This window comes from Triturus cristatus, chromosome 8 (assembly GCF_964204655.1).
Source record: "Triturus cristatus chromosome 8, aTriCri1.1, whole genome shotgun sequence".
NCBI classification, from domain to species: domain Eukaryota; kingdom Metazoa; phylum Chordata; class Amphibia; order Caudata; family Salamandridae; genus Triturus; species Triturus cristatus.
In genome coordinates, this window is record NC_140591.1 from 1,608,835,851 (window position 1) to 1,608,907,939 (window position 72,089).

At 45.1% G+C, this 72,089-nt stretch overlaps 1 long non-coding RNA gene across 1 annotated transcript; it reads left to right on the forward strand.

The window, feature by feature from the left end:
* The first annotated feature begins 16,248 nt into the window (after positions 1–16,248).
* On the forward strand, positions 16,249–32,921 carry LOC146806325 (uncharacterized). Its single transcript, XR_014967988.1, has 4 exons — positions 16,249–16,400; positions 24,427–24,522; positions 30,406–30,504; positions 32,710–32,921. It is a non-coding gene; the product is annotated as an uncharacterized LOC146806325 (long non-coding RNA).
* The last annotated feature ends 39,168 nt before the right edge of the window (positions 32,922–72,089 follow it).

A 72,089-nucleotide genomic window follows, 5' to 3' on the forward strand; every position in this document is an offset into this window, starting at 1 on the left:
TATTCCGTTGGTTGGCTGTGTTTTTCTCTCCCCTGGAGCATCACCTCTTTACCTGCCCTTTGATTGTCTGTGTTTGTCTCTCCCCTGTAGCATCACCTCTTTACCTTCCCTTTGATTAGCTGTGATTGTATCTCCCCTGGAGCATTGCCTCTTTACCCTCCCTATGATTGGTTGTGTTTGTCTCTGCTTGGAGCATAGCCTCTTTACTATCCCTTGATTGACTGTGTTCTTTCTTCCTTTGATTGGCTTTGTTTATCTATCGCCTATATCATCCCCTCTTTACCATACTTTTGATTGTCTTTGTTTGTCTTTCTTTGATTGGCGATGTTTGTCTCCTCCTTGGAGCATTGCCTCATTACCACCCCCTTGATTGGCTGTGCTTGTCTTTCTTTGATTGGCGGTGTTTTTCTTTCTTTGATTGGCGGTGTTTGTCTCCTCCTTGGAGCATTGCCTCATTACCACCCCCTTGATTGTCCTTGTTTGTCTTTCTATGATTGGCTGTGTTTGTCTCGTCATGGAGCATTGCCTCATTACCACCCCCTTGATTCGCTGTGTTTGTCTTCTTATGATTGGGTGTGCTTGTCCTTCTCCTAGAGCCTTGCCTGTCAAACATCCCTTTGTTTAGCTGTGTTTGTCTTCCTTTGATTGGATGTGTTTGTCTTTCCCCTAGAGCGTTGCCTCTTTATCCTCCCTTTTTTTTACTGTGTTTATGTCCCTTTGATTGGCTCTGTTTGTCTCTCCTCCAGAGCATAGCATCTTTAACATCGTTTTGACTGGCTGTGGTTGTCTTCCTTTGATTTGTCCCTCGCCTGGAGCATTGCCTCTTTACTCTCCTTTTGATTGGCGGTGTTTGTCTCTCCTCTGAAGCATCGCTTCTTTACCCTTCCTTTGACTGGATGTGTTTTTCTCTCCCCTGGATCATCGCCTCTTTACCCTCCCTTTGATTGGCTGTGTTTGTCTCTACCCTGGAGCATTGTCTCTTTACCACCCCCGCGATTGGCTGTGTCTGTCTTCCTTTGATTGGCTGTGCTTGACCTTCTCCTGGATCATCACCTCTGTACCATCCCTTTGATTGACTGTGTTTGTCTCTCCCCTGGAGCATAGCCTCTTTAATGTCCCTTTGATTGGCTGTGTTTGTCTTCCTTTGAATGGCTGTGTTTGTCTCTCCCCTGGATCCTAGCCTCTTTACCATCTCTTTGATTGGCTGTGTTTGTTTCTCTTCTGGAGCATTGTCTCTTTACCCTCCCTTTTATTGGCTGTGTTTGTCTCTCCGGTGGCGCATCTCCTCTTTATCCTCCGTTGATGCGCTGTGTTTGTCTCTTTCCAGGAGCATAGCCTCTTTACTATCCCTTCATTGCCTTTGTTTTATCTACCTTTCATTGGGTGTGTTTGTCTGTCCCTTGGATCATCGCCTTTTTGCCATCCTTTCAATTGGCTGTGTTTGTCCCTCCCCTGGAGCATTTACTCTTTACCACCCCTTTGATTGACTGTGTTTGTCTTCCTTTGATTGGCTGTGGTTGTTTTTCCACTGGAGCATCACCTCTTTACCATCCCTTTGATTGGCTGTGTTTGTCTGTCCCCTGAAGGATCACTTCTTTACTCTCCCATTGATTGTCTGTGTGTGTCTCTCCTCCTGAGCATCTCCCCTTTACCCTCCCTTTGATTGCTTGTGTTTCTCTCTACCCTGAAGCATCGCCTCTTTACCATCCCTTTGATTGGCTGTGTTTGCCTCTTTCCCAGAGCATAGCCTCTTTACCCTCCCTTTAATTGGCTGTGTTTGTCTCCCTTTGATTGGCTGTGTTTGTCTCTCCCCTGCAGTATCACCTCTCAACCGTCCTTTTGATTGGCTGTGTTTGTCTCTACCCAAGAGCATCGCCTCTTTACCTTCCTTTTGATTGGCTGTGTTTGTCACCCTTTGGTTGACGTTTGTCTCTCCCCTGGATCATTGCCTTTCGACCATCCCTTTGATTGGCTGTGTTTGTCTCTCCCCTGGAGCATAGCCTCTTTATCATCCCTTTGATTGGCTGTGTTTGTCTTCCTTTAAGTGTCTGTGTTTTTCTCTCTCTCTGATCATCGCCTCTTTACCCTCCCTTTGATTGCCTATGTTTGTCTCTCCCCTGGAGCATCACCTCTTTACCCCTCCTTTGATTGTCTGTGTTTGTCTCTACCCCAGAGCATTGCCGTTTTACCTTCCTTTTGATTGGCTGTGTGTGTCTTCCTTTGATTGTCTGTTATTGTCTATGCCCTGGATCATTGCCTCTCTATCATCCCTTTGATTGGCTGTGTATGTCTCTCCTCTGGTACATCGCCTGTTTACCCTCCCTTTGATTGGCTGTATTTGTCTCCCTTTGATTGGCTGTGGTTGTCTCTCCTCTGGTACATCGCCTCTTTACCGTCCTTTTGATTGGCTGTGTTTGTCTTCCTTTGATTGGCTGGGTTTGTCTCTCTTCCTGATCATCGCCTCCCTTTGATTGGCTGTTATTGTGTATGCTCTGGAGCATTGCCTCTTCACCATCCTTTTGATAGCCTATATTTCTCCTTCTTTGATTGGCTGTGTTTGTCTCTCCCCTGGAGCATCGTGTCTTTACCATCTCTTTGATTGGCTGACTTATATGAGCGTTGCTACGTGTCTATGTTTCCCCACCTGGCAGCAGAGCCCGGATTGCTTGGAAGAGGCACATGTCCTGCTGAAGCGCTGTCACAGTAGTAAACAGATGAACTGCACTCTGGCAAATATTTCACAAATAACTGTAGGCTAAGAATATTGTATTTGTTACAATGCCTTGGAAATCCCATCCACTCCCCAGTTGACCAATGAGGACATTTTCATGTGAGAAACACAGTCTCCCTAAAAGATTATGGATAAAGCGTGCCTTTCTTTGCTGTAAATGTGACTGGAACGCTGGTCTGGCTGTCCCTCTCGTCCACATTTCTCTTGGGTTCATCTGATGGATGAAACTATTCTGGTGAATTCAGAAGGTGATATTTACTAGAAAAGGCAAACCAGAAAGACAGTTTAGTGGCGTGTGCTGAGAGGACTTCTGCGGTTGCATCGTAGACAGCAGATCAGCTCCTTGGATGTGCCTTCTGCCACAGGTTCCACCCCGTGGGCACTGCTGACAACATGCCATGCGCACAGCGGAGCCCTGGGGCAGAAGTGGTAGGTACCCCGGCGAGGGCAATAGAGTGTTACTGTGAGTGCACTGCGGCAACGTCCTACAGGAGCCCTCATCAAGTGCTTCTTTGGCCCTGCATTAAATCCAAGGGCCATATTGATGAAATAGTGGCCCTGGGCAGTGTAGCAAGTCACTTTGCTGCACTGCCCTCCATCGCTGGGAAAGGGCAGGAATGCATCATATTTAAGGCATGTGGGTTCATTCCCATCCTTTCTCCTTGACCTGGCGCTGTTTTGGCAGCCTAGCACAAAAGCAGACACCCATGCACTATGTTGCAGCCAGGATTGTTTGTGCACAGGAAGAGACCCGTTCCTCCATGAAAACAATCCTGAGAGGCTTTTCTCAGAGGATAAAATCAGGAGAAATAAAGATATTTCTCCATGTTACGCTACACCCAAGGAGGCGTAAGGTTCAGAAGTAGTCCCAGGATTGCAAGTCCTTGTAAATATGGAAATGCATGAAAAACCATGGGAGTTCCATGGGAAAACCCACCGCAACACCCATGTACCACCTCTCTTTCACAGAGTGAGGCAACGCAGCAATGCTTTATGAAGCCACTCACAGCTACATCTGACTTAGAGGCTTGCGTCACGCTGGAACCACTGTGCATGGTGCAAACATTGGCGCGAGCCTCTCATAAATATGGCCCTAGGTGCCAGCATCGTACTGTGACTGCTGCTTTCTGGAACTGGAGCAGCCACTTATTCGATGCCAAACGAGACGAGGGCTGTACATGACGATGATCATTCAGGTGCTGGTGAGGGTGCCTCACGTCTGGCACTGCTCAGTGGGTTGTGGCAACCGAGTGAAGAAAGACCCCAGCTTTCTCTGCCAGTCTATGAGCAGTTTCCCAATTCTTAAAGTTTCTCTTTCATGACATGCAGCTTTTGCTCGGTGAGATAGCTCGGTTGGTTGAGCACTGTCTTCAGAGATCTGTGTTTGGCCCATCAGCATTGCCTTTCTTTGAGTGTGGCATCAGGTGAAGACCCCTACCAAGGTGTGTGTTCACTTCGAGGCCGGGTCAGCGGAGAGTGTAGGCTCTAGCTACTTCAGTCTGGGGCAGCACAGCCCAAGGACATGATCTCAAAGGCATCTCAGAGTTGTGACGTAACATGCACATCACATGTTTCTTTTAAGTGGAGCAGCACTCGCTTTGCAGAGAGGTGCAATGGCCATAGTAAAATAATGGAAACATCTTACACCGTAGAGATGAAAATAAAGCTGTTTACTACAAGAAATGTGGCTATAATGTGACAGTTATATGTAGTGTGTGTCTATGTGGCTTTTCTATTCAGCAAAGAGGCAGCAGAGCGCTGTAAATGTTCAGAGGCAAGCTGTAAGTCAGTGAGTAGTAGGAGAGGAAGCCGAGCTGTAGACAGTTAGGGACATATTTATGAGCACGTTTGCATCGCGCTTGCACCACGCAATGTGGTGCAAGCACAATGCAACCCAAATATTAGATTTATGAAGTCACTCAAGGCTACTTTGAGTGGCCCTGATTGGCCTAATAATTCTGGAGTAATGCAATACAGCGCAACTTGCTGAATTCCATGCAGAATAAGGCATTGCCTTACTGCATATTTACTATGGCATGAAAAGGCATGCAGGGTGGCTTTGTGTATCTTTGTGTGGTCTTGTAAATATGGGCCGGCACACTGAGTCTCCGGCGGTGTACATGTGCAGCAGGGGTATTGTTAATATGCCCCTCAGTGTACTGTATTCTGTGGCACACCTAAAAAGAGGGAAGAGTCTCCTCGGGTTGGCATGGAACATCCAGGTTTGGATGGTCTCCTGGCAGTGTTTGAGGCTGGATGCCGGAAGGAGAGGAGACTTCGGGCAGCGTTGTCTATCACTGGCATGCTGTGAAAAGAGCAGCACACAGCTTCATGTGGAAGATGACAGGAAACCGAATGGAACCCTGGGGGACTTTGTGAGAGATGCGGATCTTTTGGGACCTCCAGCTGCCCTTTAGTGTCAACTAGTGCTGGTTGGGAAGGTGAGAGGAGTTAATGTGCTGTCTCCAGTGGGAAAGCAGACTTTTGATTTCTTTTAGAAAGCTGGTACCCCTATTTCACTCCAGACCACTTTTTGGGTAAACCATATTCCAGATTGACACTGTAAAGGAATACTGTGGGATGCATTTTCTGTGTGGGGTTTGCAATGCTGGATTCCCATCTAGTTGATTTTGCTAATGCCTGTTTTTCTACAGGATAATGTGGGAAAGACACGGTATCACAGGATACGTGTGAGTGTTGCTCAATTGGGTCTCAGAGTCGTGATGGAAAAGTCCAGCAGCTGGGATGTCCTAACGTCCTTCTTTCCCAACTTCGAGTGAATCAGGATGTTCCTGCTATTCTGATCCTGGGTGTGCACACCTTTGTTACCAGCCCTGGAGTGATCGACTGGTTGCATAACTATTGTGCAATGAGAGCCCCGTGGGAAAAACCCTGAGGTTTCTTCAGAGCTTTCCACATCATTAAGTGTGAACTCGCTCCACTCACAGAACAGGGAGTGCTGTGAGCACTAGGCGGAAACGGGGTGCGGTTCCCCCCTTACTGTCCAGGCTCAGTCCAGGTATAGATGACGTGGAGATTGTAACTTTGGAAGGTGGACAGACAAGGGTCAAACAGATGTCATTCTGTGGTTTCAGAAATATGTATTTGTGGAATAACATTACTAATGTTCCCGAAGCAAGAAGTTTCATAGATGCTCCTGCAGCAATTACAGACTGTCATAGGGTCTGCACGTGTTTCATAGGATCCTCCGCTCTCGATTCATCAAGTGTTTTTATGCTCGTTTCCTCAGCTTTTAGAATATTTTATCGCATTTTCATCACATTGTGATTACAATTTGTTGAACCCCTTCTGGAGTGGCTTTATGAATTTAAAAAAGCATTGATATTTGAAAGCCCCACGTATGATGATTCTCTGATTACAGGAAGGAGTAAATGGGGAGGAAAGAGGGTGTAAGATGAGTGACACGTCTGAGGCACTGAAGCCAAGGACAACACAGATATTTTGCGGGTGCTGTGTCCAGAATGAGCTGACATCCAGGAGTAAACAGCACTACAACCGAAACAAAGGTCGGCATAGATTCCACAGAAGAAAAGGTTGAAATAAAAAAATGAAACATCTGACCCATCAACGCAAGGTGCCAGAAAACACTGCAATACAAAAAGAAGATAGAGCGATGCATACATGGAAATAAAGGTAAGGACCTCAGACCCAACCCCGAGGGAGTCAACCACCCTCATGACAGAGCCCTTGTGGTGGGAGACACGCAATGAGTCTCAACAGCGTGGAGCCCACCCCAGCTTAGGGACGACAGCTCTAAGGATACAGCGATTGTGTTGGAAGCCATTAATGGGCTCAGCCGAATAAGCGGGTTCAGAGACATCAGAGGGGTATGGCACCAGAATATCAACAACATAAAATTCTGTTCCCCAAATATTGGCTACAAAAACATCAAACAGGTAAGTGTGCAGAGGGGAGCATGGGTTTAGTTTGACTGTGGGGGAGACCGCGTTTGGATTTTGGCATCTTTGCACCCGGCCCCTTGGCCCCCAAACCAGCACTGCACTTTAGTCCAAGTCCCTGGAGCGACGTGAAAACCGGCCTGTCCTAGGCCGACGTAGGCTGGGCTGGGCCACAGCTCTTGGTCGTATGGTGGAGGGCTACCTGGCTCATAAAGCTCCTGTAAAATACAAAGGGAGCGGGTAAGTCTGTGCCATCTGGCCTCTTTTACTTTGTTATTGCAGTTAACTGACTGACAGTGATCCCCTGGCAGCATACATCACGACATGGGGAAAAGGAAAACTATGTGTCAAAAAAATCCTCATAAGGAGGGCGGGGGGAGGTGCCACCAGACTCTTCTGAAATATCTGACTGGAGCCATGGGAGCCATAGAGCAGCAGATTTCATCTGTAGAGGAGGCTATAAACATTGAAAGATCTGGCCCAGCAGAAGAGGGTGATATGGGAAGGAGACTTGCACCCCTCCATTAGATATTCCCGAAATCATTGAACCCAGTGTTAGCACCAATGGGTGCATTGCAAACCTCTCTGATTATATCACTATTTGCGAGCCAGACCTAGATGGTGACCCCCAACCACCGACCAAACGAATGCGGAATACTATAAATCCGAAGACTAAATTATCTAATATCTCCCACAATCAGTCAGAGGTGAGAGTCGTTACTAATAACCCTGTATTTGGCACAGTGCGGGATAAAATTCCCAAAAAGATTAAACCAGTGATGGAACCACGAAGCCGCAGGAACAACACTAATAAGGGCCCATCGTACAACACTCCAAAGGAACTGGCGGCATTAAATAATAAGTTTGACATTTTGGACTCGTATCTGCGAGAAACTTTATCTGACCTCGCTAAAAGAGTGGGTATCCTGGAAGCCACACTTTCAAGTCACCTGGAAATTCGCCAGCCGGTTATTGCAAGCCATAAAGCACCTTACCATGGGGATCTTGTACTGGAAGGGCAAGCAAACAACTCAACTCTAAAGGCTGTTACCATTCCCAGTTCTTGTGCGAACTCATCAAGACATAATCAGACATTGGCTAAAATAGATTTAGGCACTAAACCAATGGGTACACCCGCAGACATCACACGGGGGTCTTCAAATCCTGCGTCAAATTTACCAAATATTGGAATTCCCCTTTGTCCTGATGTTGACCCCAGATTAGGCCAGCAACAGAAAAATTATGTAGGAATCCATAATCACCCTGCATTAAACAACTCAGCACCTGACTATCACCTAATTGTTGATCAATCTAAGATAGTCTTGGACCTTCCTCCCGCTGTCTCCCCATATACCGTTATTCTGGCCAATGTCCCGCGACTTCATGCTAGGGCCATAGAACATTGGGATACATTAAGGAATAAATCACTGTTTTGGCTAGGTTCCAAAACTGGCCCCACAGATAATCTTTTCTATAACTTTAAAATGGCCAGAAGAGTTATATGGTTAGGGAAGGGCCAGAAGTCTATGCCAGGGGACTGTGTGATATTGACTTTTAAGTCAATAGAGCTGGTTCACCACATCTTGTCCAGGGCGGGTTCATCTTCTATCTCCCTGCATGACATTAATGTGGTCCCGCTGGGCTTCTTTTATCAACCTTTTAACTCTATACAATCACATCCCCGTGACAGGGAATACCCTATGAGGCACACACTTTATAATGTCCCAGTGCAGAATCATTATGATCTTTTCTCCCAATTGGAGCAGGTGGATTGACGCCCTAAGAACAGAGAGGGGCCGAACCCGTCAATTAGAGTTGTTACCACAGATATGAGACCATCAGTACAGGGACTAAATGAATTGGGCCTTATAAATGTTATGGTAAATCCATCCATAACTTTAGAGATGATCACACAGGAAGATCCTAGGAAAGATACTCACTCGGCCCTAATCAGTAAAGTCCTCGAAACAGTAGGTAAAAATTCATGTCCAGTTGTCTCTCCTGCTCTTAGTCTAGACAACGGCCCAATAGCGTCCCCCAAAGTGGGTTCTGTTACAGCGGTGGAACCAAGCGTTAGTGCCCCAAAGGAGAAGGTCATAGAGTGTACCTGTGGGATCCTGTTTTGGAACATCGCAGGTTTAAAGTCCAAGATTGTGAACCCACAGTGGACAGAGTTTGTATTTAAGTTCGATATCTTATGCCTGCAGGAAACATGGGCCGAAGATGTGATTCATATTAATGGGTTTAAAACCTTTCACTTACCTGCAGTAGCATCAACGCATGGGAGAGCAATGGGTGGACTTTGCACCTATGTAGCATGTCATACAAACCTGTTGAAAATAGTAACATTGGTTACTGACCGCCACTTTCAAATAATAGGGGCCGATTTGGACAGATCTACTGGTCTACTGATATTGAATTTTTACAACAATGCCCAGCGTAAAGATCAGGTAGAAATGTTGGGGGCCATATCCCTACACGTTATTAAGATTCAGGAGGCCTCCACTAGAGATCTTTTTATAATCTGGGGCGGAGACTTTAATATCAATCTCTGTCAGCATTGGGACACCGGAGTCTGTGGCTTTGGATATAATAGTGAGATTAGCCTCCCTCATTTTAACCACTCTGGTCCAGGGGAGATTCTAAATGATATTATGCTCACCGGTGATATGGGCTTTGCAAACATCTTATGTAGCTCATCGGCTCCTTTTAGTCCAACTTTTAATGGGCGCGGACTTTATACCATCATTGATTTTATTTTAATTTCAGCAAGACACGCCTCCAGACTTATACATTTTCAAACTCATGACATCTCCTTAAGCGATCATTTCCCGCAGAGCATTGAAGTTAAGTCGAATTGCAGACCAGTTAAAGGGAAGGACTCCTCTACTTATTGTGTAAACGATGTCACTTTGACAAGACAAAATGGTTACACGCTGAGCTGGAAAAAAATAGACCCATACTCATTCATGAATATGGTTACATCAAATTGCAGTGAATCTATCAATAAATGTACAGGGGAAGGCCACTCAGCGACAGAAATAGTGGAGGCATTTTCCGTATTATCTAAATTTATAGGCAATTCTCTACATGTAAACTCAAATAGGAAATCTACTCAAAAGAAAGGGTGGTTTGATCATAGCTGTACTATAGCTCACTCCAATCTTAAATCTGCTCTTCATAGTAAGCCTTCAAACAACAATGAAATAAAAGAAGCGAGAAGGGCATATCGATATGCCTTGAAAGAAAGGAAAAATAGGCTAAGGGAGGAGGCATGGAATAATCTCCGAACTGCATCTGAACTGAAAGACTCCTCAGCGTTTTGGAAAGCAGTAAATGCCCCGTTTTTAGTCGACACAGGGAGGGCAAGTATAGAGATAGCGGTAACTGGGGAGGAATGGGTGGGCCACTATTCCAAACTATATTCTACTCCTTCCCCTAAACCAAGTTTTAGCGACTTGGAGGGGGATAGAATAGAACCTCAGATTGTTAATTATCATTCGCAACTTCAACTGGATCTTACAGAGATTGAGGAGGCGATCAGATCGAGTAAGAGTAGCAAAGCTCCAGGGCCAGATGGCAACACGGTGGATCTTTTTAAATACAATATAGCTTTCTGGGGACCTATTTTAACTCACGTTATTAATGCATGCATATCAACAAGTCTGTTGGACTTGGCCCTTTCCCCGAACTTTTTCGCTTTTCTGGGAAATCGCATGATGTATAAATGCAAAGATGGAATGCTGTGTGATAGTGCACGCAGACTGAGTTTCCCCATTTTAAACATATAACTTAAAATGGATGCCATAGCTGTGTGGTTGCGCCGTTTGACTGAGCTGGGTTAACAGTCTATTTATTATTTCCCAGCAACCCCAGCTTTTGGAGGGAAGCCTGGCACCCAGGGTGCTCTACCCCTCCCCCTAGGCCAGTTAAAGCCAGTCTCCCCAGACGCTTCTAGAAGCTTCTGGCACTGTCTGGAAGGTGGGGTGAGGGGCGTATAAAGGGCGGATCTGGGCTGCCATGTGCTCAGTCAGAGGGTGGACCTGAGAGAGAGGTAACCTGCTGCCAGGGGTTACTGCCACATGGGCCTGTGTGCTGGGCCCTGAGCCTACCTACCCCCCTCTACTGCCCCAGGGCGAGGGAAAGCTATAGTTGGGGCAACGTCGACCTGGAGAAGCCTGCGCAGGAGTTTTAGGCGGTAGGGTTTAGTCAGGGACCTATGCCTCTGAAAGTGACAGGGCTTAGGTGCTGCCTTTTAAGTGAGTGAGGGATCCTGAACTAACCCACTGATCTGGCCCGGCGAGAGGAGAACCCAGGGGCGACAGGCAGAGACTAATTAGTCCGCCTTCAGCCACCAACACGACTTCCCCCTCAAGGAACCCTCAACCAAGGGGCAGGAACCAGCAAGCACCTCGTGGGACCCGGACTGCAGACCCTGTAGAGAGAGAGCGCTATTTACAAGCTGCCTGTGCGAGGAGAGCGCTATTTACAAGCTGCCCGGGTGAAGACGTCAGGAGCCACCCCGTCTGTGCTCGGTGAGTGAGGGGCTCCGTGTGGGACTTGTGGTGGAGGAAGGGGCAACGGGGCACATTGCCGGTGCCCGCCCCTGGTGCCAGGAGCCTAGTGGGAGTGCTGCATTGGTTCCCTGCACAGCTGCCCCACCTGACAGCGGGCAGCTACAACGGGTTGGAGTAATGGCTTAAAGCCCCCGGAGGGCCGACTTACCTACAGACGGGCTAAGTGAACACCTTGGAGGAGGCATGAATTGGGCCTCATACCGACTGCACTGCGGAGAGTTGCCTCCACTGCCCAGATGGTGACTGTAAGGAGGGGACATGTCTAAGGCCCCCACCCCTTGGATGCCCTGACCGAATGAAATGCTTGGTTCTATAATTAAATGCCAGGGTTAGAGCTTTGATTTCGGGCCAAATGCATTGCCACGTGCAGCGCTAGGTTTATAGGCTATGTTTTGAAGCGCTCTTGCCTTGCTATGTGCCGCGCTATGTCAAATGCCATGTTTTAAAGCGCCACTGCCTTGCTATGTGTAGCGCTATGTTTATATGCCTGTTTTAAAGCGCTATTGCCTTGCTATGTGCAGCGCTATGTTAGAATGCCATATGTGAAGCGCTAATAATAGGCTATATGCAGCGCTATGTTAAAAGGCTCTACTTGAAGTGCTAGTAACTTGCTATGTGCAGCGCTGTGTTGAGATACCAGGGTTTGATGTGTCAATGAACTGCCTACCCTAATTTCTGCCTCAGGCTCAGGGGTCACTCATATTGGTGATCCATAGGGGAATGCCATGATGTTTTTATTACAGGTGTTCCAGACGAGTGCTTAATGTTATGCCATGATGATTTCCTTGCAAGTCTGAGGCTGATGGACTTATTTTTATTGTCTTCTATGTCGCAATGATTCCGGCAGGGGCCCGATTGGCCCTGCCCTGTATATAATTCCCCCCCTGTAAATTTTAACCGAGCGCCAGTTGGCGCAGTGTAGAGATTACCAAACATACAGGCCCGATTCACAGAACTAACTTAAGACAAAATCCTAAACTTACTACCATTTTGGTATTCACAGAAGGCACTTACTCATTTTGGTATTCACAGAAGGCACTTACTCATTTCGGTATTCACAGAAGTTAGGAGTCCTAACTTTAGGACTCCTAAATGCCTTCTGTGAACACCGAAAGTCTTAAAATTTGGATTTTTCTCAGTTTAGTAGTAGTATAGTTAGGACTCCTAACTTTAGGACTCCTAAATACCTTCTGTGAATACCGAAAGCCTTAAAATTAGGATTTTTCTCAGTTTAGTAGTAGTAAAGTTAGGACTCCTAACTTCTGTGAATACCGAAGTGAGTAAGTGTCTTCTGTGAATACCAAAATGAGTAAGTGCCTTCTGTGAAAAATGGTAGTAAGTTTAGGATTTTGTCTTAAGTTAGTTCTGTGAATCGGGCCCACTGTGTTTTGACAATACAAAAGTTATTTTTACCTAAACTGGTGTAGTGTCTCTTTTTGTAGTGTGCCTTGTGTGTCGCCTGTGTGTACTGCGTGGATGCTTTGCACATTTCCTCCAGAGTTTGGCCCACCCGCTCTGCACCACGCTACCCGTTTCCAACAAAGTCTTATTACTACTTGGAGCGAATCGATTTTGGACCCTAATTTTAAAAAGGGGGATAGGCATAATCCTGCATGCAATCGCCCTATATCGCTCTTAGACTCTACGGTTAAAATAATTGGAAGAGTAATTTTATCTAGAATACAGGCTTGGGCAGATGAACACTCTATCATTAGCAGTATCCAATACGGCTTCCGTAAGGGCCTGGGAACGAAAAACCAGTGCCTAAACTTAGAATTAATTATCACCAAATACACTAAGGCTAAAAGGGTTCCTCTTTATTTAGCCTTTGTGGAGTTATCCGCCGCGTTTGATTGCGTCATTCACAACAAACTATGGCCAATTTTAGAGAAGCTGGGAGTAGAACTATCTCTAATTTCTTTAATGCTTGAATTTTATATCAAGGTGAGAGCTATGGTGTGTTTTGGGATGGGGGGGAGAGTGTACTGATTGTTTTACTGTAGGCAGAGGAGTAAGGCAGGGCTGCGTCTTGGCACCCCTCCTTTTTACCCTGTATATTAACAACTTAGATCAGACCTTGCGAAAGGAATGCCAGGACCTGCCAGGGGCAGGGAACTGTCCTCTCCCTGTGCTAATGTATGCTGACGATGCGGTGCTTATGGCCCGCACCCCAAATAGTCTCCAGACGGTTTTAAATAGCTTTGTAAATTTCATGTCCAACTGGGGACTTACAGTTAATTCATCTAAAACTTTTATGCTAAAATGTGGTCAGGGGAGTAATAGGAGCCGCCCTTTCTGTCTTGAAGAGAATAGCTTAACCTGTGCCAATACTTTTTCATATCTGGGGGTCCTTTTGACCGTACTGGTTCATGGTCAAAGGCTGTAAATTTACGAAAAATGTTGTTTTATAAGGCCCTGACAGCTCTGAACGATTTTGGTAGAAAATTAGGTAGACATCCCCCCACTAAACTGCTCCACAATTATAAAGCTAAATGTGTATCAATAGCGACCTACGGAGCGGGTATCTGGGGATATGTAGACGTGACCTCCATACAAAAGATCGAAAATAGATTTCTTAGACATCTGCTTGCTCTTCCGGCAAGCGTTTCTACTTTTAATTGTCACATGGAGTTGGGCTTATCGCACATAGAAGATGCCATTGGCATTCAGCCATTTCTCCTCTGGCATCACATCTGGACCTCAGAACAGACTAGCCTAAACTGCCAAGGGATCACAGACTGCTGTGCGCTAGATGGGGCCTTTCATATAGGATGGCTTACGCATATTAAAGATTTTCGCGTAAATTAGGCCATCCAGAATATTTTGATAATCCTAGTAGCCTGACTAAATTAAACAGGAAGTCTCTGAAACCTAGTTGTTTGCACCATCTCGAAAATATAAGACTAAATACAGAGATCCATAAAATCTCAGTCCTGGCACATCAAAACATTCTTATTACTTTTAAGATACAGCCGTATTTAACATATGTAACCCCCGATTTTGATAGATTTTTATTAACACGTTTTAGGATGTCTATTGTTCATAGGCTTTTCAGCTTTCTAACAATTAATGATTGGTCTAGGCAACTGTCCAATTGCCCATGTGATGGCGTGTCTGCACAATCTACCGTGCTCGTCTTATTCTTTTGTAAATTTTATATACACCAGAGGAAACGGAGGATACGCCCGGTGCTCAGAACATTAGGCCTGAACAATGTCGCTCAGCTTTTCTGGTTATGCAATCCCTGGGGGAAGAGCTCATAACGTTAGCAGTTACATCGTTTTTAAAGTCTGTTTTTAAATGTAGGAAGACTATTTTTATGTAAGGATTTGCTTTGTAAAATTCATTCTTTTTGAGGTTCGTCCTCTTTTATTTATTAGTTACATGTGTCTTTTGTCTTTGACCATATTGAATTCTGAATTTGCTTTTATGATTATCTTTTTAATCAAATAAAGCTTGCTTTGATTTGATTTGATTTGACTGTGTATTGTGAACAAACATAGATGTAGAGTTAAGGTAAGGTTATGCATTTATGCATCTTATTTTTTCAGGCCCTGGACGAGACGTGTTGTGGTGTGCACAATGCCCCTAAGGGGTGCCGAGTGTGGAGTCTGGGAGACCTCGGCATTGCCACCATCCAGATGCGAGAGCACAAGGGCTTCAACAGCAATTCTGAAGTCTCTTTCTGGAAGTGTTGCTGTGACTTTCTTTAGAGCCCTCGCTTTGTTTTTAACAACGTGTTCCTTCAGAATAGGGGGCCTGATTTAGCCCTGTATCGTGTTTCCCTTGAGTTACACATGGTATTGCAAGGGCAACGCAATACTCAAGTCCGATTTACCAAGCAAAGCACGCTGGATGGTAAATCTGGAGTCATGCAGGCTGGTCAAGACGCTGCCTTGTCTGTCCTGGAAAGGCGTTCCATGGGTGAGCTTCTGCGTTCCATGGGTGAGCTTCGGCGTTCCATGGTGAGCTTTGGCGTTCCATGGGTGAGCTTCGGCGTGCCGTGGTGTGCTTCGGCGTTCCATGGGTGAGCTTCGGCGTGCCGTGGTGAGCTTTGGCGTTCCAGGGGTGAGCTTCGGCGTGCCGTGGTGAGCTTCGGCGTTCCATGGGTGAGCTTCGGCGTTCCATGGGTGAGCTTCGGCGTGCCGTGGTGAGCTTCGGCGTTCCATGGGTGAGCTTCGGCGTGCCGTGGTGAGCTTCGACGTTCCATGGGTGAGCTTCGGCGTGCCGTGGTGAGCTTTGGCGTTCCATGGGTGAGCTTCGGCGTACCGTGGTGAGCTTCGGCGTTCCATGGGTGAGCTTCGGCGTTCCATGGGTGAGCTTCGGCGTGCCGTGGTGAGCTTCGGCGTTCCATGGGTGAGCTTCGGCGTGCCGTGGTGAGCTTCGACGTTCCATGGGTGAGCTTCGGCGTTCCTGCGCATCTCATGACCTGCTTTGTTGATGTCTTGGTCTTCGATATGTCACCTACAGTATTTTGAGTATGGCCTTGCAGCCTCTAGTCTGGCATGGAACCATGGAAAGGTGTGAGGTGATCTGTGACAGAGGGCAGAGAAGCTTCAAGAGATTGAGGAGAGGCTGAGAGGGAAGAGGAGGAGAGCTGGAGTCAAAAGAGAAGGATTTGGCAATGATCCAAGTGCCCAGGCAGCTGAGGCAAGTTTGGAAGAAAGGAAATGGGACAAATGTTGCAAGAGAGGCGTCAGTGCTGGGCTTCTCCCCAAATGGTGAAGAAATCTAGTTTGTTCCTACAGATGTCGGAATGTGCCAGATTGCAAAGGACATGTAGATCAGACAGCGGTCGGAATCACACGTGGCGGTACACGATAGGATACTGTTCCTTTAATGCAACAGGAACACCTGTCTAAATTATGAAACCATGAATTAACATAAAGAAACACTGCTCAAGGGGAACATGTAATGCTGCTTTGAGTTATTACAGTTGCAACACCTGGCACTGGCGTGGCCTCCCTCAGACAACGCTCGTAAACTGCCACAAGGGTGTCATCAACAACGCAAGCTGTGAGAGACCCACCCAGGGGTCTATAAAACCCATGCAAGCTGAGCTCCAGAGATCATTCACCACCATCTCCAGCACTACCATGAAGACTGCAGGCTGCCTCCTCCTCCTCACTGTGCTCGCCCTCTGGGCACGGGAAGTGTTCTCAGCACCACAAGGTAAGAGCCAGAAACATTATTACTTCTTAGCAATCCAGAGTGGAGGGGGACTTGAGGGTGGCTTATGTGCCCTAATAGGTCCACTTCAGCAGCACATCATCTGGGTTACTTGAAAGGGGAGGTGGTTAGGTGGCAGGGGCGAGAGAGTGAGAGAGGAAGAACTACAGAGACAGAGTTCATCAGGTAAAGAGAGAGAGGGGAGAGAGGTGGAAATACAGAGACAGAGAGTACATCAGGTAAAGAGAGAGGGGGGAGAGAGTTGGAAAAACAGAGACAGAGTCCATCAGGTAAGAGAGAGAGGGGAGAGAGTTGGAAATACAGAGACAGAGTCCATCAGGCAAAGAGAGAGGGGGGAGAGAGGTGGAAATACAGAGATAGAGTACATCAGGTAAAGAGAGAGAGAGGAGAGAGGTGGAAATACAGAGACAGAGTCCATCAGGAAAAGGGAGAGAGGGAAGAGAGGTGGAAATACAGAGACAGAGTCCATCAGGTAAAGGGAGAGAGAGGTGGAAATACAGAGACAGAGTCCATCGGGTAGAGAGAGACAGGGGAGAGAGGTGGAAATACAGAGACAGAGTCCATCGGGTAGAGAGAGAGAGGGGAGAGAGGTGGAAATACAGAGACAGAGTCCATCAGGTAAAGAGAGAGAGGCGAGAGAGGAAGGAATACAGAGACAGAGTCCATCAGGTAAAGAGAGAGAGGGGAGAGAGGTGGAAATACAGAGACAGAGTCCATCAGGTAAAGAGAGAGAGGGGAGAGAGGAAGGACTACAGAAGACAGAGTCCATCAGGTAAAGAGAGAGGGGAGAGAGTTGGAAATACAGAGACAGAGTCCATCAGGTAAAGAGAGAGGGGAGAGAGGTGGAAATACAGAGAGTCCATCAGGTAAAGAGAGAGAGGGGAGAGAGGAAGGACTACAGAAGACAGAGTCCATCAGGTAAAGAGAGAGGGGAGAGAGTTGGAAATACAGAGACAGAGTCCATCAGGTAAAGAGAGAGGGGAGAGAGGTGGAAATACAGAGATAGAGTACATCAGGTAAAGAGAGAGGGGAGAGAGGTGGAAATACAGAGAGAGAGTCCATCAGGTAGAGAGAGAGAGGGGAGAGAGGTTGAGATACGGAAACAGAGTCCATCAGGTAGAGAGAGAGAGGGGAGAGAGGTTGAGATACGGAAACAGAGTCCATCAGGTAGAGAGAGAGAGAGCTGAGACTCAGAGGCATGGGTAGATGCTCTGGTGAGGTGTGTCTAAAGGTCATACATAACCTGCAGTTTCTTCGAGTCCAGGCATGACATTTAGAGAGAAGAAGTCGGAATCAGAGGGAGCCAATCCTTGCTGTTTCAGACTTGAGCTTTGTCCACTTAATGCTTTAACGAGAAGAAATTCCTAGTTATCTCATCTGTATGAATTTGAGACACCCCAGATGCAGAATAAGAGGCGATCAGCTCTACACTGCGCATGCGCAGCTGTATATGATTGGATCCAGGACCCTCTATGCTTCACGGGATCCAAAAGAGGAAAAAGCCTCCATGTTTTATGTAACCGGAGAGGTAGAGTGAATGAGCGCTTCATGTTGTCAACGTGTAGTGTTCCGTACATAGGGGCAGATTTACGAGCCCCTTGCGCCACTTTTACACCGCCGTTGTGTCACTTCTGTGACGCACAGGCGGCATAAACCATGGGCCACGTTTCGCCCTATATACAACGTGACGCATCTAGGGATATGCGTCACGTTGTAAAGCCCTACGCCACATGAAACCTGCATCAGGTTTCATGTGGGCGTTCCGACGCAGGGGGGGGGGGCGTTCCGGCACAGTAAAGCCTTGGTAAAGTGCCTGAGTGAAATCTACAAGATTCCACTCAGTCACTTTTCCGACGCCGCTGCGTCAAAACCTTGAACCTGCTTGAAACAGGTGTAAGGTGTGACGCACCACGTTATGTATGGGCAGGCCACGAGCATTGCTGGAGTTGCGTCGTGCATTGCGACGGGAGATGCGTCATATATCTATTTATCCCTGCACCACGATGCGCCGCATACTAAATGCGGCGCATCTGTGGTGGCGCAAGGGTAAACTCGCATGACGCATCTTACCTGGCGCATCCCTGCTGATTTGCAGGAATGCGCCAGTCGTCGTAAATCTGCCCCATGGAATGTACCATGTCATGACCAGGTCAGAATGCAATGGGAGGTTTTGAGAAGATGGTGTCGGTGGAAGGAAGGACGGGAGGGAGAGCTGAGGAAGGGAGGAGGCGATGGCCGTGTTAGGCCAGGATCGAGAAGCAAAGCTCATGAAAGAGACTTGTTATAAGAGCGATTCTTTACACTTCATTTTACGGACAGCTCAGCTCAGAATCAAAAACAAACAGACCTTGCCACTATTTTAAAGCTGCACCGTCTGTAAGTAAATCACTTGCACCAATATTTACAAAGGTTTTGCGTTGGGTTTTTAACACAAATCCGACTCAAAACCTTTTTGGGGATTTACAAACCGAGGCAAACTGGTATTTGAGTTGGCTTGTATGGCAAAGTAATGCAAACCAGTGCAGACGGCTGCTTTGATTTACTTAGCGTCAAGGCGGCATTACATGGGTGGTACATGCACGTACCCATGCAACCACCCATGACTTTTGATGCAAAAAAATATCAAGTAACATTAGTGGGCAGGGATTTGCACCAAAAAGCAGCGCTGCTGGAAAGCAGACTTTAAAAGAAAAAATGTTTTCTTTTCTCCCTATTTTTCCCCGACGTTGCATCTGTGCTGCACTATACAGCGCACTCACAAAGTAGGAAAAGTGTTGATGTCATGTGGTGCACAAGGCGCAAAGGTGTGTTCGTTGTGCTTGGCACTAGGGAGAGAGGAGGTGAGTGGCATATCTCTCTGGCTATGGTGCTCTCCTGCTCTATCCATGTCACACAAGGCAGCGCAGTGCTGTGCTCCGTCACGTGACACCTTTGTATATCAGGGCCTAACTAAGAAACACATCTGGGTAAATGAATTTGCGTTACGCACTGCAGGCTCATAAAAATATACACACCTTCACATTCACAGACAAGATTTCACATTCACATATATATGCCTTGAAATTCAACCACACTAATTCACATTGACACACATATCAGTCCATGTTCTCACATCACACACACACACTTCTCTTCACATTCACACATAACCGTTCATACTCACAATCACCTCTTCTCATTCACATAGTTCTCTTCATATTCACACATAACCCTTCACATTCATGTAAGGCCTTCGAATTCTCATGTATGCCTTCACACTCACTCACATCCCTTCATATCAATACACACACACCCTTCACATTTACACCTGCATCTTCACATCCACACACACCCTTCACATTTACACCTGCATCTTCACATCCACACACACCCTTCACATTTACACCTGCATCTTCACATCCACACATACCCCTTCACATTTACACCTGCACCTTTACATCTACACATACGCATTCCCATTACCACTCAGGGGCCCTATTTATCAAAGGGTTGCGTCACTGTTGCACCACGCAAACAGGTGCAAAAGTGACACAACCCTTAAGATGCGATTTATCAAGCCACTCAAGGCCCCCTTGTGTGGCCCTGAGTGTCTTGATAAATCCAGAGTAACTCACCACAGCAGAAATCACTAGATTGCATTACTCTGCCCCAGAAAGGTATTCCATGGGTGGTGCGTGGGTGTTCCCACGCAAAAACCATGGATTTTGACACATTCCTAAATTCCACATAATTGCTAGAGCCGGGAATGCGCCAAACTGCTACTCCTGCCAAGGTGAGGCATAACAAGCTGAAATACCTTTATTACTCCTCACTTTATCCTCTTTCTATGTGTGCAGCATTCACATAGAAAGAGGAACATGCATCAGGAGATTGTTTTTGTGCAGGGAGGTGTCCTTTCCTGCACAAACAAAACTCCTGCTTACAATGCAGGCACCCTTGCCCCATGGTGAAAGGGTGGCTGCGCTGGCGCAAGGCAGTACATTGTGTGCCAGCACTGGGAAAAGGTACGAGTGCACCGTACAATGTAAAGTAAGGAGCATTCCTTCCCTTTCGCTATCACGCAGTGCAGAGAAGCAAGGTGACTTGCTGCGCTGCATGACACAATGATAAATATGGGTACGAAGTTCCTCTGTGATTCAAGATAAAGCAGAGGAGATATCGTAGAGTAGAGTGAGTCACTTATGATTACTTATGTAAATGCAAAGAAGGGGGGGGGAATCCCCTTGTCGGAACTAAGGCTCTCACACACCCAACAGCTCCACTCTCATTGGGCGTCATTTAAAGATTGGCTGGCATTGGGCGTCATTTAAAGATTGGCTGGCATGTCTGTGCCTCCAGAGGATTTCGTGGCTCACTGTCCCCCCTGCCCTCAGGGTGGCGCTGTGGGATTGGGGAACAGCTCCACTCTCATTGGGCGTCATTTAAAGATTGGCTAGCATTGGGCGTCATTTAAAGATTGGCTGGCATTGGGCGTCATTTAAAGATTGGCTGGCATGTCTGTGCCTCCAGAGGATTTCGTGTCATGTCTGCACCACTGAAGACAGTGAAAGTTTGGTGAGAGGCAGCCATGTTTCACAGCAGTTTGGCCGCTCAGCAAACGCTTTTATTTTCTGAAAAATAAACTTACAAAGTTGGAGTTTAGTTTCCAAAGATGAAAAACTAAAAACCCTGACTCCCTGGGGGGGTTTCCCACCAGCGTTGGTGTCATCTATATTTTTTTTCTGTTCCGGAACTCCACAGTTTCCTCTCCTGTTGCAAAATTAAAGTATGGATTTTAAAGCTAGGCTCCCTGTTTATTAATGACGAGACAGCCTCCCACAGCCACATTACGAAATGGCATCAGATGAGCTGCTTGTTCTCTTCCCCTGAAGGATACACCAAAACACCAGCTTTAGGATCCGATAGAAGTAGGACTGAGAGAGGGGCTTTGGCTCCACCCACACGTTGCTCTTCCTTCCCAAACTATTTGATTGGACAGAAGTGCTTGCTGCAATCCTATTGGTTCCTGGGAGGTTTTCCCTCACCTAACATGGCCACATCATTCAAATGCAATAATGCAGTAGGGTGCAAGCAAAACACGGCATGCCGCTCTAGATTTCTTTCCTTTGACAAAAGAATGAGTCTCTCAGTCGATTGCATGCGAGACTGCTCTTTAGTCACTATATAGATATTTCTCCTCGTTCTGCCTCCTTTGAGAAGGCGTATCTTTTTGATGCATTCCCAAGTCTACCAGTTCTGGTACATCTGGCAATGCGTCAAGACTATGAGAGTTGCATGGGAACACTCACGCACCACCCATGGAACGCCTTTCCAGGGCAGAGAGTGGCAACTCAGTGATTTGCGCGGCGTTGCTTTGGTACAGATTTGTGGAGCCGCTCAGGACTAGACAAAGTGCCCTTGCTTGGCTTCCTAAATCATATGTAGGGTTTGCGTTTCACTTGCACCATGTTGTGTGGTGCAAGAGTGACGCAAACCATCTCGTACATAGCCCACCTTGAAACTAAGGGACATTTTTACAAGGGGGCGTTAAGCCACATCAAGTGTCTCAATGCCGCTTTGCAAATAAGGAGAAGGGGATATGGTCAGCAGGATGTCGCTAAATGTGACGTTCTGGTGGCGATATCCTCTTGTAGATATGCCCCTAAGGTCAGTGGGAGCGGGGGCTCAGTAGGCTGGCTGGAATAACCAGGATTCAAACAGGCGGTTTCAGCATCAACGTGGTATTCATGTTACTCTGGAATGTAAAACACTTGTGGGCATATCAGCAACGAGGTCATATAAAATTATCGCCGCTTTTGCGGCCGTTTTTGGGCGAAAAGCGGCGATAATTTGATTGCCTAATTAGCAAGGCCACACTAACGCGTGAAACCTTGCATTAGCACCCGGATTCTTAACGCCCAGCTTTGCATCTCTAATGAGATGCAAAGTGGGCGTTCCTGACATGACAGGAGAAATGTCGCTAGGCGACTTTTCTCCTATCAGCAAGCCCCACGCTATGAAGCATAGCGTTAGGAGAAGTAGCGATAACCCCTGTTATCGCTACTTTCCTTACGCCTGCTTCAGGACTGACTTAGCCATGATATCCTATGGAAGGTGGATATCATGGCTAACTTTGTGAGTCCCTATCAACTAGCTAACGTGAGATTATCGCTGGGTTTCCAGTGATAATCTTACGTTTGGCAGTTAGCGCTAGGCTTTTTATTGCTTTTGAGATAAGCGTTGCTAATAGCACGCTATCTCAGCGATAAAAATCCACGTTAACCGGCGATAATTATCCTAGCACTAAGTGCGCTTAGCGATAATTATCGGCGGTTGTTGCTGATATGCCCCTTGGTGGCCAGAAGGAATTTGATAACATACAGCATGAAAACAAAATGTAGCTACATTTTAGTACCACAATGGCAGGAAGTTCTGTTTCTATGGTGGTGAAGGTCTCCTGCATCCACACATACATTGGATTTCTTTGAAATTGCATTTGTGTGAATCCCTTGTGAACTTTTCTGTGATGACTTAAGTGATTCTTATGAAAATTGAAGATTACCTTTCTGAAGAAATATATATGTATGTGTGTGTGTGTGTTTGCTGTGTTTACTTCTTCCTACCTGAGAGTGTTGTTTGAAATGATATGAAGGTTGGGTCTCTAGTGCTTGTTTGGAGACACACCCAAGCACTGGGCCCCATAGCCCAGCATGACAATGTTCTGTGTTTTTGTAAAAAAAAGAGCCAGTGACTGATGAAAACTGAGACCCTCTTTAGGTGTTGAAGTCGAAGGTCCCGCTGGACTGTGGTATTGAAAACTGAGGTCCTGCTGGACTAAGGGTGTAAAACGCTGAGGTCCTGCTGGACTGTGGTATTGAAAACTGAGGTCCTGCTGAACTAAGGGTGTAGAACGCTGAGGTCCTGCTGGTCTCAGGGTATTGAAAGTAGAAGTCCTGCTGGACTCAGGGCATAGAACACTGAGGTCCTGCTGGTCTGGGGGTATTGAAAGCAGAGGTCCTGCTGGACTGAGGGTATAGATCTCTGAGGTCCTGCTGATCTAAGGGCCTTGAAAGCAGAGGTCATGCTGGACTCCGGTTATAGAACACTGAGGTCCTGCTGGTCTGGGGGTTTTGAAAGCAGAGGTCCTGCTAAGCTGAGGGTATAGATCTCTGAGGACCTGCTGATCTAAGGGCCTTGAAAGCAGAGTTCCTGCTGGACTCAGGGTATAGAACACTGAGGTCCTGCTGGTCTGGGGGTATTGAAAGCAGAGGTCCTGTTGGACTGAGGGTATAGATCTCTGAGGTCCTGCTGATCTAAGGGCCTTGAAAGCAGAGGTCATGCTGGACTCCGGTTATAGAACACTGAGGTCCTGCTGGTCTGAGGGTATTGAAAGCAGAATTCCTGCTGGTCTCAGGGTATTGAAAGTAGAAGTACTGCTGGACTCAGGGTATAGAACACTGAGGTCCTGCTGGTCTGGGGGTATTGAAAGCAGAGGTCCTGCTGGACTGAGGGTATAGATCTCTGAGGTCCTGCTGATCTAAGGGCCTTGAAAGCAGAGGTCATGCTGGACTCCGGTTATAGAACACTGAGGTCCTGCTGGTCTGGGAGTTTTGAAAGCAGAGGTCCTGCTAAGCTGAGGGTATAGATCTCTGAGGACCTGCTGATCAAAGGGCCTTGAAAGCAGAGGTCCTGCTGGACTGAGGGTATTGAAAGGTGAAGCTCTACTGAACTGAGAGTAATGAAAGCTAAGTCCCCATTGAACTGAGGGTATTGAAAGCTAAGATCCACTTGAACTGACCATCTTGAAAGCTGAGGTCACGCTGGACTGCGGTATTGAAAGCTGAAGTCATGATGAACTGCGAGTGTTGAGGACTGAGGTCCTGGTAGACTGAGGGTGTTAAAGACTGACGTCCTGCTGGGCTGTGCATGTTGAAGGCTGAGGTGTTGCTAAGCATTGCATAACACAGATATCACAAACATGTTCAAAATACGCATTGTTTAAAAATGTTTCCTGTTTTTGTGTCAGTAGCTGGGATATGTGTAGATCAATGTGGGAAAGGATGTCCTAAGGACCATACATGCGAAACAAACGAATGTGGTGGCCGGATCTGCGTACAACAAGTCGGTGAGTGTTCATGGAATGAGGTGGAAGGAGATTGAGGGGTGATGAGCGATTGAGTGATTACTTATTTTTTATTAATTGGTTTTAAGACTATTGAGGAGAGAGGGATTAAAAATGTACACAGATACCTTCATAGCTCTAGCATGGAAATGGAGCATCAGTCAAATCTGGAAAATCCAAAGCAAAACAATAAGGAAGCAAAGTGTTTGAGCTTCTTAAACAGTAAAAATAACTATAAATAGCAATTTGGTCTGTTTTTTAGGTAGTCTCTGACATCAAAAACAGATATTTAGCATTCTGTTTCATGATTTGTAGCACATATATGTGATCACAGTACAGAGATGTGTTGCCATCGATGCAAATTACTCTATATATAGTGCGACACCTTCTGTGTTTTGACCTTTCTAAGCATCGTCAACATTAAAACGCAAGTAGGTAAACCACTCACTCTTGGACATATTTATAAACACAATACACATTGACATATTTAAATCCAATCTTCTTAACTGTGCAAGGTATGTTTGAAGATAGCATCTGGAAGAGACATTGCCCATCTGTAGAACATCTGTTCCACCATCCAATCCTGGATGTGGGAGGTCTTCTTGAAGCTGAACTCTGCGAAGACAAGGTTCAGCCTGAGCACCTACAAAAAGAAACACTCTAAAGTAAAAGAATGTTTCACAGAAATGCGTTCTTCCCTCCTTCCACAACAGGTTCATCAACGGTGTCTTCTACTCCATGACCCTCAACTCTAAGAAGATAGAGGCAGCATGGCACAAGCTTCCACGCATCCACCATGCTGATACATCTGCGCCAGGAGGCTTAACAGAGGCTCTGGAGAAGCCAAAAAGGGAAAAACATTGATGGGGCTTACAACGCATTCAGCATGTTGATGAGAATCCACAAGTCCAGAACAGTTCTGGAGCTTTCGGGGTCCCCGGCCTCTGGAGGTGTGTCCTGCGAGCTGTTGTATACTCCATACACATACAGTATCAGCAGTTTTGTAGAAGAGCATGTTAGAAAGCAGATGCCAAACTTGGGGCTTTCCTTCGCTTCCCAAGCGGGTACCATGATGATATTACCTGAAGGTGTATACAAGACTCATAAAGAGCCTTTATTAAATAGGGTCACTCGGCAGAAGGTTCAAGCATCCTGTCCTCTTAAGATCACAAGACATGCTGCTTCTTAAGTTCTGTAACACTATAGATTCTTCTCAGGACCTAGCACAAGTTAACAACAATTGCACATGCAGGAGTCAATACTCAAGCAGACGTTGGCTTCACAGTCCCAAACTTGTGTGGGTGTTCCAAAGACGTTAAAAGAGTTTTTCAATTATTCCCAGTACATTTAGCTTTTCTCTCTGCACGGTTTAGTCTGGGTCAAACATGAGCGGGTGACTCGATTGGAGGTCTTACTGGATCTGCCTTGACTTGGGCTACTCCTATGGAAATCAGTTCTGACCCTGGCTTACAGTCCTACTACACCTTCCTACCAGCCCTTATGAAGGCGTTTGGTGCTGTTAAATAAACATAGATTACTCAAGGGACAGAAGCATAGCAAGTATCTCTGAGGAAGAGTTTGCCTACTCAGTCAAAGGTCAAAGACAAGCATCCTGGGACCGGTTTCTGTATATCACCCCTCATCAGCCAGGCTATCACAGGACCATTCCCATGAGGAGCAGGGTCAAGACTGATTTGCACATGGCTGGTTCCAATCCGGGGTGGTGAAGTGAGCAAAAGACCGATGGATTTAACCATATCTGTACTGGGGGAGAATGTTTGATTTTTTCAGAATTCAGTCCATCATTTGTTGCAGCTATCATTTTCTGCTCATAACCTTTCAATATTGTGTAATGCCATTTGGGTTGTGCACTGCTGCATGCATCCATATTTTCGGAAATTTTGAGTAATTTGTTATTGCTAAATCTTGATGATATTCTGTGTTGCAAAGAAACACACTGAACTTTAAGATCGTACTCATCTTGTATTGTCAAATTTCAAGCAAACTGAATGATTCTTGTCTTTCGATGGATCATAACAATATGTCTTCTATAATGGATTGGCCTTCACCAACAAATGTAAAGGGGACTCAAAGTTTCTGGGGTTTCTTGGGGTTTTTAAACATTTATCAACAAATCATTCAGAACTTTGCAGATATAGACAGTATTACTTGAGTCCTGAAAAAAGGAAATGTAAAAGGATTTTGTTAGAAAAATCAAATTGAAAAAGCCTTAAATATGCTCAAAAGTGTTTTTACACAAGTACCTATCTTGTATCATCTTGATTCGTCAAGACAGTTAATTGTGAAAGTGAATTGTAGAATCAAAGGTCTCTGAAAAGGAGAGTCGAAATGATGGTGGCCTGGAATATTCAATTTTTTCATTTGTCCCATGTTGGTCTGAACCTGAACAAAATTATTTGATACTTGAAAGAGAACGTTTGGTCATGAGATTGGCTTATACTGAAAGGAAACACACACTATTGGAGACTGAAGAACCATTTGAAATTCAAAGAGGTGCTCAGAATCTTGACACTTTCATGAGAAGCAAAGGTAAAGGCAGTGGTCTAAACACAGCATCTGAAGGTGTGCCGCTTGTCAACTCGGTCCATGCTCCTCTCCATGTGGTCGCACGGAGCCTCCAATATGCCTTAAACTTATATCTTCACACAGATGTAACATTGCGCTCCACTTCCGACGCAGCAGGCTTGACAGGGTGCCTTGATCACTATGCCCTTCTCATTACTTCTGGGCACTTGGCTGGCATTGTGTGCTTGCCCACTCCTCTCTCCCATCAGAGCAGGAGGTGTTTGTCAAGCATGCAAAGTTTACACACAGCAGTAGGAGAGGAGGAACAAGGCAATGGAAGAGAATTGAGGAAAAAAGGATCACATGAAACCCAATGACTGGTGAAATCCTCAGAGCAGGGCTTTCTCTGAAAAACGTATTTAAGAAAAACGGGCTACATTTCAATAAAAAGAAATAGCTTTATTAAAAAACAAACACGGACATGGTGATCTGCTGTCCCCAGCAGGCCACCATCCCTGTGTTCTTGCCCATTCCCAATGAGCCGCAAATTGCAAGCTGCCTCATGAATATTGATGAGGCAGGTCCATTGCGACCCCATTTGGGAATCGCTAATGTGTCTGAGAAGCATTAGTACATTCCACTTTGCGAGTCTCTAATTGCGACTCATAAAATGAAATGTTCGTACATCTGGCTGTAGATCTTATTCCAGGCTGCCAATGTATGGAAAGAGCACATTCAAAATCATCATTGTAATCTACAAATGCACAAAGAACAAGGCCCCTTTCTAGCTCCAGGTTTCAAACCCGGACCCGCTGCCTAGTCTGACCGCGTAGATCCCCGGTCTTAATGTTCCTTGAGTTACTGGAAGGGATGTCACTGTTTTGGTGCCAAAGGCCCTAAAGAGCAGACTTCTTGCATCCAGACCTTTAAAAAGGACCGATCTTCGTAGGCTGCAATGGGGTGGGGGGGACTGAAAACCGCTCTATTTGGTGGGTGGGATCAGCCTTCTGTCCAAGTATCTCGTTCGTCCATGGTTTTTCCTTTGGCCGTAGGGTGCCTGGCGAGAATTCACTCTGTAGCTTACTCCACACAATGTCATTCAACCAAATAAATGTGTATATCCAACTCATGCTACACACCCCACTGCAGAAGAACCCGAGGCCCATCTTTAAGGAACCACTCAACCCGTAGAAACACGATTTCATTGGGTACCCCATGTGGAAGCAAAGGAAGAGACTCTTCTTTCCTGAGTCTTTCTTGCCATCACTCTATAACCTTTCCATTGAACAGCGCAATGGGCCAGATGTACGAAGCTTGTTTAAGCTCACAAATGGCCTGATTCGCAGAATCCGTCCGTTTGGGACCTGAAAAAAGCACATTTAATAAAGCCCTATTTGCGATTTGGTAAGCTATTACCGAATCGCAACTTGGGTTTGCAAGTCACTATTAGGAAGGGTCATGTCAAGGGCGTCCAGTCCTAATAATGAGTCCGGTCGTAAAACATTCATACTTTACAGACACTGTGAAGGAGGGGTAACCTTTATGCAAAAGAGAAGGGGTCCCTAAGGGAGCCTTCCCCTATGTGAATTTGGGCGCAAACATTTTCTGAGCAGGCTGTGCTGCCACGGAGACCTGCCTACTCTTAAAAAATGAAAAGAAAACGTTTCAGTTTTTTTAAAACATGCATCCTGTGTTCCTTTAAGGAAAACAGGCTGTGTTTCGTAATATAAAGCTGCTTTATGAAAAAAGCAGTCACAGACATTGTGGTCTGCTGTCCCCAGCAGGCAGCCATCCCTGTCAGTGTTGGCCAACCCTAATGGGTCCTGCCTCGTGACTATTAGTGAGGCAGGTCCCTTGCAACCCATTGGGAATCGCACTGTTGTACATAGCTGTTTGCGATAGCCTCATCGCTATTAGGAAATCTCAACCGGAAGTCTATGTACATTTGTCCTCATGTGCCTCGATAGCAACGTTTTTGCTATGAAAGGACCCACACATATTTCCATTTCTTTGGGTGTCAGTTGATTTGATTGTGTATTCCCTCATCAGTGTCTCTCCATGTGTTGGTGGACAGCAGACGCACTGCAATGGACACGGACCACATCCTCAGTCTCTGCGGTGTCTATGGCCGTGCAAGCAACCTTAGGCTTATTCCAGCCCTACTGCAGCTGCTGGGTGAGGGACAGCTAGAGTACGAACACCCGGTGTTCACCGGCCCTGTGTCAGGGCACATCCTTCTCAGTTAGAAGACAACTGCCACCTCCTGATGAGGGGCTGTGAGACACTTTGTGGCATTTTATAGAGGTAACCGGGCCTAGCTGTCTGGACAGACTCACGGTCTTCATTGCTCAGAGGGAACTGGGCCTAGCTGTCTGGACAGACTTACAGTCTCCACTATACAGAGGTAACTGGGCCTAGCTGGCTGGACAGACTCACGGTCTTCTTTGCTCAGAGGGAATCAAGCCTAGCTGTCTGGACAGACTCACAATCTTCTTTGCTCAGAGGAACCAAGCCTAGCTGTCTAGACAGACACACGGCCTCCATTGCACAAAGGGAACCGGGCCTAGCTGTCTGGACAGACTTACAGTCTCCATTGTGCAGAGGGAACCAGGCCTAGCTGTCTGGGCAGACTTACAGTCTCCACTGTACAGAGGGAACCGGGCCTAGCTGTCTGGACAGACTTACAGTCTCCATTGTACAGAGGGAACCAGGCCTAGCTGTCTGGACAGACTTACAGTCTCCACTGTACAGAGGGAACCGGGCCTAGCTGTCTGGACAGACTCACAGTCTTCTTTGCTCTGAGGGAACCAAACCTAGCTGTCTGGACAGACTCACGGTCTTCTTTGCTCAGAGGGAACCAAGCCTAGCTATCTGGACAGACTCACGGCCTCCATTGCACAAAGGGAACCGGGCCTAGCTGTCTGGACAGACTTACAGTCTCCACTATACAGAGGTAACCGGTCCTAGCTGTCTGGACAGACTCATGGTCTTCATTGCTCAGAGGGAACCAGGCCTAGCTGTCTGGACAGACTCACGGCCTCCATTGCACAAAGGGAACCGGGCCTAGCTGTCTGGACAGACTCACAGGCCCCTTTGGTACGGACAGACACAAGCTATAAAAGATGAAACTGAATGCATGCAGAGTAAACCCCTGTGCATTGGCAGCACCACCTCAATGGTGTTCTTCCACCATCTTGTTTGTGGCAGTAGTGTTGGATATGAAGCATTGGTTCTTATAAGCACCAGTGCACATAGGACCAGATTACAATGAGAGATACTGCTCCACTTGGTCACAGCTGTTCTAGCATTCTAGATCCAGTTTGTAATGTTCTCTTCTTGCTTCTTTTATTTTTTATCCAGGAATATGTGCATTTACGTGTAAGCTGGGCACACTATGTCCCGATGGCAGAACATGCAAATCAACGTCTTGTGGCGGGACAGCGTGCGCATGATATGAAGGTGAGTGTCGATGGATAGTCCAAACCTGACAATAGCACAACAGAAGAATGTCAAAAAGGGCAGTGGCTGGCCCAGGATAGGGCCCGCCCCTCGTGTGTTTGTGTTGGGGGTGAGGGTCCCACTATGAATACTGCGGCTTGAGAATGTTATTGTAGCAAATCAACCTTGTTCACAATAAAATGGAAGAATGTGACCTACTGAAATACTATGACTCTTCAGGGAAAGCGTAGGAAAAAGTCTAGATCTTTAGTGGTCAAGTGTAATATTTGCTGACCTCTATTTCCAAAAGTCCCTTTTAGCTTGAAGAAATAAAAGATGTGCCCCTAGTGTCCGAGCATCCGCCTGACTCTGTCACGTGATATCTGTGTGCTTCAAAAGGACCCCCCGCTCAGACACGCGAAGCCTGATTTGGAGTCCGGCGGGCAGGATACCCCATTTCAGGTACAGCCCTCGCTTGAAACCCCTCATTTATGACAGCGGGCCGTACAGTTTCTGACGTCGAGCCTCATAGGCGCCATGGTTGGACAGCTTACTTCACCGTCATTTGTAGGTAATATAAAACACAATCAGTACTCGTGTTGTCTTTTCTTTTCTGTCTTCTTTAGCCAGCCAACACTTGTCTTGTCGTGTAGGGATTAACCACAACTTTTTCAGGGCCAAAAGATATAACGAACAGCACAGATCCGGTTGCAGTGTGCTTACATGTAACAACCCCACTGCATTGTTCTGTCTATAAACTATATCACCGTGTTAGAAATCCTATCTTCTCGAAGTTAACACAACAATATTCATTTTGATGAACAAACTAATGAGTATGTCCCACACATATCATGAACGAAAGACAATTTGCAGGGGCCAGTCCTCCTCTGATCCAAAGCTCGTGTGTCTTTGCCTCAGCAACAATCCAAAGTGTGTTGGCGATTTTACCTTCTCGCCTCACCTGGAGAGGCTAATGCAACGTCCATGGAAACGCCTCCCTACCGCAGAGTAAGGCAACACAGTGTTGTATTACTCGAGAACTATGAAGCAACCCAGGGCCACACAAAGTGGCCGTGCGTGGCTTAATAAATCTCTCTTTTAATTTGCATCGCGCATGCACCAGATTGTTTGGGGCAAGAGCGACACAAAGGGGCTCGGTAATATGTCCCCAAGTCTTCATGAGGTCTTACCACACAAAAACCTTTCTTACACAGAGCAGATGGAAATTGTGACGAATGTAAGAAATACCATTATTTTGACCTTGAAAATATTTCACAGATACTACCCCCACAAAAATTCAAATGTATTAAATATTTATAAAATTTATAAAATGTTTATCTACCCATATAAAGGGAGAAAAGAAAGACACATGCACAATAACAATGCTAAATATGTAAACAACCAGGAGCCCAAAAACTCAAAGGAGTACAATCAAAACTTTACAATGCTCACCTCTTCCCAGGCCTAGCCATGTCTCTGCATTGGTCTTTGAGCCGAAGGCGGCCAGCATGGACAGATCCAGTGTGAAAGACTTGCCTCTAAACTGAGTCCAGACAGTGACTATCTGTTCCTTGGGTGTGAACTTGTTGGACACTGACCACCAGTGCCCCGCACATCACAAGTGCAGTGTAACACAGGACAGGAGCTACACACAGACAGCAACACTCACCAAGAAATAGGCAGGTGAGCACAAGAAACTTACAGATTCCAACAGCCCATCAACAGCACCCTCAACATCTCTTTCAGATGAGATCAGACAAGAGGACACTCAAGACCTCAGTACATTTCAGATGGAGAACCACTTGCTAGAGAAAGTATTTTAGATTGTCAGAGATGTCCCCAACCCAGTCTGGGGTAAAACCAACCTTCATTCAGTGATGACTTTCAATGAGGATACATGAGTGTCACAGACACACATTCAAGTCCACAGGACAAATATTTCAGCCCCGTAAGAACTGGGACAGGCAAGTCATGAAAGGGCTAGAAACATGCCTGTAATGAGCACCTCCTGTGTTACCATCAAATGGGGATTTCCGTATCTGACACACAGAGGTTAACAACTTTTCCTAATGACAATGAAACCTATGTGGACGTGCTCACTTGTGATACACCTTGGAAATCACCTGTGTGAGATGCTGTGGGATTCAAGTGACTGACTGAATATTTGCTCATTGAATCTCATGCTGCCACTCATGGTCTTTTGTTAATTCTATTCTTCCCTTTCAGGCTGATGGGGCCACCTGGCATGTCTCTTTCCCTCCAAGGTCGCCACCTTCTACCAGTCTCTGGCTCATCCCTGAGTGGTTGATCAATAGGACAACGTCTTTGTGACAACAGAGGATATACCAGCGGTTGCACTATTACCGTATGCTGTTGCATTATGATGTTATTCGGCACCCTGTTGTGGTGTATGTATAATAAAGAAACAGTCAATAATATATGCCTCTTTCTATTTAATAAACTACAGATTTTTATACTTCATGCATAAATATACATATTCACTGAGAAAAACAAAGGTTACAGGGATGTTATAGTTAGGTTCAGATTTCACTCATACAAAATGTGAGATCACTCATGACATGGTCAGTGACATAACACATGACAGTCCAAAGGACATCACTGATGACATCGTCCTGGGATTGTTAGTGTTTTCTTATGTTTCTGAGTGTTAAACATATATACTATGGTACCAAAAAAGTTACATTAGTATAGTTTGTGTACTATTAATGAGTGATTCTATTTTAATTAGATTATGTGAGTGTCTGTGTAACTGTGTGTATATGTGGGTGAGTGGGTGTGTGTGGCTCTATGGGTAGATAAGTGGATGTGAGTGGCTATATGGGTAAGTAAGTAGCTGTGTGAGTACCTGTATGGATGTGTGAGTGGGTGTGTAAGTGGTGTATGGATGAGTGAGTGGGTATGTGAGAGACTGTATAGATGAGTGAGTGGGTCTTTGAGTTTTTGTATGAGTGAGCGAGTGGGTCTGCTGTGCGGGTGAGTGAGTGGGTGTGTAAATGGCTGTAAATGGAGGAAAAGAGGGTTCATGAGTGGCTGTATGGGTCAGTAAACAGGTGGGTGAATGGCTGTAAATGGTGAAAGAGAGGGTGCATGAGTGACTGTATGGAGTGAGCAGGTTCATGAGTGTTTGCATGGGTAAATGAGAGGGTACATTGACAGGCTGTATGGGTCCATGATGGGTGTTTAAGTGGGTGCATGGGTGAGTGAGTGGGTGTGTGAGTGGCTGTATGGGTGAGTGAGTGGGTGTGAGAGTGGCTGTATGGGTGAGTAAGTGAGCATGAGAGAGGCTCAATGGGAGACTATGTGGTTGTCTTAGTGTCTGTTTAGGTGACTGAGTGCAAGTGTTAGTATCTGTATGAGTAAGTGTGTGTGTGAGACTAGCTGTATGGGTGAGCAACTGGATGTGTTGAATGCCTGTACGAGTGAGGTAGTGGGTGTGTGAGAACTCCTTGTTCTGTATATTTACAGTGAATGGATGTAGGAGCACTGGGTGGCTAGATGCTATCTTTGAGCCAGGTCACCCCCTCCCTGACCACAGTAAAGATACAGATGAGGGCAACCCTGGGACTGGGCTAAAGGGACAAACTGTCTCTAGGCATATCTCTCCAGCCAGCCCCAAACCCACATTGGAGGTTGAACCAACCCATATTCCATAATATAGGGGGTGCCTAGAAGTTTGCTTAACTTTATTTACTGTTCATTTTATACCCAACATGAACTAATTCAACCTAAGAAAATGGTGATACGGGGTGGGTGAGTAAATTGCTGGGTTTTTGGACTGGGAAGGTACCCCGGCAGGTGAGTAACAAAAGCAAGCACATATATAAACCTGTTGTTCCCAGGGCGGAAGCTCTGGGGAAGTAAACGGGAGAGTAGGAAAAGATAAGTGCACTAGAGGGCAGAAGTAACATGGGGAGTGGGTGGGGGAAGCAAAACGGAGGGTGCAAGTAGGAGAGCCCACATGGAGGGCACGATTTGGGGAAAGGAAACAATACAGAGAGAGAGCAAAGTGGAGCCCTGGGGGGAGTTAATGGGTGAAAAAGAGCAACATGATGCTGGCGGGGACAAGCGCATCAGTGAGAATGCATTGCAGGGTGAGTGTGGGGAGCACACAGGCAAGAGAGGAACATGGAACGTGGTGGATGGGAAAGAGAAGTACATGAAGCAGACAGTTGGAAAACAAATGCACTCTCATTGCTTAGACAAAAAGAAAAAGTAGAGTCTGAAAAGTGAGCAGTGGAAAGACACAAGTAGTGCGTCCATGCTCCAGGGGAGGAACAAACACTAGAAGAAGGAAAGTCCACATGCTAACGAATAAGAAGCCAGCAAATGAGAGTGATAATAAAGGAAACCAATGGTAAACTATGAGTGGGCTCTAAGGGCCAGACGTACAACCCTAAATTGCATGCGCAAAGGGGTTAGCGATCCGTTTGCGCATGCAAAAACTAATAGTGCCATGTACAATTCCTAATTAGCGAGTCGCAATTTTATTATGACTCGCTAAATAGGAATTGCAACTCGCTATTAGGAAGGGGCGTTTCATGGGTGTCCCTTCCTGTAGAGACTCTCTATCCCATGTATGAATGTTAAACACTCGCAATGTACCACCCTCTTCAAGAGGGCGGTAATGAACTCGCAAGTGGGAAGGGGTCCCCGGGGGACCTCTTCCCCTTTGCAAATGTAGGGGAAAATACTTTTTAGGGGCAGGAATTTGTCCCAGGGACCACTACCTGCCCTTAAAAAATGAAACAAAAAAGTTTCAATTTGTTCTTTTTTTAGATCTCGCCTAAGACAGCGCATGCTGTCTCTTTGAGACATTTAGTAAGTGGCTTTTAAAAGTGCCACCAGAGGCTTTTGGTGGCCTAAAGCTTGAGTGCACGTGAGTGTGCACGCCCGCAGCAGCCATCTGCTTTTCTGTCATGGCTCATTAAGCCTCCTCCACCCCCTTGTTGTCTGCTCTCACTACCCCCTACCTTCTCCCCTCCTCCCTTCTCCCCCCTCCCTTCTCCCCCTCCCTCCTCGTTAGCTTGTTATTCTTAACTTCGGAAGCATCTGATGTGAATTCTTCAAGGAGCAGTTCACATCCGACTAAGCCAATGCCGCCTCAGACAGAAGACATTTTCTGGTGCTTGTTGTTCTTTTCGTCGCATTTGGCATATAATCACTGTATATAACGTTACACCATAAGCACTCTTAGATCTTTTTCACTCTACGGTGACTTGTTGCACAGTGCCGTTTTTTATTTAATTATTTAATTCTTTAATTTGTTACAATTAGCGTCCAGTTGCATTAACTTTCTCCTCCCCTGCTTAGCTATTTTTAAACTAGTTGCCCCGTCTACTGTTGGGGTTTCCGGTTGGACTACATACAGTTGGGACGAGTTTGTGGGGTTACATTGTGCGTCAGCCTGTCCATGCAAGCCACTGTGCTTTACTTATGGGATTCCCTTAACCAGCACTGCGCTGTGATTAGGCAATAGGCCCTATCTTTCATTGAGATCGCACTCGTCTTTATGGCGTTTACCTACCACGCTCGTCAGACTTTAATGCGAACATAGGCTAGTTCACGCATCTCCGTCACGTTTTTATTCCCACACTGCTCATTTCTTTACTTCTTCCACTGTCCTCGGAACCTCTCCCGTTTCGGCATCGGATATCTATCCACGATTTGCGGCATTGTCGTGATTGTGCATGTCATGCTCTGCAGAAAAATTAGTTAATCAGTTTGCACTGTCATTATATTTCACGTTCACCGTAAAACACACGCATCTCGTGACTCCTAACGTAATGCAATTCAGTTACCTGCCTATAAAGCTGCTACTTGCATGTATCCTGGTCTGTGCCTGTGTTGTCTTTGCTGCCTGCAACCACTTCGGGACTTGCTGATGATATATATTTCCCCTCATTTCAGGATTTTCATAGTGACGTGACAAAGATTGTAAGCTTTTGTGAAGCTGCGACAAATTTCATAGACTTTTGCAAAGTATACCTTTCTGTGCAATTTGTATGGCCTCATTCAAAATATAGAACCATCTTTATAGTCGGTGAAGAGTGATGAATACAGGCCCCAGCTAGGCCCGCAGAATACAAGGGTTCGCCCTCCTGTAACGAAAACTAGAAGGAAGTTGGCACGGAAACTGCAAGTACAAAGACAGAGTTTATTAACCCTTAAGGGTGGTCCTACAACCTATACAACACTCTTCAGTATTGCATAGAGTAGCACAAAGAACTTGCGTACACGGTCCCCTTTTATACACAACAGAGGGGCTCATAAGTGGGTGGATACAACATGAGGCAAAATGCATTATCTTTTATGGACATTTTCAATACAGAATCAATATGTGGGCGGAGTAAGCAATTTCCTGAGCCCGCGAAAACATGGTCAAGCAAGGACTAACTGATAACAGATGTGGTCAAGTCTGGGCATGCGCCAGACGGACAAAAGAGCTATTTATAGACTGTTACTAGGCAGATAACGAGAGCAACTGACACGAAGATAGGACTTTTCTCGTGCTGAGCACGTGGAGACATGACAATACAAAATGGAGTTCAGACAATAGTCAACATAGAGGAAAGGAACTCAATTTAGACCGAACGAATACATGTTTTCAGCGGATGCTTAATCAAATCGCCGTTTCGATTTCAACAGACGACCCTTTCAGCATTCGCTGAAGACATTCGGCTTATTGGGATAATCATCATATATGTCAATTTTCATCATCTCTTCCACCTCTTTGGTTAAATGTTTCTGATAGGTAACATTGGCAATAGCTTTCTTATCAGGTATACAGAATGACACACATAGAGAACAGAGTAAAGGACCACATTGGATACAAATACAACAAGAAAACAGAATTGCTACAATAATGCAGAGACCAGTCAAAACCTTCCAACCCCACGCGGTGATCAATGCCCAAAACCATCCAGAAAAGGTCCAAGTGCCATTTTCTGTATGGATTTCAGCTGCAATTTTATGCAATTTATTGATAGCATTATAAACAGATGGCGTATGGTCAGGAATAAACACACAACAACTACTTCCGATAATTTTACATGCTCCACCTCGGTCAGCTAACATAACATCGAATACCATACGATTCTGTAATGCAACAATTCTAGTAATTTGTAATTCTTCCGTAAGATTCCCAAGAGCAGCAGCGGTTTGATTTGTCACAGCCTCCACAACTCTTGTTCGCTTTCGCTTTTAAAGCTTTTATTCGATTTGTACATACAAATCATACAAGCAGAAAAATACATGATTAAAAATGTGAAAAATCACCATATGGCCATTTATAAAAACAGTAAAGAGACAATATACAAAAAGACTAAAGTGCAACAGTTAGGTAATCATGCCAGTTTGAAACAACATGCTGTTATGGACGGAAATACAAACAGGTAATCAGTGAGAATTCCTTAGTGGGCTTACCCTGGCAGCTGTACATCAAAGTTAATAAATAGTCATAAAATAGTCTTAAAAATACTGTGGTCAAAAAAAAATAAAAAAAATAAAAATAATACCATGATTACAAAGAAGATATAAAACTTAAAATTTATATATACGAATAAAAATGTAATCAGTAATAGCAACACGATATCTGGCAGCTGTATACATAAGTACAGACAGGTAAGTATAAAAAAATCTTATGGTACAATACTTTCCCTGGCAGCTGTACATTTCAAGATGAAAGTAGCCAAGAAAAAACAAATCTCTTCGTTCTCTAATGAGGATAAAAGTATCAGTGCTGTTTCTGTCGTACGAGTATTATATTTGATAAAAATTGGCTTAAGGTATTTTAACCTAAGATAATGATAAAATTTACAAAAAAGTAAAAAGTGGCGACTATTCTGTCGGGAAATACTATCGCATGGACAGGGTATATCTGAACTGGTTCTTGTGTTTGGAAATGCAACCAGATGGTGAGCGATGCCCAGTCTAACGCGTGTTAAAACATACTGATGGGAAGGACGAGTCACATACGCAAGATAGGGTTGGAACCCCGAAGTTAAATTTAGATCTTTATAAAATTTAACGGTGACAAGATTGCCAGAAATTTTATCTCGCTCTGCCTTTCGAAAGTTTAAAAATGTTGTCTTAATTTCTTTCTTTGAAATGGAAACAACCTCCTCTGGCTCACGGAGTGCATTTATATTAAAAAGAAGAAGATACCAGTGGTGGATGTATCTCAACCACTGTATGCGTGAGGAGTGGTCCAGGCCTATACAGTCAAGAATAATATCCTGAGTGAATCGAGTCTCTGGTTTAGCCCAAATAGAACGCCACAATAAGAGTGGACGGACTGCTGCTAAATCAGAGATAAACTCGATCCCAACTTCTTCGTGAATCAACAGAGTGGAAGCAGAAGGGGGAACACATAACAACCTTCTTAAAAACTTGTTTTCCTCCTTTTGCATAGATGTGCCCACGCTATGGCCCCATACACCTGCCCCATACAGTGCAGATGAGACACAACGAACATTATATATATTCATCATGTCTAAAATGCTACGTGAGCCGAGTTTAGAGGCAAAACGAAAAATACTGCCAGTAGATCGCAGCATTTTTAATCTTATAGAATCAAATTCCGAGGTCCAAGACCCAATATTATTAAAAGTGATTCCTAGATAACAAAAAGACTTAACAGGAGTCAACTTTTCCTTATCCAGAAAAAAGGTATGCTTTACCTGCTTAGCTGCCCGACCGCATGACATAACATGCGTCTTGGTTTTATTCACGCGTAGCCGCCTAACTTGAATAAAATGAGTAAAATTGTCAATTAGGCGCTGAAGTCCCAACTGGGTACGGGATATGAGAACAGCGTCGTCCGCGTAGAGTAACAGCGGAACAGGTTTACCACCAATCAGGGGGGCATCTGCTAGGATGTCAACCAATGAACGGTCGATGTCATTGATAAAAAGGGAAAATAGCAACGGGGCCAAAACGCATCCCTGGCGTATGCCCCGAGACACTTTGAAAAACGGGGTACATTCGCCATGGGTGCCATAGCGGACTTTGCAGGAAAGTTTTTCGTAAAGTCTAGCTAAAAAGTGGACTATTTCCCTCGGAGCCCCTGCATCTAGCAAAACCTCCCAAAGGATATGGTGGTTAACCAAATCAAATGCGCTGCTCAAATCAGCAAAACATAAAAAAAGGTTGCCATTTTTTGCCACAGTATATTTATTAATTAAAAGGTCCAAGTTTACACATTGCTCCAATGTGCCCAGGCCTTTCCGAAAGCCATATTGGACTCTAGTTAAAATGTTAAAATCAGCTGCCCAATCTTCCAACCTCTTGAGTAATATCCTACTCATCACCTTCACAGAGGCGTCCAATAGTGAAATTGGACGATAGTTGGAAGCCTCTGATTTATCACCTTTCTTGTGTAGAGGAATAATAACTGATTGACCCCAGGTGGGCGGGGGGTTAATTTCTGCCGCACAGTTAAATAACCTCGCCAGAATTGGAGCCCAAAGTTCTGGTTCATCTTTATATAAATCCAGCGGGACCCCATCAGGGCCAGGGGCCTTACCTCCTTTGCTTAAGGAAATTGCTTCGTAACTTTCTTCTAGAGTGATTCCCAACGGGAGGGGTAGCCATGAGATAGACTCGGGTAACATTAGCTCAAGAGGTAACCCGTCTGGGTTAAAGATTTTGGAAAAGTGACTGACCCAGTCGCTACAGGCCACATAAGATGTTAATTCTGTAGCAACTTCCTTATTGAGAAACGGGCTGTTAATAGTTTCCCAGTACAATTTGCAATTTTTGGTCTCGGCCGCTTCCTTCAACTTATCCCATGCATCGGACTGTAATACCCTTTTCCTGGTTTTAATTGCAATTTTATATCTTGCCCTAAAAAGTTGTATGTCCGTCTTAACGCGTGGATTAGTGCCTAAAGCCTTCTTTAAATCATGGAGGGCGGCTATACAGGTCTTATCGAACCACCCCTGCTTCGGGCCGCTATTTGATGACGAGGCTTTAGTAAAAATGCCATCAATAATGCTATTCATGGCGATAAAGTGGACTAGTAAACAGCCTAGGTCACAATCATCCTCCAGGCAGAAACTGATATAGTTCTTGCATCTAGTGATGACCTCCTTCTGCTTAACCTTGGAATTTAGACCAGTCCATTTGATCCTTAGACCCTTCGGTCTAATAGGTACTAAGTCGGTAGAGCATTTCCCGCCTGAAACAGTCGAGGTACCATGCCTCAAAAGGGTAACACGAAGGCTATTATGGTCACTAAGGCTTTCTTCATTTACGTACAAATCAATAAAGCCTCCACTGCTAGACAACAGGATATGATCTATAAATGATCCTGCATCTCTACCTGTAAAAGTAGGGCATATTTTCGCCTGCTTGTTTGTATTGCAGTTTAACAGGTTCATGTCTAAAGCTACTAGCATATTATTTAATGTGGAACCATAACTGCAATGTTGAAAATGAGGGGAATCCTCCCCCACACCCAGACCCCCCCAATGACTACTCATTGCTGCACCAAAGCCACAGATGTTCCCGTTGGACAAATGACAGGGCTGCAAGTTAAAATCCCCTGCCCAGACAACCTCTGCCGTTCTTTTCGAGATACCAAGGGCTTTGGTTATTTCCCTTTCTAGAGGCGGTAGAATATCCCCTCTAGTAGCATCAAAGAGATTGTTATAAAAGTTTATCACTACTAAATCGATATTCTTTTTACACTCCAACCTTATAACTTGGCTATGAGCCCCAACTGTCGTGCTATATTTAACTGTACAATCGCACAGCTTGGTTGATATAAGCAACAGAAGGCCCCCCTTAGCCCTACCCGAACTCGATTTGGTGGCTCTAAGGCAGTAGGATATGTACCCTTCAATGTTAATAGGATCTAAACACCAGGTTTCCTGCAACAAAATTAGGTCAAATCCCTCCCCCAGAAAACTGGTCCAGAAGGGTGTACCCAATTTACTGGCAAGGCCAGCTATGTTCCAGGAAACAAGGGAGAGACCTGTTGGTTTGCCGGAATCACCAGCTACAGATTGCTCTGGCTGGATAGCTCGTAATAGATTAGAACCATCTTCCCGGGAGATGATATCTGAACTCAATCTGGGAATGACAGTATCAATACCTACATCGTGACTATCCCTATTTTCTAAACACCAGTAAGGTATTACTGATGACTCCCTTGGAGGTTCGGGGGGTGCGCTTAAAGGTGTAACAGGGGAAGCACTCGCCGTGTCTGAGAAGGACAAAGAGATGCATAAATCCAAAGTTTCGGTAGAGCTCAGTCAATCTACCTCATCCAGTGCAGCATATCTATTGGGGTGAGCAAATTGTGAATACGATAAATCTTGGGAGGGGGGCAGGTTCTGCCATGCTTGCTGCCACTGAGGTTTAACAGAATGTAGTGGCTGTAAGGGTTGCTGCCACTGATGGGCAGACTGAAATGAAGGTGATGGAAAATGGGGAGGATGTGGCCAGTGGGGATTAACATGGTGCTGGGAAAAAGATGAAACATGTGGTGGCTGCTGATGAAAATTAACAAACTGTGGAGAAAAAGATAAAGAGGGATAAAGTGGTTGATGCTGCCATGGTTTGGTAAAATGTTGCGGAGGATACACGAATCCTTTATTACCTTGTAAAGTGGAACAGGGAAGGTTAGATCTTGTAGGCATCGGTAAAAAGTAAGATAAGGGGAGTAAGTTAATTTGAGTCGCAGGACCACTGTTAGGAACATTACATATATAACTAACTGTCCCTGTATCTCTAAAATTAACTGTAATTACATCCCCCACTATTGTTTTCTTGCTTTTGCCCACCCAATCCCCTCTGCGTACAGTAAGAATTTCCCCATTCATACCGTTGGGTAGAGGTTTATGTAAGTGAAACCATTGGGCACATTTGTTTCTAAGTTCGACATGACTTTCTTTTACTCCCTCCCTCAGGGGGGGGACTGCTGTCAACACAACCACAAAAGGAGAAACCTCTGGTGGTAAAGTGATTGACCTAAAACGTGCCTGCTTTGGTTTAGAACCTTCAGGTCTAATCGTGGAAAGGGGAGGTACTAAAGGGGTATTAGATTTCCCTGCCACATCTTTTACTTGTGTAGTGGTGGTATTGTTGCCCAAAACAAAGTGTTGAGAAGTCGAAGTCGGTCCCTCCACCCTCGGAGTGGGTATAGATGTAGATTGAGCAGAATTACTCCCGGTTTGCATCAAATTAGATATAACTGGATCCCCGGGGGCTACAGTTACTTGAACGTTAGTTAATACATCTTTGGGGGGCTGGATACATGGTGAACATTTGGGGGGCTGGATACATGGTGAACATTTGGGGACTGCTTCTGTACTCCCATGTGGCTGATCAAGCCCTTGCCCGTTCGTTTTTTGTGGCCATTTCGACTGTATTAAAGATGTAAGCCTATCCAGTTTGGAAATTAGAGGTTTAACTTGTGCTGCTATTGTAGCTTCGAGGTCTAATTTTAAATCTATTACCAAGTTTTGTACCCAACAAGGAATACCTGAAGTCATTTGGGGGGTAGGGGAAATCAAATTATGATTCCTAACTGTAACTTTAACTTTACCTTTTCTCTTAGGTATAGCCTTTGGGAGACTGGTAGCCCTTCCCCAAGGAGCTGTAGGTACAGGAGCTGTTACCACCTCATTAGACCCACTCAGACATGAGGCCGCTACGGCGGGAGTCTGACAGGCCTCTAGGTCTGGAGTAACCTCTAGATCCGCAAAAGACGCATCCATGTCTGATATGGCAACCGATAAATCAACAACATTTGGCACAATCGGAGCACTATTGGTGAGTGTAGTTGAGGGTAGGGAGCGGACATGTGAAGGCTGCAATGCGGGTGATTTGACATTGGCAAGAGAACCCAGGGATGAACGTTTAGCATTTGCAAGATCCATGGAGACTCTTTTTTCCAATACAACAATACTTTGGTCAATAGTCTCGTTTACACGGGAAATGAAAAGGTCTATTGGTCCTGTCACCTGTGTGACCGCCGCAGCTTTTTTTCGCACTGCTTCTAGTTCTGTTACGCATGGCCGACATCTGAGCACACAGTCAGCAATAAATGATGTAGAAGGTGGTGGCCGTTAATGATAATATGCGAAGAGACGGGGCGCAGTTCCGCCTACCTTGGTCTTTAGTTGAAAGGTGTGGGCAATAGGTCAGGGGTTCAGGGCCAGGGCCGTCCTCTGCCGTCCTTGAACGGCCTTAAACGGCCCGCTCTTTGCCCGGTCTTCGCCCCGGGCTGCGTCCCGCGCGCGTCCCGCGATACGCGGTCCACAGCGTGCTCTTTAATACGAAGTAAGTTGTAGGGGCGTGGCGCTGTGAGGGGGCGCGGCTCACGCGGGAAGAGGACCAGCTGGAGCTCTGGAATGCTGGTCCTCGCAGTCCCGGGGCCTGCGCCTCACCCTCCGCGGCTGCTGTGCAATTGGGTGTCGGCGTCCCAGCAGCTCCTCCAATGGTCACAAGGATCGGTGCGCTACTCCGGTAGCGTTTCAGGGACAGCAACAAAGGGTAAAAACCAAAGCGAGTGGCACTCTTGTTAATCTTCGAACTTTCCTACTATTTAGGGCAGCTCCAACAAAGAAAAACAATCCTAAGTTAAAATCAATATACTGCTGCAAGCTAGTATCAGTTTGATCAACATCATCAATAGATAGAGTACGTTTATACCTATTTACAGTCACATTATTCAACAACTTCAAATCTTTATGATAAGATGCAGGTGCCAAGAATACAGGAGGTAATAGGAATGCTACATAACATACTCCGGACCAGCCGGCTGGTAAACGATAATAACCCTTATTCCCACATACAAAGTATGTGTTATGGGATGCTAAGAAAGTACTGTTATTCAACCCATCAATATTCAAGATAATGATACAGTAACTAACACCAACAGGAATATGACCCACACTCTGGACACACAGGTCCGCTTGAGCTTGTGCCACTTGAATCACAAATCGGTCTCTCCCCACAGTGTCTCTAGTGTTCGTGAAAATGTAGGGGATCGATTCATTGTCTGGTCGATATTCTTCCCATTCCCATATTGTCCCATTCGCTTGTGGGTAGCCATCTTTATCTTGATGACATTCCCTATGAAAAGTAATCGTCCCACTGTAGGTTTCCGCGTGGCAAAAAGCAAAGTGTACCATGCTCTACAAGAGCCATTATGAGAAAAGGGAAGAGGTATGAATGGTGTTCCTCCTTTCTTCTGATGAGCTGGCATCATACCACATATCCAACAGTTCGTAGCATTTGTAGCAACATGGGTATGATGCAACATCTGGATGAAAGTGTTATTCAAATAAGACTGACGATGCTTCAGTTCTTGATACGGAAGGGTATAAAAGTAGTGCTCCTCAGGCACTGGGGTGGTCAAAACAAGCAACTCGCGGGCAGGAGTCACATCCTCAACAAACCATGTGGTTATACCAACAATAGCCAGAATGATAATAAAGCTTGTCGCACAAAGAATCTTCTTCTTTTCCATCTTGTAATAAAGAGTCAATATCTTCCTGAAACTAAAAGGTTGTCAGAACTCTTCCCCTTAGGCAGCCGTTGATTTCTTCACCAGCGGGCCAAGACGGGTGTCACTACACTAATGCAGGGCTGATCCCCCCCCCCTTGCCACATTGGCTCTCCGTTTCACTAACCTAAGGGCTGTTCTGACAACTTTGGATACAGCAGTCACTTCCTCGGTCTGAGGTGATATCTTCTTCTTCCAGGAATCGCTTGGTCCGGGAAGAGCTCCTCAGTATCGTTCAGTTCCACAACACGGCCTTTCTCCGCAGTCAGGATTTCTCGATGGTCGGTCAACACGGCAGGCTCCACCAGACCTGGCGGCACTTTCCGACAGTGCGTGGAATGAATCCAGTTCTTCCGATTGGAAACTCGCACCTCTGTTCTTGTCGCCAACAAAACCTGCTCAGGACCCGACCACCTCGGCTCCAGACTGTTCGTCCTCTCAAACGCTTTGATTAGGACATAATCTCCAGGTCGAAGAGAATGGCCTTCACCAGTGGATCGGTCAGGGAGCGCTTCTCGAACCTGTTGATGAATAGAAACCAAATTATCAGTTGACTGTGCCAAGTAATCGCTCATCATTATACAAGGTATGTCATAGACTGATTTTGGCTTCGGTGTACCCCAAATATTCATTGGGCGTCCGAACACGATCTCATACGGAGTGAGACCGGTTCGAGAATGCGGTATCGATCTGATTGACAATAATGCCAGCGGTAAAGCATCTGGCCAAGTCAAAGAAGTCGAAGCTTGGATCTTCGCGATCTTAAGCTTCAAAGTACCATTGTACTTCTCAACTAATCCCGCAGACTGAGGGTGAAACACTGCATGAAATTTCTGGGAAACTCCCAGTCCTTTCAGGACATACTTAATAACGTCTGCTATGAAATGGGGTCCGTTATCACTCCACAACAGTCTGCAAACGCCATATCGAGGGAAAAACTCCTTCAGCAACACCTTAGCCGTAGTAATTGCAGTATTGTCTTTCGTAGGGTATGCCTCAACCCACTTGCTGAAGGCACAAACCACTACTAGAACATATTTCAGATTATTACAGCGTTCAAACTGAATGTAATCCATTTGCAATACCTCAAAAGGTGCAGTAGGCGTTGCAAATCCTCCTGCTGGAGTTCGTGTCCCTTTTCCAGGGTTGTACTTCAGACAAATCATACAAGTCTGTACCACCCTCTTTGCCGGACTAGCAATCTCTGGATGCTCCCAGACTTGAGTAAGCAATTTTACAATTGCGGAAGCTCCAACATGTGCTAGCCCATGTGCCATCTGAACCATAGGTTGTACAAAAGCTGTGGGTAACTTCCATCTATCCATCTGCTTATTTCTCCAACAACCTTCATCATCCAATTCTCCATCATTAGACCATTGCTCCCGTTCCTTATCGGAAGCGGTCCTCTGTATTTCCAGCACTTCTCTCCTTGCATCGTGCCATCTTACTGCCTGCGACTTCACAACATACATTGCAGTAGCACCAGGCTGCATCGCAGTCTCTCGTGCCACCCGGTCTGCCAAAGCATTCCCTTCTCCAACTTTATCAACCACTTTCTTATGGGCACTGCATTTAATTATAGCAATCTTCTTTGGATATGTTAATGCAGTCAAAAGGTTATGAACTAACTCTCCATGCATTATCTGTGCTCCATGTGACGTTAGAAACCCTCTCTCCTTCCAGAGTAGGCCGAAATCGTGCGCTACTCCGAAGGCATAGCGGCTATCTGTATAAACATTCACACACAATCCTGCACTGAGCTCACATGCTCGTGTTAATGCTATCAGTTCCGCTGCTTGAGCTGATTTCTGCGGTATGCGTGCTGTCTCCACTATTGTTTGCAGTGTGGTAATTGCATACGCTGCTGAAGTCGTACCATCTGGTAGCTTCAGGCATGATCCGTCCACCCACAGTTCTCCATCTACATCTGGAAAGGGCGTATCCTGGAGATCAATACGACCCTTTGTCTGTTCCTCAGTCACAAGAATACAGTCGTGTGCTTTTTGTGCTTCAGACTGAGTTTCCGGGAACGGCAACAATGTGGCCGGATTTAACGTTACACACCTCTTTAACGTAATATGAGGAGCCAAAAGCGTCAACTCATATCCCGTTAAACGAGCACTGGTCAAATGCTGCGTCTTTGTCTGATTAAGCAGGGCATCAATAGCATGGGGGACTAATACCAACAGTTTGTGAGATAATACAATTCCCTCACTTTGGCGTATTGACACAGCTGTCGCCGCAACCGAGCGAAAACAACCAGGCAATGCTCGGGCAACAGGATCAAGTACGGCTGAAAAATATGCACAAGGGCGCTGCTTGTCGCCGTGCATCTGCACTAAAACTGATAATGCACATCCATCTTTCTCATGCACATACAGTGAAAAGGGCTTTGTATAATCAGGGGTCCCTAACACTGGTGCTGAACAAAGAGCCTGTCGCAATTGCTGAAAGGCAATTTCACACTCATTTGACCAGGGAAGAGGAATCGGTGTGTCCTTTGTCAAAAGGGCTAACAATGGTTTAGCTATGTGTGAGAATCCTAATATCCATTGCCTACAAAAAGAAACAAGACCCAAAAATGCACGCACGTCCTTCTGTGTGGAAGGCACTGGCGTGTCCAAAATAGCTTGAATGCGGTCTGGTGTGAGTGCACGCCCCTCCTTAGACAAAAGGTGACCCAAATAAGTCACCTTTGGTCTACAGAATTGTAATTTCTTCCTCGACACTTTGTGATTGTGAGATGCCAAAAAGGAAAGCAAGGATAACGTACTCGTCTCACACAGCTCAGGGGTGTCAGCCGCCAACAAGATGTCATCGACATATTGGATAAGGGCGACACCCCCGGGCAGAACAAAGGAATCCAATTGCCTTTTCAATGCTTGACTGTAAATGCTAGGGCTTTCTGTATAGCCCTGAGGGACTCTACAAAATCTATAAGACCTATTATGCAAAGTAAAACCAAAAAGGTATCGGCTATCAGGATGAATAGGGATCGAAAAGAAGGCATTTTTCAAATCAATAACTGAAAACGTGGTCGCCGTTGGTGGGACCAAAGTGAGCAACGTCGTGATATCAGAAACCACTGGATACTGAGGTATCACAATCTTGTTCACTTCCCTTAATTCAATGATAAACCTGTAAACCCTGGCATCCGTATCTTTCTTCAAAATGGGTAAGATAGGACTGTTGCAAACATTATAGGGAACTTCTTCCACTACTCCCACCTTAATCAAATCCTGCACAATCTGTATAAGTGCCTCCTCCCCTTCCTGGGAAATACGATACTGAGGGAGGCGCGGTAACACCGCACCCTCCTGGACACTAATGTGGACAGGCGGAATCACCATCTGCCCCACATCAGTATCCGAAGTAGCCCACAAAGTACGAGGGAGGGAAGCTAAGACAGTATCCTCTGCAACCACACACATACGCTCAGTCATAGGGTGATTATCATTCAAGATCACACGCACTCCAGTAGGGGAGCAGCGGATCGTTGCTCTGAAGTACTTGAGCATATCAAGACCCATAATGTTGTCAGGCGTGTTCGGGGCAAGCAAAAACGGACATGGTGCAGAAAAGTGGTCAACATGGAATGCAAGAGGTCGGGAAAGAGGGCTTCGAGAGAGTGTACCGTCAAACCCTACCGATGTAACCATTAAGCCAGATGGGGGAGCCCTCGGAACCAATTGTTTGGGCAGCGCACTGCGGGTCGCTCCTGTATCAACTAGGAACCGATCAGTAGAACCCAAAACCTTTGCTGAAACATAAGGACCCTTCTGATCAACCGGCACTTCAACTGATTCCAACCCCCATCCAACGCAATCCTACGCATGCTGCGAATCATGGTACCCAGAGCGGTCAGTCCCAGACATCTGATACTGGTTTTGCCGATCAAATACATTGGGTCTATCTCGTTGCTGCGCGTTAGGTTCAAAACGAGCACGATCATTAGAATTTCCTCTGAAATTCGAAAAGCCCCCTCTACCTCTCGGTGGTCCCTGACCACGTCCCTGAATAGACGCATACAACGCCGGACAATCTCTGGCCCAATGACCCGACTGTTTACAATACGCACATTGATTTCTATTAACATCCGACCGACCCAAAGGGGGACCATAGAATCCTCCCCTACCTCTGTCGACACCCCGACGAGGCGGACCATACACTTGCGCTAACATCACCTTTGTTTTTAAATCTTTCGATTTCTTCTCCTCTTGCCCCTTCGCTTCTTGTTCCTGACACTCATAGTACTGAGCTATAGTCAGGAGGGATGTCGGAGACGAGGTGGACCAAGAACTTTCACTCGCTTTTAAACGAGCTGCTATTTCCTGTAATAAATTCGCCACATATTTATCAACAAAAAGATGTCGACCCGTATCATCCGTAAGTGACTGACCACTAAAATCATGAAATGTCTCCTCAAAACGCGTAAAGAAATCTGAAACTGATTCATCAACCTTCTGTTTACACGAGGCTAACATATTCCAGTCTATCTTTTTAGGGGGAATAATTGTTTTCAACTTGGTCAAAATAGCAGCGGGGAGATCTAAAATAATCTGTGGCGGTTTTTGCGCGGGTTTTCTCTCCCTATCCTCATCCTCAATCTCAGACCACTTAGCCCTGAAAGCGGCTTGATCATCCACCTTCCGCACAGATCGCCACATATCCGGTGGTAAGATAAGCCCAAAGAACAAATCTATATCTGCTAAAGTCATAGTACAAGAATTCAAGGCCCCTTCGACTTCTTCGTAAAAGGCCGCTGGATTCTAGCGGGGGTCAGGCAATGCATTCTTTTGTGCCATAACATCAGCCCTATGCCAGGGAGTATAAACCCAATTATACACAAAATATCCCCTAGCATCGGGGGAAGATATATCTGAACTGTTTCCTGCGCCTTTAGGAGGAACATACAAAGGTGCCGCCTCTCGCATTGGTTTAGTATGCACTAGTTCATCCTTATCTGACTGGGAGGAAGACGGCTGCTGGACGTCCGCCTGAAAGGTCAAGCTCTCCTCCTCCCTGTTCCGGCGCGCTCTGTCCCGCAGTTGAAGCATCTCATCCCGTAGCGCAAACAACCGTCGAACCGCATCAGGCACCTGAGAGGGAGAGAAAGTACCATTACGTAGTGCTCTAGAATCCGACACTATCTCCTGTGGCTCAAAAACATCAGAATATTTTCGAAAGGCGGCAACTACTTCATCAGAGTAAACGTCAGCAAAATACAACTTCTCCCTATCCTGCCATCCTTCCAGAATCGGTAATAACTCTGCAGAAGATATCTTATGTGAGACTGCACGAAAAGAAATTTTCCGAAGCTCACCCGAGCGCTCAAGAGATAACATGGATCGCGTGTCTACCTTATCTTTACCCAATCCAGAATCCTGAACTGCCGGAGCAGACGCACCTACATAAGGTGGCGGGGAATGATCTAATAGGAAAAAATCATCATCAAGATTAGTAAGGACAGGATAAAGAGGCTGCCGAACAGCATATTGACCCGATACTTGCAACCTACGCTCTTTCTCTCCGCCAGTTCTCTTTCCTCCCGACGCTTCGCCTCCTGCGCTCTCACATGATCATTTTTCCGTTGCTCTTTATCAAACAGCGCTTTCTCACGTTTCTCTCGCTCACGCACTTCCTTCACCCATAACCGCACACATTCAAACATATCTTGACGAGCACGCCGTTTACACATACACTGTTCCACATACTCAATCTTACGCATATCAAATGATCCATACAAAGGCCAGCGCAACTCAGGATCCTTTTTGGTGTATTTCCTCCATACTGTGCTGTACATTATAGAAGAAAGACCATGCTTCACATACATATCCCTATTAGGAGTCCCCTCTGGAGGGGCTGGAGCAGATTCCTCGAGGTTCAACCGGTTTCCAAAGCAGCAGCACCACTTACGGAGTGCGCTAAAAGCAGGCATGCTCAAAAATAATGCAAAATATGCAGTATTATCAAAAATGGCACTTAAACTTTGCGCCGTTCAAATTTACACAGCTCCGGAGAAATATCTCCACATTACCTGCCTATATGTGTTGCAACGCATATATTCTCACAATAATCAATACAAAATATGACCGGTCATCACAAATCAAACTCAAATAGCCAACCCAGGCTTCAAAACTCGGAGCAAGTACCGTACAACGGTTCTTACCAATCAAGAGTGTCCAGATTCCAACTGCCAAGTTCCAAAATTCGCCCAAACGGCTGTCACGGCAAACCGACAGAAGAGGTCTCAGTCGAGGACCGGCGCCACCCAGAAGGTCAGTTCGGAAGGGAAGGAAGAAAACCTCGGGATGCCAGGACTAAAACCTTTGCTGGCAGTGATCACATCCCCGGCCAAATTCCTCACCTTCGTCACGACCAATCCTTTGAGCATCCGAGTCGCCGATGAGCCCCACGTGACGGGCGCCAATTGATGAATACAGGCCCCAGCTAGGCCCGCAGAATACAAGGGTTCGCCCTCCTGTAACGAAAACTAGAAGGAAGTTGGCACGGAAACTGCAAGTACAAAGACAGAGTTTATTAACCCTTAAGGGTGGTCCTACAACCTATACAACACTCTTCAGTATTGCATAGAGTAGCACAAAGAACTTGCGTACACGGTCCCCTTTTATACACAACAGAGGGGCTCACAAGTGGGTGGATACAACATGAGGCAAAATGCATTACCTTTTATGGACATTTTCAATACAGAATCAATATGTGGGCGGAGTAAGCAATTTCCTGAGCCCGCGAAAACATGGTCAAGCAAGGACTAGCTGATAACAGATGTGGTCAAGTCTGGGCATGCGCCAGACGGACAAAAGAGCTATTTATAGACTGTTACTAGGCAGATAACGAGAGCAACTGACACGAAGATAGGACTTTTCTCGTGCTGAGCACGTGGAGACATGACAATACAAAATGGAGTTCAGACAATAGTCAACATAGAGGAAAGGAACTCAATTTAGACCGAACGAATACATGTTTTCAGCGGATGCTTAATCAAATCGCCGTTTCGGTTTCAACAGAGGGTGGCCTCAGCAGAACAGGAATATATGTTTGCTATATATGAATGCACACATGTATAATCATAAGCAATTACAAATATAAAAACCTACAATAAATAGCAATTAATTAAATCAATACAGCAAACACAGAACACCAACCTAAAACAAATATAAAATGGTACATAAATTAAAATTAATTGAGCGATCTGCAGCCCATTATCCCACACGTATCAAAATGTTTGAAAGCGTAACAGTTTAACCAACACATGCAAAGCTCATTCCATCAGTTAAGGCTACAAGAAAGCATTATACAGGCCCGCATAACATAAACCGGCAGCGAGACAATCCATTTAAAACCAGCATTGGCATTGCCAATAGGTCTCGCTTTTGGGACCTTATAAGGATTTAGTTATGCAGCACAATATCCTTGGTGCAACAACATCAACTGTTGCATGGCTAAACACTCATAAGGTACAAGGTATAGCCACGCAACAGCTGATGTTGTTGCACCAAGGATATTGTGCTGCAAAACTAAATACTTATAAGGTCCCAAAAGCAAGACCTATTGGCTATGCCAATGCTTGTTTTAAATGCATCCGATTTTCCTTTAAGGAAAACGGGCTGCAATTGAAAAATAAAAATCTGCTTTATTTAAAAGCATTGCCAGACAATGATGTCTGCTGAGCCCAGCAGGCCACCATCCGTGGGAGGGCCAGCTATTCCCAATGGGGTCCCAAATTGCAAGTGCCTCGTGAATATTGATGAGGCATGCAATTTGCGACCCCATTGGGAATTGCAAACAGTGTCTCAAATTGCCACGGTCGTACATCTGGCCCGGAGCTAACAATATGTCTCACAACAGACACCTCAAGCCCTGAGTACTAAGCAAGACCTGAAAATGTACCTATGGGAACTACAACTCACACAAGCAGTTGTATTTCCATCAGTGGCAGAGCAAATTTAAACATCCATATAGTAATCTATAATTTGTAGCTGCATTCAAACTGTATGTAGTAATTATTATAAAGTTGGAATTAAGATTCAAAATAGGCCTTCTGCCGCTTGAAAGGTGGCAGGTCATAGCTCCATGTGCTCTTGTTTACTTACTGCAGGTTGCAAGAGCTACCCTCCTCAATGCTTCTCTGAAGGCTACACTTTTTTTACCACATGTGTTTGTTGTCCAGATTGTCTGGTGTCTCTTAGGGGTGTACTTGGTGTCAGTATGCTTGGTGTCTGATGCTTTAGGGCAGCTCCTGTAAGATGCAGAAGTGATCGGCGTATCATCCGATGCGGCTTGTTCACAGGCACCCTCCTTTCGTCCTGTAATCCGTGTTTACCTTGGGCTCCTGGCCGCCGGACCCTCACTCAGCTTTGAGCTCCTTGTGGCAGCAGTTCTTTGGCCGTGGAGGCTGTGTCTGGCTCAATTGCAGTCCCCTCACGGAAGCCTATATTTTATCTGGATCATAAACTGACTAGGCAGACAGTGACAAAGTACTCTTCATTATGAGATTGGGCTCCACAATCTTTCCCTCCTGGGAATCACATTGGGCCCCACACTTCTTCACTGATCACTGGGCATGTGGACCAAGGTGGAGAGTAAATGGAAGGTAGACTGGTAGACTAGAGAGGTAGCTGAAACACCTAAGTGCCTTTGAGTGTCCTATTGTGCGCATTCCTATGGCACACTGTGCTATGATGTGCCATGCCATGATTTTTGCATGGTGCTGTTGTGTGTTTGTATCATTGAGCCTTGAGTACCAGCTGAGAACCAGCCCGGTAGTTATGTGTGCATATTGCTCATAGCTAGTGCTTATAGCTTCAGCTAGAGACCCTACTGTTGTGTTGTGTTGGGGCTAGTTGCCAAAGTCTCACACAATATCAGTGTGGTTATGCCCTGGAACCATGAGAGTGTAAGAGACACAAAAAAGATGCACAAAAGATGTTTTTGAATTACTTGCACTACATAATTTTATTCTTCCACAGATGTTTGCCTGTCCCTTCTCAGTGGACCTTGGGCAGGCTGACAGTTAGTCTTGCTATTCCAGTTGCTGCTAGTTTGATGAGCGAGGATGCTGAGGTGTCTAATGTGGAATAAATTTAGTTTTGAAAAATAAATAATGAATAACAGATGAATGTATGAAAATAGGTATCCTCATTAACATTTCAAGATTAAGTATTTCCCTGATGAAGTCCCATGGCTAAGACGAAACGCATTGACTGGGCCATTGTTGTGTTTGCTGAATGCTGTCATATATTATGAATGTTGGATAACTAGAAGAAGCAAGAATAAGAGAGAATGAAAATTCGTCTGATCTGGACATTCTGTTACTTTCAATGATCTGACTGCAGAGTTTCTCCTGACTATCAATTAAGGAACTTTGTTGTTGGACTTGTGTGCAAAATATAAACAAGGGTATTGAATATTTTGATATTTGAGGTGCCTTCCCTTTAAAACCAGACCAGACCAGTCCAGTCGAATAAGGACCACCAAGAGCCCAAATTGCCCAAAAGATAAAGGGAAACGACTAATTAGTGATCACACTGATCCATCAGAATCAGCTTTCTACTGCTGAAGGATGAACGTGGCCACACACACTGGCCTGACATCAATAAGAGAAGCAGGATGTACAATTCTGCAGCCTGAGATCATGAAGTGGGTTAAAGGCAATAGAAGGTTTATGATTTGCAATTTGCCACCAACATCAAAAGAGCATGGAAGAATCTCTGAGAGAAAAAAAGTATACAAATGGCTAAATGATAAACAAGGGGATACTGCTGTTAAAATGGGCGGCCTCCAAATCGTAACACAATATACCAGCAGTACTTTGGACATGAACTGTTGCATAATAGTGGGCACCGGATCCTCAAACTTAATAGAATATATCTGCAAACCCATTATCACTAACTGCAATTGTGATCAAACTGTACCAGGACAGACAAGACCATGATCACCTTCCTTTAAGTAGTGAGGACAAAGGCCCGCGGCTCAGCGAGACAACATCTATTCAAAGCTAATTTAGGAAAATCCCCTCAAATAAGACCACAGAATGGAAGGACAGGTCTTTGAACCAGGCAACAGGCAGATGGCAGGACCCAGAAGTGACCAGCTAAAGAAAATAAACACACTAGCACCAGGAAGCATCAATAGTGGAGAAGGAAAAACTAGCCCACACCAGATGGAAGTATCTGTGTTGCGGCAGCTGATAGAAAACAACAAGCAACAAGTGGAAGACAGTGTGACTAGTAAAAATCCAGGGAAGGTAGGGAAATGGATGTACTAGATGGAAAGTAAACAAACACCTGGGCCATCTCTTGGAATGTGGCAGGTATACCTCAAAAAGGTTGTGACACAGACTTTTTGACCTTAACAAGCTACAACATAATAATTCTACAAGAAGATGAACTTCATCATCTTAGATACTTCCTGGATACATCAACCACTCAAAAGGCACATTAGAATTGGCAAAAACTGTGGTGGTCTGAAGATATCGTGTAGGACGCACATATGTATTGCAACCAAAGAATGGAATAAATACCCTTAAAAAAACCTGCTTTTGTGATATCAAACTACTGGATAATTTCACATTAAGAATAATAAACAAAGATGGAGGGTTTCCACAAACGTCTAACCTGTATCAAGGAAGTGGCATCAAAAGTGAGCAAGCCTAATGTACATATCCTAATATGTGGCGACTTTAATGGAAAGATGGATAAAGGGGATGTTTCAACGATGAAGCAATAATTAAACTCAAATCAGTCCATGGGATCTTAGTTTTAAGTCACGCTTTACCAAAGGTAGACCCAAAAGGGACATGTCTGGCCAAACTATATTAGAATGATGGTCTCATATCAGCACAACATTTCTTTGATAATGACAACCCCAATATACTGATGAACAATGCTCAAAGGGCCCAATCTGTAATCGACTACACCTGATTAAAGGCAAGAGATTGGTATAGATTTAAAAATCTACATATACAGCGGAGGCTGGAAAGCCTAAAAATGAAACAAATCAGATAGATTGAATCATAGGAAGTTCAACATCTGAAGATCTTCTTGGATTTTAAAGGGGTAAGTAAGAGTGAGATGAAATCCCAATCTTGGACCACACATAATAGGTTGGAAAGTTGAACAATTTATGGTCGCTCCTCAAATATCTATCCTGCAAGATCAAACAGAGATCAATCAATCAATAAATCAGGGGTTTGTAAAGTGCACTACTCACCTGCGAGGGTCTCAATGCACTAGGGGGCAGCCCCGGATCCGTCGAAGAGCCAGGTCTTGAGGTCCTTTCTGAACGTGTGCAGAGTAGGGGAGTGTCTGATGTTAACGGGGAGCTCGTCCCAGGCCTTGGCTGCTATGAAGTAACCAGGGCTCCTGTGGTTCTAGAGTCTGGCAGTACCGCTCCGCAGTGGCGTCACTATGGGGGTGCGGGGGGTGCGGACCGCACCGGGTGACACCCTCAAGTGGGGTGACACCAACAGGGCCCGTCAGGGGCCGGCTTTAGGGCGGTGCGACCGGGTGCTGGCTTCCTGGGGGCGCCGTGTTTGAAAGTTTATTACGCTTTTAAAGCACCTGCTGCAGCGTTTCTTTCCGCCAGCAATTACCAGGCCTCACATAAATGTCAAGATAACTGGTGTGATTAGTTATCTTCCTGGAGAGAGATCAGTGTTTTGTAAAGTTGAGGTTTTAACTTAGGTGAAGTTAGTGCAGAGGGTTAATATGCCTGCTGCAAAGAATGTGTGCCAAGTAGATTACAGAGTGCAGATCAGCAGGTTACTGCTTTCAAAAGAGACATCCTTTTGTTGCAATTTATAACTTAAAGTCCTAATATTCAACAGTGAGCTATTAACTTTCATCCTAGAACTGCATACACACCTCAAAATATACATTATTAGAACATTGATTAATGTTGCAAAAAGGGTTAATTTGGCTAGAAATAGATTCTTATTATTAAAGAAAACTCCCAACTATGCTGTTTCTTTTTCGACTCTGCGTTTGTGCTTCTCCACACCAAGCACTATACTGCCTACCAGTATGGATGACATGTGACTCCTACACTTTCAGTCCTTTGGTTTATGTATCATTTCCTATACACGGATTTACACACCTATGATTGACTGTCTCTGTGTAATGTGTGTGTGATGCAAAGTGCTCGGACACCCTACACTGGTATGAGTGGCGCTATATAACTAATTCAATGCATCTGAGAGAGTGTGGTTATGGTGACTTGGTCACTGTTAAAGGGTGCTAGTGAGAGAATCCGTGGTGGAGGTGGTCATTGGGGGGGCGCCAACAAACATTGTCGCACAGGGCGCCACCAGCGCTAAAGCCGGCCCTGGGGCCCGTGTGCGCAGAGCAACCTAACCTTTTAGGAAGAGGACGTGCCTGTGCGCAGTGCACACTGTCTCCTCTCCTTTCTTTTATTTGCTTCCCTGTGAAATGGATCCAAAAAGAAAACCACTTTTGCTGGAAATCAATGTCGTATTTTTCTGACATTTAATTCCAAAATGCAGCATCAGGAATAAAAGTTTAAAAATATGAAAAATAAATAACTAAATAAAGTAAGACAGAGTGGTAGCAAACTGTCCAGATTGATTTTTATTCACACCCAAACACATTAGCGCCACTTTTACAGAGTTTGCCAGTGAAGCGCTATTTTTGTTGTCTTGGCTTTGTTTTCCCTGGGCTTGGAGCTAGTGCACCAATCCTGGAGGTACTGCAATGTGAGGATTGAAAAACAAAATTTGTACTGCTGCTCTGTATTTAGGGATGTTGTCTTTTTTTACCATACTGCTTACGTTTTGTGAGGATATAAGCAATGGTCATTGAAATGGGTCCATTCAGGGCCCTGTAGTCATGTCCTTAACTTTTCAGGCAAAAGCACTCACTGATTGATGAACAGTGAGTGTAAAAGCGTTAAGGTAACCATGTTGTTCCTGCTTACATTTCACATGGTTTGCAAAATGTTGCATTCCCTATGATTGTTTGCTTTTTCCAGGATGCTGTCACTTTTTTTTGTAGGCCACATATTGCTCTTGCCCAGTGCGTAATTTAAATTGAGCCGCATCCAGGTGTTTATAGCTGGCAACAATTGGGTTGTGGTTGAAGGCAGTCTGAGTTTTTCTCAGTGGGGCAGTATGGTGTTCAGTGGGGGAGAGGATGTGGCACTATGGCCAGAGCTGCTGAATTTGGAACTGGGGAACCAGGTTCAGCCTTAATAACCAGTCCGCCAGACCACTCTCCTGAGAGAGCACTATCTCATGCTAGACCTTAGAAGGCTTCGCAAGACATTAGAAGCCCCGGTGTCGTAGCACCAGCAGGTGGACCCTAGCATGACAAGTGTAGGTTAACCTTCAAGGCTTGTCCACCACTATTCATACTGAAGTTCACCTCCAGTTTTGCGGCAGGCCTATGAAGCAGTACACCCTAGAACAGTGACCCTGTCACTGAGATCACAGGACCCTTGAGAAGGGCCAGCTCTAAGGCGGTGCAACCGGTGTGACCGCACCAGGTGCTCACTTTCGGTGGAGGCATCATTTTTGCAAGTATATTATGGTTTTAAAAGCGCTTGCTGCCTCCTTCCTGGCCTCCAGTAATTTTCGGTAACAATAAAAATGTCATGATGACTCTGGTGATTAATGTTCTTCCTAGAGAGAGATCGGAATTTTGTCTAATGGAAGATTTGACTCATGGAAAGGTAGCTCAGAGGGTTAATGTACCTGCTGCAAAGAACATGTACCATGCAGATCACAAAGTGCACATAATGTAAATAGGCCAGTGGGCTACTGCTTTTGTCAGAGAGATCCTTTTGTTACTTGCAGTTTATAAGTTAAAATCCTAACATAGAACAGTGATCTATTAACTGGCATCTACTCCGCAGCAACACAAGTCAAATTTTTTATTAACTTTTGATACGTTTGAGCAACAAACAATTTATTAGTTTAAATGGTGAGATCATGCTGCAGATCTTGCATTATGAGTCAAATATGGCAGAGCCATTATTATTTAGAAAACATTTGCAAACTAGGATTTTTAGCCATTCATGTTTGAACTGCTGTTTTGGAAAAGGGAGAAGTGCTGATGACAGAAACTCCATGGCTCAGAAACAAATGGCTTGTGCTTCCACATTTTATCGTATTTGGGGACATTCTGTGATTAGAAGCATATCCCACTTTGTGAACACATTTTACTGTCAATAACTCATTATAACCTTAAATAATCATGTGTATCCATTGGTTGATAAAACTGGGCAGTGAAACCAAACAAATACAAAAAATTGGGATGTTTGCACATTCTGGCCACGCCTCTGGCTCTGCCCACTGATCCAATCCTTGGGTTATTCCCGCCCTTTGATTCTCCGCCCACAGTTCCCCTACTTTTTTTCCCCCACTTCGACCACTGATATATCGTGTTGATGGATAGTGGGAACACCACACCAGTAAAAAGTACCATACCTATGATATTATAAATTCCAATAAACTGTTGACTAGCAGGTGGCCCACTGTACAACCTGATTAATGAATCATTATCACACTGTTGTTAACAGGCACATTTTGTAAATATAGGACCTACATTTACAAACGTTACTAAGGATTCTGTATGGTCCCGTTATTTGCCAACTGTGTCCACTGGCGGACTCGGGGCGGAGGAGGTCCATGCGGTAAGTCGTGAGGGGGTGACACCATGAGTTACCCGCACCGGGTGACACCAACCCTAGTGACGCCACTGGTCTCCCTGGATGGCACGGAGTGTTTCCTCGGTGGCCTGCAGTGTCCCCGATGCTGATAGTGAACATGGAAACGTTCCCAGATCTCCACTGAAGAGATTAAAAAAAAATGGTTCAAGAATGTTTGAAAATGGATGTACATGTACAAAATGACAGAGAGTACTTTTTTTAATAGTTCAATATAGAGCCAGCTCGCCCCCAAGGTATTGGAGCGCTTTACACGAGCACCAGTTATATTACACAAGGCCACACTTATTTTTAAGCACGGGGATATTAAGTGATTTGTCCAGAATCACAGGATGTTGAACCAACGCTGAGACTCGAGCATGATCCCCCAGTTCCAAAGCCAGCATCTCTGGCTGTTATGCCACATTTCATTTGTGTCAGTGGTCTTCCCAGTTTACGTAGTGGGTCGCGACACTGCTCGTCATACTAGCAAATAGCCCCAAAGAATTCTGGATAATGTAGTGGCAGCGGTGAGTACGCCTATGCCACGAGTATGTGAAATAATGCCATCCCTGGACACGTGTTTCGAGGTAATTGCCTCTCGTCAGCAGGGAGCAGGTAGGTATGCGGGGTGCCAAGTAGACTGCCAAAATATATAGGTAAAGTACCTTTCAAGGCGCGCAGGTGCAGACACCAGGCTCGTCAGCCCAAAGTCGCTCGAAAGAGCTTTAAATAGTTTACGTAGTGGGTCGCGACACTGCTCGTCATACTAGCAAATAGCCCCAAAGAATTCTGGATAATGTAGTGGCAGCGGTGAGTACGCCTATGCCACGAGTATGTGAAATAATGCCATCCCTGGACACGTGTTTCGAGGTAATTGCCTCTCGTCAGCAGGGAGCAGGTAGGTATGCGGGGTGCCAAGTAGACTGCCAAAATATATAGGTAAAGTACCTTTCAAGGCGCGCAGGTGCAGACACCAGGCTCGTCAGCCCAAAGTCGCTCGAAAGAGCTTTAAATAGTTTACGTAGTGGGTCGCGACACTGCTCGTCATACTAGCAAATAGCCCCAAAGAATTCTGGATAATGTAGTGGCAGCGGTGAGTACGCCTATGCCACGAGTATGTGAAATAATGCCATCCCTGGACACGTGTTTCGAGGTAATTGCCTCTCGTCAGCAGGGAGCAGGTAGGTATGCGGGGTGCCAAGTAGACTGCCAAAATATATAGGTAAAGTACCTTTCAAGGCGCGCAGGTGCAGACACCAGGCTCGTCAGCCCAAAGTCGCTCGAAAGAGCTTTAAATAGTTTACGTAGTGGGTCGCGACACTGCTCGTCATACTAGCAAATAGCCCCAAAGAATTCTGGATAATGTAGTGGCAGCGGTGAGTACGCCTATGCCACGAGTATGTGAAATAATGCCATCCCTGGACACGTGTTTCGAGGTAATTGCCTCTCGTCAGCAGGGAGCAGGTAGGTATGCGGGGTGCCAAGTAGACTGCCAAAATATATAGGTAAAGTACCTTTCAAGGCGCGCAGGTGCAGACACCAGGCTCGTCAGCCCAAAGTCGCTCGAAAGAGCTTTAAATAGTTTACGTAGTGGGTCGCGACACTGCTCGTCATACTAGCAAATAGCCCCAAAGAATTCTGGATAATGTAGTGGCAGCGGTGAGTACGCCTATGCCACGAGTATGTGAAATAATGCCATCCCTGGACACGTGTTTCGAGGTAATTGCCTCTCGTCAGCAGGGAGCAGGTAGGTATGCGGGGTGCCAAGTAGACTGCCAAAATATATAGGTAAAGTACCTTTCAAGGCGCGCAGGTGTTACGTAAATCAGTGGTCTTCCCAGTTGCAAAGGAAGGGAGAACATGTCTGTGGTTGTTGCACATTTTAGAGCGACATTTGAGACCAAGTGCAAAACTATCTGGAGCCTTCAGCAACATTCTATTTTTTATGTTTTTTTCTCCCTCCTTCGAATGAATTGGTAATATTTGATGCTTTTGGTGTCAATTTGGCACTGTCTGGGTCTGGCACCCTCGGCACCTGCCTAGTATTATTGACTCGCTATATCATCAGCCCTTTTATTTACTTTTAGACTCTGGCCATGGGCGTACGTAGCAATGGCGCCGCATGTGCAGTGGCATCGGGCCTAGGAATGGGAGGGGCACACTGACTACAGCTGTCTTTCAGTACCCAACCAGGAGCCAGGGGGCACTTTCACCTCCTTAAATGAGGGCGCGTGAGGCTCGTGCTACGCCACTGACTCCAGCTTAACTGAAAAACTCACATTTTAGGGGCCTCCGGAGTACTATAGAGTTGGGGAAAGTCATTCCCAGGTTCCACAGCACAGACCCTTCATTTTCTTTTTTTTAAATACATTTTAGGTATTCAGTTTCCGCCCATGCTGTGCACTTTTTATTTTAGGTTTGTTTTCCTATGAATTCTATTTCTTGCTATTCACATTGGTAATATTTTTTATTGAAGAATCCAATAAAGAGCAGGTTATAAATTGGTACTTAAAGTCTAATGAAACATAGAAAGAGCCCAAACAGCAACGAAATGCTAAAAATAATAGAGATATATTCGGGTAAATAAATGGGACTGGAGTGTAGCAAACAATCACCAGTCATATGGGAGAGAGTAGGACACACATAAGAAGGGAAGGACATTATGGGTCGGAAGGGGAGAATCCATGTAAGATGTCATATCTAATAAGTATTGGCAAAGCCAATAGGTCTGACGTTGGTTGCAGGACTATTGGCTGTACCAATGTATGTTTCTTTTGCTGTAGTTTATTATGACTTTATTGTTCCAAGATGGCTAATGGATGCTGAGAGAAGAAAGACATGAAGAAATCATTGAAATATGAAAGGGTGTAAATACAGTGGGTGGACAGTGGTGTATGAGAGACAATGAAATACAGGGTGTAAATACTGCAGGTGGACAGTGGCGTATGAGAGACAATGAAATACTACAGGGTGTAAATACAGTGGGTGGACAGCGGTGTATGAGAGACAATGACATACAGGGTGTAAATACTGCAGGTGGACAGTGGTGTATGAGAGACAATGAAATACTAAAGGATGTAAATACAGTGGGTGGACAGTGGTGAATGAGAGAATGAAATACTACAGGGTGTAAATACAGTGGGTGGACAGTGGTGTATGAGAGGCAATGAAATATCAAAGGGTGTAAATACAGTGGGTGGACAGTGGTATATGAGAGACATCGAAACACTACAGGGTGTAAATACAGTGGGTGGACAGTTGTGTATGAGAGACAATGAAATACTACAGGGTGTAAATACAGTGGGTGGACAGTGGTGTATGAGAGACAATTAAATATGAAAGGGTATAAATACAGTGGGTGGACAGTGGTGATTAAGAGACAATGAAATACAGGTTATAAATACTGTAAGTGGACAGTGGTGTATGAGAGACAATGAAATACAGGGTGTAAATACTGCAGGTGGACAGAGGTGTATGAGAGACAATGAAATACGAAAGGGTGTAAATACAATGGGTGGACAGTGGTGTATGAAAGACAATGAAATACGAAAGGGTGTAAATACAGTGGGTGGACAGTGGTGAATAAGAGAATGAAATACAGAGTGTAAATACAGTGGGTGTACAGTTGGATATGAGAGACAATGAAATACTACATGGTGTAAATACAGTAGGTGGACAGCAGAGTATGAGAGACATCGAAACACTACAGGGTGTAAATACAGTGGGTGGACAGTGGTGTATGAGAGACAATGAAATATGAAAGGGTGTAAATACAGTAGGTGTACAGTGGTGTATGAGAGACAATGAAATGCAGGGTGTAAATACAGTGGGTGGACAGCAGTGAATGAGAGACAATGAAATGCAGGGTGTAAATGCAGTGGGTAGACAGCGGAGTATGAGAGACAATGAAATACAGGGTGTAAATACTGCAGGTGGACAGGGGTGTATGAGAGACAATGAAATACTAAAGGATGTAAATACAGTGGGTGGACAGTGGTGAATGAGAGAATGAAATACTACAGGGTGTAAATACAGTGGGTGGACAGTGGTGTATGAGAGGCAATGAAATATCAAAGGGTGTAAATACAGTGGGTGGACAGTGGTATATGAGAGACATCGAAACACTACAGGGTGTAAATACAGTGGGTGGACAGTTGTGTATGAGAGACAATGAAATACTACAGGGTGTAAATACAGTGGGTGGACAGTGGTGTATGAGAGACAATTAAATATGAAAGGGTATAAATACAGTGGGTGGACAGTGGTGATTAAGAGACAATGAAATACAGGTTATAAATACTGTAAGTGGACAGTGGTGTATGAGAGACAATGAAATACAGGGTGTAAATACTGCAGGTGGACAGAGGTGTATGAGAGACAATGAAATACGAAAGGGTGTAAATACAATGGGTGGACAGTGGTGTATGAAAGACAATGAAATACGAAAGGGTGTAAATACAGTGGGTGGACAGTGGTGAATAAGAGAATGAAATACAGAGTGTAAATACAGTGGGTGTACAGTTGGATATGAGAGACAATGAAATACTACATGGTGTAAATACAGTAGGTGGACAGCAGAGTATGAGAGACATCGAAACACTACAGGGTGTAAATACAGTGGGTGGACAGTGGTGTATGAGAGACAATGAAATATGAAAGGGTGTAAATACAGTAGGTGTACAGTGGTGTATGAGAGACAATGAAATGCAGGGTGTAAATACAGTGGGTGGACAGCAGTGAATGAGAGACAATGAAATGCAGGGTGTAAATGCAGTGGGTAGACAGCGGAGTATGAGAGACAATGAAATACAGGGTGTAAATACTGCAGGTGGACAGTGGTGTATGAGAGACAATGAAATACTAAAGGATGTAAATACAGTGGGTGGACAGTGGTGAATGAGAGAATGAAATACTACAGGGTGTAAATACAGTGGGTGGACAGTGGTGTATGAGAGGCAATGAAATATCAAAGGGTGTAAATACAGTGGGTGGACAGTGGTATATGAGAGACATCGAAACACTACAGGGTGTAAATACAGTGGGTGGACAGTTGTGTATGAGAGACAATGAAATACTACAGGGTGTAAATACAGTGGGTGGACAGTGGTGTATGAGAGACAATTAAATATGAAAGGGTATAAATACAGTGGGTGGACAGTGGTGATTAAGAGACAATGAAATACAGGTTATAAATACTGTAAGTGGACAGTGGTGTATGAGAGACAATGAAATACAGGGTGTAAATACTGCAGGTGGACAGAGGTGTATGAGAGACAATGAAATACGAAAGGGTGTAAATACAATGGGTGGACAGTGGTGTATGAAAGACAATGAAATACGAAAGGGTGTAAATACAGTGGGTGGACAGTGGTGAATAAGAGAATGAAATACAGAGTGTAAATACAGTGGGTGTACAGTTGGATATGAGAGACAATGAAATACTACATGGTGTAAATACAGTAGGTGGACAGCAGAGTATGAGAGACATCGAAACACTACAGGGTGTAAATACAGTGGGTGGACAGTGGTGTATGAGAGACAATGAAATATGAAAGGGTGTAAATACAGTAGGTGTACAGTGGTGTATGAGAGACAATGAAATGCAGGGTGTAAATACAGTGGGTGGACAGCAGTGAATGAGAGACAATGAAATGCAGGGTGTAAATGCAGTGGGTAGACAGCGGAGTATGAGAGACAATGAAATACAGGGTGTAAATACTGCAGGTGGACAGTGGTGTATGAGAGACAATGAAATACTAAAGGATGTAAATACAGTGGGTGGACAGTGGTGAATGAGAGAATGAAATACTACAGGGTGTAAATACAGTGGGTGGACAGCGGTGTATGAGAGGCAATTAAATATCAAAGGGTGTAAATACAGTGGGTGGACAGTGGTATATGAGAGACATCGAAACACTACAGGGTGTAAATACAGTGGGTGGACAGTTGTGTATGAGAGACAATGAAATACTACAGGGTGTAAATACAGTAGGTGGACAGTGGTGAATGAGAGACAATGAAATACTACAGGGTGTAAATACAGTAGGTGGTCAGTGGTGAATAAGACAATGAAATACTACAGGGTGTAAATACAGTAGCTGGACAGCGGTGAATAAGAGACAATGAAATACTGGGTGTAAATACAGAAGGTGGACAGTGGTGAATAAGACAATGAAATACTACAGGGCGTAAATACAGTAGGTAGGTGGACAGTGGTGAATGAGAGACAATGACATACGAAAGGGTGTAAATACAGCGGGTGGACAGTTGTGTATGAGAGACAATGAAATACTACAGGGTGTAAATACAGTAGGTGAACAGTGGTGAATGAGAGACAATTAAATACTACAGGGTGTAAATACAGTAGGTGGACAGTGGTGAATGAGAGACAATTAAATACTAAAGGGTGTAAATACAGTAGGTGGACAGTGGTGAATGAGAGACAATGAAATACTACAGGGTGTAAATACAGTAGCTGGCCAGCGGTGAATAAGAGACAATGAAATACTGGGTGTAAATACAGAAGGTGGAGAGTGGTGAATAAGACAATGAAATACTACAGGGCGTAAATACAGTAGGTGGACAGTGGTGAATGAGAGACAATGAAATACGAAAGGGTGTAAATACAGCGGGTGGACAATTGTGTATGAGAGACAATGAAATACTATAGGGTGTAAATACAGTAGGGGGACAGTGGTGAATGAGAGACAATGAAATACTACAGGGTGTAAATACAGTAGGTGGACAGTGGTGAATAAGACAATGAAATACTACAGGGTGTAAATAAGGTTGCACGACATAGACCATGAATGAAGACAGAGCAGGGAGTAAACACAGTGGGCTCTGAAGTCGTGACCCGCAGCTGTCCTGCAGAGAACTGTACGCCAGTGCCCCATAGCCAATTACAGACTCCGCATCACGCATAAAGGTCAAGCTATTTTTATTCTGTAAAATTTCTCCTCATACTTTCCTAAATAAGTAACCATTCCAGGATGGTTGATATGCATTTGACCTGTGGAAGGGTACACGGGACAGATGGGTGTCCTTGTGTACTGTGGGAAAGGCTGTGACGAGAGTGGGTGGACTGTTAAAGAGACAAACAAGGAAGCTGTTCATATCTTGTTCTCTCTTTTCCATAGTTGCCTTTGTGTAGAAAAAACAATCACTAGGTAAAGAGGGGAGCTTGTCACGGCCACTAGTGCGATTCTACAGAGCTACCCCATTTCAACACCAGCAATGTTCCATGATTGTGTACTTAATAAATAAAATAACCTGACATAATGTTGGCCCTGCTATAATGGTGGCACATATCGGCCCAATGTGCTCACCCATGGTATAATGGAGCCCAAACCGCGTAAAATGCGGGCACTGGCATAATAGTGGTAATTCCTGTCTGATTGCATGGTGCACAGCCCTCATGCTTGCTTCGGCATAATGGCAGTAACTCTTGGCATAAGATTGGCGCATATGACATGCAACTATGACACATAGATATTCAAGGCGGAATCTATCATGTGTTTTAGTGGTTCATGACAATAATTGAACGTTTTCACAAAAAAGATAACTTCTTTATTTAGGGAATTTTAATTATTTTTCAAGGCAAAGCTGGTATTTAATAGCAAAACGTGTCTGCTTTCATAAACTGACAAGCTGATATTTTGGAGACAAATGACTGAATTTATTTAAAGCTGAAATTTGAGTGGTTAAAGGGCCCACTTGGGAAGGCCAACCCCGAACACACCTCTTTCACTTTGGTGTGCTTGCTGTACTCACTTGCTCCTTCAACTTGGTTCTCAGCTTTTCGTTACACCACTTTTAGGATTCACCAGCCGCCACTGGTGCATGCGCAGCAGGCCCCTGACCTGAGAGCTCCTGACTGAATCCGTGAGCGTGGGGGTCCCCCTCCATATTCTTTGCAGGGGGGCCCCCTCAAGCTTCGTTACGCCACTGCTTGATAAATCTTGAGTACGAAAAGCAGAGCAGGAGAGAAGGGCTCTCTGGCGAGTGTGTTCCTTGTACTCGCTGCATCCCTTCAGAAAATGTGCGCAGAGAAGCCCCGAAGGCGCTCTAGCCTGCTCCTGTGGAAGGCCTTCCCTGTAAAGGCAGAAAGGAATTTTGGGTTCGGGACATTTTCATTTATAATAATCAACATCACTCTGTCAAAATTAATCACATTAAAAATAACTTGTATTGTGATGGAGGATTGGACTGCTTTGTCTCTGACTGCGGTCTAAGCATTTCACCTGAACTACTTTAAGGCCCCTACTGATTTTTCCAGTCCCTCCTGCCCCCTCCTTACTCGCCTGTAATGTTCAGCATTACTGCGGTACATCAGTCTGGCTGATAAATGTTGTCCCGCTGTCTCTACGAGGAGGGTTATTGCTGTTGCGGTTCTTTATGGCACAGAGGTGTGAACCAACTCACATCTTTAAAATAAAAAAACACTTAATTCCTGTGAGATCAGTGAGAGTTCCTGACTCAGCCTTGCCCACGGTATAAAACTGTCTCTAGACTCTGTTAGCGTGCTCAGAGATGTGATTTCATTATCCAAGGATCCTCTTAGCCATACGTGTCAAATATATTCATAAAATAGCAAAGAGATTAATTCAAAAAATGAGCACTCTTTGCCCTGCCTGGTTTGGGCCTGCGTTTATCATTCGCACTATTCGCCCTTAATGGAGGATGGGGGAGTTCTGTTGTGTTCTTAATACTGAGACTGCTACAGTTTTAATGACTAACATTAGCAGAGTCCTGGTCATGTATAACTTTAGGAATCCGGAAAACGTTAGTTATGACAATTGAACGTATATTTAGCTCTAGAGGGAACATCTCTGCCAGACGGAAGAATGCAACATCCTCTTCTGATATTTGGACATTGGCTAAAAATAATATTTTTATTTTATTTATAATCGTAATAAAGCTTTAAGAAGTAAGAAAATGGGTAGATCAAATTATATACAATCAACAGCATTTAAATAGCTCCATATTAAAGGAACCAATTTGGTTTATAATATTTGCGCTTTAGACCTAAGGAGTGAAATGAGTGATAATATTTTAAAAACCTGATTTTTAAGGTTCAGAATCCGTTGCATTTACTCATAAGCATAGTGCTTTGTAAAGTGCTAGCATGCTGCCTCACATGCACTGTAAGGTTCCACCGTGTTAATTAACAATGCTCGATTACAGCACCATTTCAATCAATTAAAACCTGTGCCAACTAGAGGCTTTACATGATTGAATACACCGTTAGGGCTAGGTGCTGTTCCTCAGAGCAATAGAGAGCCATGATAGTTTCTAATCTAGTTCTTATGCTCTAAAGGCGACCACACCAGCCTTCAATCACCAAGTCAATATGGGCAGAGGTAATATCTTGAAAGTGAATGGGAAACTGCGGGCTGTAGGAAATGGGAACGTAAGTGCCCGACCGAGAGGCAGAAGAAATATTAATGTGACCCAAGCCACACTGGTGGAACGAAAATTGCGGGGGCCTCCCTGCACGGCCCCCTGGAGCTTGGGGCCCCCCGCATCGCGGGGGCCTGTGTTACGCCCCTGCCAAGCCATAATAATAACTCATTGACATGTATACTGCACGACCACGTATGGATGGTAGACTTAGAAAAGCGAGATTCGATAATAAAACATTGTCCGGTTTTATGCCGGAGGTCACACATGGCAGCGCCTGCTGAAAACATGTGCAAGAGGCACGTCACCGGTGTTCAAGGAAGGTTCTACTTCCATGCAGGTCTGACTTTCATGTTTACTTCCTCTGTTTTCAAAGTATAGAAAGTCCGATCTTATACGCACAACACAGTCAAGTCTCATACAAACAGCACATCCATTCCCGGGGTGGGATCTTTCTGGGGGACTAGCGCCTACGCACACTGGGCTCATGAGCTGAACTGTCTCTTCTTCAGAGGGTGTGAGTAAAGTGAACCTCTCTTCCAAGTGTCAATTCACTTTAATAACAATACAAATTGTAGCTTGTTTTATGTGGCACGTCATACCACACTTCTGCCGTTGCTAAGTGCTGTACAGAACAGGGCTTTAATTGAAGTACACTTTTTATTTCAGACACCTCGCAGTCGCAATAGACCTCACGCTCCATTCACTTCAGCAGCCACGGAAGTATTATATAGCGGGAACTCGACCCGAAGGTATTGGAGCTATATGTGAGCTGTGGGAGGGACACCATTTTTAGATATTGGCACCTATGGCACAGGAGGCCAATGGTACCCACACGTAAACAACGCAGAAAATGCAATATATGCGCAGTCAGCCATTCCTTTGAAAGACACCAAATGAAGTGCCAAACAGCGCTTCACGCACACAACACGTATGAGGGCGCTATATCGATGATACAATGCAATGCAACACTCTCTGAGAAGGAGAGCGGTAGCGACTCTGGAACACAGACTGTAATTTCCAACTTGCAGATTGACCAATTCACGCTTTCATTTAAAACAAGCATTTGCAATGCAATAGGTCTCGCATTTACGCAAGTTTGAGGTATTGACATTGCAAATAACAATGCCTTTTATTTTTGTTTTCGTTTTTAAAACATAAATAAAAGGCTTTGTCATTTACAATGCCAATAGCTTAAACTCGCAAAAATGCGAGACCGATTGCATTGCAAATGCTTGTTAAATCTGAGCTGCAGAATCAAAGGACAATGGAAAGAATTTCATGATTGTATTAAGCTTCTGAAATGTAGAGCAGTATACAATTTCTGAAGAAAAATGGAAAAAGCAATATTAAAAGCAAAGCGTTCCATAAACACCGGTAAAACACTGTTTCAGTTGTTTTAAATGGCGCGAAAATGAATAACCACTGAAAAGCACTGTTTTTTTGAGGTATTGAAATCACTGGAAAACACTGAAAAAACACCACCAGAATTTCCCAAAAATAGAAACTGAAAACAGGAAAGCCTACTTATAGGTTTTATATGTGTGTGCAATGGTAGTGATATAGGTAGCCTATACCAGAGTAAGGGGTGCAGGCACCACATTACCCAGGCTGCAGTAGCAGACCTGTGGTGTCATTTTTGGAGTGCTTCCCAGGGGTGTCATAATACATGCTTCAGCCCCTGGCAGGCCTCTGAGGTACCTATGCCCTAGGTACATAGTATACCATATACTAGGGGCTTATAAGGCACTCCAGAATCCAATTAGAGATGTACCTAATGTACATGGAAACCATTTTAGAGAGGAAGCAGCTAAGCTGGGGTCTTGATTAGCAGGGCCACAGCCAGACTAAGGTCGAAAAACAGTGAGACACCAGCAAAAAGTGGGAGTACCCATGTGAAGCAGATCCTACTCTCCTACGCAACCCCCCCTAACGCAGGGACATTAAACTAACCTTGACCAGTTGAGTCTTCATGTTCTAAGTGGAAATACCTAGAGAGTCCATCTGCATTGGCATGGTTACTCCCAGGTCTATGTTCCACTGTAAAGTCCATCCCCTGTAGGGAAATGGACCACCTAAGCAGTTTGGGGTTTTCACCCTTCATTTGTTTTAGCCATAAGAGGGGCTTATGGTCTGTCTGAACTAAGAAGTGAGTACCAAACAAGTATGGCCTCAACTTCTTCAGAGCCCAAACCACAGCTAAGCCCTCCCTCTCAATGGCTGACCAACGTTTCTCTCTAGGGGTCAGCCTTCTACTTATGAAAGCTACTGGCTCATCCTGACCTTCATCATTCAATTGTGACAGTTCAGCCCCTACCCCCAGTTCAGATGCATCTGTTTGGACAATGAACTTCTTGGAGTAATCAGGACAGAATGTAGAATGGGAGCATTGCACCTGGCCTGCTTCAGGTCATCAAATGTCTTTTGGCAGCTAGCTGTCCACTGAACCTTTTTGGGCATTTTCTTAGAAGTTAAGTCATTCAGGGGTGTCACCATTGATCCATACCCCTGGACAAATCTATAGTACCCATTCAGGCCTAAGAAGGCTCTCACCTGAGTCTGGGTAGTGGGAGCAACCCAGTCCATGATGGTCTGGATTTTGCTCTGCAGTGGTTGAACTTGGCCTCCACCTACAAGATGGCCCAGGTACACAACCTGACTCTGCCCTATCTGGCACTTGGTGGCCTTGATTGTGAGGCCTGCCTGTTGCAGGGCCTCCAAAACATTCCTTAGGTGGACCAGGTGATCCACCCAGGTGGAGCTAAAGACCGCAATATTATCTAGATAAGCTGCACTGTAGGCTTCCAGACCTGTGAGAACTGTATTCACCAACCTTTGGAAAGTGGCAGGTGCATTCTTCAAACCAAAGGGCATCACCACAAATTGGTAGTGCCCACTGGGGGTCGAAAATTCAGCTTTTGGCTTTGCATCATCAGCTAGTCTGATCTGCCAGTAGCCAGCTGTCAAGTCAAATGTGCTAAGG